Raw genomic sequence first — 72,089 nt, forward strand, 5'->3', positions numbered from 1 at the left:
TGATGGGTTCATCCATGCATGTGATGATGTCATAGGTGGGTTACTCATGGTGGGTGGAGTCGCCCCGAAGCTCGTCCCAGCATTACCGCAAGGCAACTCCATGGACGACGGCAATTCAGATGCATCAGGATAGGTTCCACAGAATTCTGGAAGATTTTCCATATGCATCGTCATCATCATCATCTCCAGCTGATCTTCTGTTGCATACTTTAGCAGGTCGATGTCCATGGATTCTCACCACAACCCAATTAAGAGAAATTAAGAAAGAGAAATAAGAGAAAGGTAAGTGCAGAAGCTGATGCTAAAACAACAAGTAGACTGGACTGCAGGGATGGGCAAAGTACCGCAACCCAATTAAGAGAAATTAAGAAAGAGAAATAAGAGAAAGGTAAGTGCAGAAGCTGATGCTACAACAACAAGTAGACTGGACTGCAGGGATGGGCAAAGTAATGCCGAAATGGACTAAGAGTTTTATCTCAGCAATTGCAGTTTGCAGAGGAGGAGGAGGAAGAGGCAGGAAAAAAAATAAAAATAAAAGCAAAGAACTGATGAGCAATAAGGAAAAGAAACGAAAGAATAAAACAGAGAAGAGTTGGGGATTATCGGGAACCGCCTATCATTCCAGTGGTAAGACCATATATTTATATATAACAAGCGGTGGAATGCAGATAAATAATAATAAAAAAATCGGCTCTACTGTTTCCTCGTCTTTCACCTCAAAAAGTGCTTGGGCTTTTTCTCTTTTGAACTTAGAAGAAGTCATTCCCTTGCCCTTTCATTTATATACGAAAATATAACAGGAGATAACAGAGATCACAGAGCCCTGATGGAAATTATAAGAGTAAATACTTTTAATGAGGGGCACCGGCCTTTTAATCCAGATCGTCCATCAGATGACCCACGTCCCTTAAAATTAAATCTACAAGATACCCATCAAATAGAGGATTTAATTCAACCATCTAATCCAGAGTAGAAACTCAAATCGGTCGTTGGCATGAGGTTTTATGGTTTTTTTTTTTTTTTTGGGGGGGGGGGGGGGAGGGGGGGACCAGGGAGGGAGGGAGATGATACGACCTACAATTGAATGTGGCCCACCAATTGAAGGGCACTGGTCTATAATTATTGAGGTCATTGGAAGCATTATCTCCAGTACTGAATTCTTTGGAAGGCAAAGACAATTTCCCCCTTGAAGCAAGAATTCACGAGTCTTTCCCTTAAAATTTTCGAGTGGGGGATGGGGATTCCATGGGAACGCTCCCATGTGAAAACCATGCGGTGTTTAATTGTAATTGGATAAGAAAATTTCACAAACTTCTTTGTTGCAGACTCTGCAGCCAACCATGAGGCACGTTAAGGTTGTCAGGGGTTACCAAATGAGAGCGTTCCATGGTTAGATTACTTCACTTTACCACCACCTCCCCCCCAAGCCCCAAACCCCACGTTCACATGACATGTGTCAGGACAACTTCCAAATCAGCAGTCTCACCAGGACCCTTTAAATCAGCTATACCTAGAGAGGGGACCCAGCAAGGGAATCCGGTGGCCACCGGTCGATATTTCCACGTGTCGACGTTGTATGAGTGGACAGCCACTGTTAATCCTGCAACCGCTGCTGTGCTGTCCACCCTCCTCTTATTACCGGGGATCGCTTCTCGAGATGGATGAGGGTTTTGATGATGGAACAACATTTGGTGCCCCACTAACTCAGCAAGGATCTTCTCTGCTAGCGTTTGTTCAATTATTTTGTTTAAGTAATATATAAGCGGAATTTAGGCATTAAATCCAAATTCAATTATCAATTTGACCCCAACCCCAAACGCAGCAAATAAGATTCTCAAATTTGACTGGCTTAGTGGATGATATATCAAATATCATATCCCCCACTTAGCACGTGATTTTTTGTAGACGTATTCATACAGGAAGCAAGATGGAACTTGAAAGGGTGCAGTGCAGAATGAGAGAGAGAGAGGAAGGACCATTGGGAAAACGACATACCATTACTCTCAAGAAGATGACAGTTAGAAAATTAGGGTTTTGATCTCTCTCTTCTCTCTCTTTCTCTCTCACCTGTCCATGATGCATCATGTAGTGTCTCTACGCTCAATTAACTACTGACTACGAGCCATATCCATGCTGTCTCTCATCTTGTGAATGCGTATGTAACACGCACCTTCAGTCTTCATGCGTGCAAACACACACCTGTGGAGTTGCAGAATCGAAAGAAAGAATTCCCTCTCCATGGATTTTAATTTACCTCTCTCGTTATGATTATTAATTTATTACGAAGAAATAAAAAGGAATAAGTAAAGGTCAAATCCTTGTTAATCATGGATTTTAGGGTCCTTATCATCAATTCATCGACAAAGCCATCAGAATTGAGAAAGAACATGCTTTGATGCTTCCAGATGCAGAAATCCCGAGGCAAAAGTTGGTAGTCCCAGTCCCGGATGAAACAAGAAAGGAACCCCGGCAATTACGCGCTGTATAAGTAAAATGAAGCTACCAAAGTACCAATTTTCCGTCCCGTTTCTTGTGTCTGCTGTGTGGTACTGTACACTACAGAGATCTTAGATCAGATCATCATAGCCTTTGCGATTCTGTGGCTTGTGGACCGTACACGCGCTTTGTACAGACTACAGAGCCTGATGCTGAAGTTGTTACAGCAGTGAAGGCTCTATCACCATTTTTGGCTCGTCGGAGACCCATCTTGATTAGAAAATGTCTTCTTTTTTCAGGTTGTGCTATACCGGCCTTAGCATAAGCAATTATGCATGCATCGTTAAAACTTATAACCAATCAGTGGGAATCGATAAAATTGGTTTCCATCAAAGGGAGGTTGATTGGTCAAAACCTCCGTGTAGCCTAATGAGGCAAAATTGCTCAGTGAAAGATCATCATGATGAAAACAATCAAGCACAAAAGATAGACTAACCGACCAGGTATGAAAAGACTAACCCAAATTTCTCAGTTAAGTGAGCTGCACTATTAGCAGATGTACAAGCAAAAAGACACTGATCAGTTGGGATGCAAGTGATTTAGTCCATATTTGTATACATTGGGCGTAGCATATAATTATAATGATTTGACAGACTAATACACACAAGAAATGCAGAGTTATAGCAACTAATTACAGAATCAATTGGAGCAGTTAATTGAGTGTGAGAGGAAATAAGAAGGGTCAGTTTATTTATTTATTTATTTTTTATTGATTTCATATCCAATTCCAATACATCTGTGATCCTATGTTAGACCTCAATGCGACAGTTGTTTCTTGCAGAGGTGGGGTTGAAAAATAAAAGAACGCAACAGAGTGAAAAAACCACGAATTGTATCTTTCTTTCTCTCTGAAAATATGCTAATTAATCTCTATCAAGGATATACAGTGCACATGTTATCTTTTCGCCCCACCCATAACAAAAATATAATTTCCAGGAGAACAATGAATGAAGGAAGCTTCAGCAATATCAGCCCCTGTTTCATCGAGAACTACAGACGCGGGCAAAACAATACGACATATAAAATGTATTTCTGTGGGTCATAGATAAGTGGGTTTGATTATTAAATAAAATTGCATCCAAATTCCAAACCCAAAGGTGGTCCCCTCTCCCCTGCGCTTCCCCGACCCCACTCTTTTCACCGCCTCAGACAGTCAGATGCTCTGCTTTTCTTCCTACCAAATACCAAATTACAGGTCTCTCTCTCTCTCTGACAAGGCTTCCGCAAGGACCGAAACGATCGTTTTCTCTTTATCCGATTGCAACATGTCTCACTGTAACAACTCAGCTTTCATTGTTGACTTCCAACCTTCTGTGTTTTCATTCTCACAAAGCAAAAGAATTATGTCTCCATGGAAAGTAAAACCATACAAGGAATATCAAAGGTTTGTAGATGGAATTGGCCGAGAAGGCGAGTCGTCATTATTGCCATGCCGCTCATCCTTGTCTCCTCATGAAGACAAACGGGTTTTGCAGTCCACTGAATTTCAACGACAGGACACGTTTCAGTGCCAAATGAATGAACCATTTTAACTGCTAGTTCCAAACATGAGTTTATTGCCATTCGCCAGACCCCAGTCTCATCCAAAATCCAAATTCCTTGTGCCAAGATGCAGACCGATTTTTTTAATTCTACCAATAACCATCCCCATCCCCAGGTAGATTATTAGTCTGATAATATCCAAGATGATTTAGGTTGGTCTGCCTTTAAATTATGTGCTCCAACTCCAAGAAGATATCCACACTTTTGAACTACCAAAAACAAGGTTCAGAACATATATATAAATATAGATATATCCGACTCAAGAGAATCAGATTCCAAAGGCATGCATGGGCATGTCACAGGTAGAATGATCTCCATGCCATTGGTTGCTAAGAGTTCCTAATCACTGGGAAAGCAAAATAAAATTGCCATTCAATATTCACCCAAAATTTTTGACTGGTTTTAGCAAACTGCCCCTTTAGTTTGGATTTTCTCCAAGATATTGGAAAATTCAGAAAATTATATATTTTAAATGATTTTCATTTCACTATAAAACTACAATATGGACCCATTAATGATCCATTGAAACCTTTGATCTGACAATAATTTGTCCAAAATTTTTAAGAAACACATGGAAACTAAAAATATAATTTATATATTCTAAATTATTTTCATGGAAATAAGTATAAAATGGGATTTCACTATAAAATGGTATTCACACTAAATGTCAAGCCGATCAAACTGGCCCAACCCAACTCGAGTTGGTCGATTTTTCAAAATCACTAGATGATTTGGTAACAACTCGGTTTGATTTTGGTTTTCATGAAACCAAACTGAATAAATAATTATTAATTAGTCCCTACCTCATATGTTAAATGTTGATATATTTTATTTGTGTTTTGTTTGAACTTTGAAAAAAAATGGTTATTTATGATAAAAACATAAATTTTACATAAGACAATGGTATAATATTTAATTCATTTTTGTATAAATTTAAATATATATTGACAAAAAATCAGTTTTGCATAAAAAACTAATCGATTTAAATATATACTTTGGTTTTGCATAAAAACTAAAAACAAATAAATTTAAATATAAATAGATATTTGAGTTTAAAATATATATAAAAACCGACCCAAACCAACCCTTCATGTTTGGGCCTGCTTTGCTTTAGGGTCAGTTGGTTTTGGTTTAGTCAATAAGTGAACCAACTAGATCGGATTGATTGAAAAAAACAACACAAACTGACCCAATCCAACCCATAAACACCCCTAGGGATTATCAATGATGTATCAAACTTATGATCTAAAAACAAATTTATGACACTTTTTAAGGTATTGGATAGTTGATATCTACACGTTTTAGATTCCCATTATTGTTGATTGTAATGTATCTCTTCATATAAAGTATTAAATTATACATTTCTTATGTGTTTATACTTTACTCATTGTAATATCAACCTTAGATTTAGTGTTTTTATGTACTCGTGAAATTTGCGAAAGTTTCCCCAACGTATCCAAGCATAACCATATCCAAACATACTATGACATATCCATATCCAAGTTTATCGATACGATACGCAATGTTAATATTTTGATCCTTGAGGAACAATTAGCTATCAATTTGTTGGTTATACCCTAGGAAATTAGCTCCGAACTTCCATGCAAATAGAGCCTGAAATTGTCGATTAGTAATTAGTATAGACGTGAGGTGCGAGCACACATCGAGAAAACTTACCCATACAATGTGTAATAAAAAAAAGATGGAACATATAATTTGCACAAATCTAAACCATAAAAGTTATAATGATTTTCATAATGCCTTAAATAAGCAATCCTCAAGTCAGAAAAAGCATTCATTTACCGTACCCAATTCTCAACTTCTAGTGGCCAGTTGTATAAGGGAGATTTTCACTGTCTGTGTTTGATCATTGCCCAAAAGTTCATCTACACATTTTATGGTCTGCAAACATTTCCTTCCATTTTTGTACTATTTCCACTGATCTTTTGCAGTCAAGATTCAACCTATCCACCTCCATTCCAGTGGCAGCAGAACTCTGTTGCTGAAGAAAATACCAGGAAAGAAATGTTAGGGCGAGGATTTTATGTTATCAGAGGACAAATAGGCAACAGTATTATAGAAAAATAATTACCTAGGTTTTTTGGCCAAGACAAATTATTGGCAAAAAGCAGTAGATATTGAAGATAATAGAATAACAAAATATAATAATAGTACAAGATGATGCATGTTGTACACTGTAGGAAGAAAGAAACTCCAAGATATTCCCAGAAATTCAGAGAAGAGCAACAGATCTGAGGGCTATCATACATATTAGATCGGTACAGTGGCTGAAATCTTTGAAACTATTCACAAATTATACTGTGGATGACATGTTGAGGAAGTGGGGTGAAATTGGAAATTGCATGCAGACCAAATCAGTAATGAGGGTGGCTTGGACCCCCTAGTGGATTCTTGAAATTAAAATTTGATGGGTGTAATAGGGGAAACCTGGGACAATTGGGGATCGGGGGTGTTTTTAGGGATGAAAATGGGGTCATCTCTGCTATGTTCTCAAGCCCAATTGAAGTGGGTGACTCCCTTAGAGCTGAGATCTTTGCAGTTATAAGAGTTCGAAAAGCTAAAGAATTGAACATCAAGAAACTCATAATTGAAAGGGATTCAGAGGTGATAGGGTGGTTCACTAAATATCAAAATGATTTATGGAAGTACAATAATGAGAGGAGGAAATTCAAGTGGCTGGTGCGAGAGATGGAAGTTAAGACATGTTGGATTAAAAGATAGGCTAATTCCCTAGCTGACGGTTTAGCTAAACAAAGGGCAGAAAGGGATACATTGTTTTGGGTTAAGCTGTAACGTTAGTGTTTTTTTCCTTTTTTCCTTTCTTGAAGCTCTTTGTGACTCTTGGAAGATAAGTGTGTTTGCCTTCCACTTGTAAATTTTCTACTGATGAATTAATAAAAGTGTTATTGATAATATACATGTGGTTGGCAAAATACGAGCCATAATATACATGTGTACACATGCATGGAGTATCACATTATACGTTCATCATCAGAAACCTTTTAGTAATTCAAAATTGGTTAAACGTTAGCCTTTGAAGGCAAAGGAAATCTAGTGTGGAGAATTACTTCCTTTGCTGTCCTTTCTGGAATTTGGAAGGGACCAGAATAGAAGAATTAAACGAAGTACATCCACTTCTACGAATATGTAGAAAATAGAAACATTCATACATCATGGTCTAGGAGCTAAAGTTCAATGAGTTTATAGAGATGTAGAGGACGGATGTCAAAAAACACCAAGCAGCAGCAAACTTGCTGGCACCTTTATGTAGTATTGTAAAGCATGCATTTCATGTACTTCCAGAACTTTTCCGGATAAAGCAGATCCCTTCTTTCATTTCTTTTCTAGTCATTGTATTTACATATATTAATAACTGTTATCTTGAAGGTACCAATAAGTTTCCTGGCTGGTTCCAGTGAAGACTTGGATCAATGAATGCCTTCACCTGGATTGGTGGACTACTGGTATTGGGGCAGCTCCACTGTGCACCCCGTGCCCCCCCTCTCTCCACCCGCAAGACACAGACACGGGAGAAAAAGCAGAAACCATTCTATGTTGCTACCACAAACAACTGCTTGAATTTCAAGGACAGAAGATTTTCTAAGCAGTAAGCACCATATGCTATATTGGTCAAGGCATTACCTAGGCAACAAGACATCCTTGGTATGACACTTAGCTTGAATGCCAGAACTTGTTCCAAAAAAGGTTTCCTTCTAGGTGAATAAGAACTTGCTTAAGCCAATAAAAAATCACAAAGATGACATCTCGTAGAAATATTATTGAAATAATCACATCTTATTAATGTGTTAGTAATATCATATTCTGCTCATGTTCTACTTTAAGGTTGTACATTTAAAAATATAAAATCTAGGGGTCTTCAGAAAGGAGAAAGAAAGAAAACCTGACAAGATTTCTGTGTATCAATTTTGCAGTTAAAACATCACCTAGATGATCGACTCAACTAGATAGGATCCTAACCATATGCATCATGTACTGGTGCCCTGGGTAGTCAGATTACTAATCCCATGCATATGCTGTAAAAGTCCTTGTCTGATGCAACACCGATTTATCCATATACAACATTAATGAATATTTATATTTCAGTATTATATCATCATCTGCAAAACCAAGATAGGATATGCCAAATATGTTGTTAGTAAGTGATGAAAATAAAGAACTAATTAGGATTTGATAGGTAAAGGATTCCTCAAATGAGAATCCTTAACCATATGAGAGAGATTGAGGCTGCCACCATTAGAATTACTTGGGTTGATATAGTACTGTTTGGTGTAGCTAATGTAATTAAATAACTATTCTCACCAGGAAAGGATTCTAATTAAATAACTATTCTCATCAACTCACCTAGATAGGATTCTAATCAGATGCATCATGTACAGGTGCCTGGATAGTCAGTCTTAGAAATCCTATGCATATTGTGTACAAGTCCTTATATGACATACCACCAATTTATCATTGTATAGCATTAGTAAATATAAAATTTTATTATTGTTGAATATCATCATCATCTGCAAATATAATATTAGTAAAATGGAACTATTACTTTTCATGGTTATTTGTAAAATGTTACTTCTATAGCAAGGGAGTACCAGAGGCACGACTCCATACCAGTCATCAATTTGATTGTATATGCAAAGGTATTCGTAGCATGTTAATGGGCTGTGTGATGTTTCGAAAAAACAGGACCAAATAGTAACATATATGCCACGACTACATGAAATGTAGAATCATTTTAATATCTACAAATTGCATTAATGAAATGATTCAACATTTTTTATGACTAACAAAGGATTCAAGAACATTATGATAAAAAAATAAAGAAAACCTGAAGTTCACTGATTTGCTTCGTCAGAACATGATAACTGGGATATGGAGCATCCATTATGTCACTGCTGGGTGTCTGAGGTACAGTAACAGCCCCTGAATCAACATTTTCATCTGTCGAGTTTAAATATTTTCCCAGTGGCGGTGGCAGCAGTGGAGCATGCCTTCTAGAAAAGGAAGCATGTGAATTTTCTGATGTCTGACGATTCGAGTAGAGGGGTCGTCTAACAACAAGAACATTGTTCACAGGACCTGACAAGTAGAAACAGACAGCACCACATATAAATTGAAAAGTTGATAACCTTTGAAAATTTACATACTAAACAAATCTTCAAAATGGATGCATGGAAATGTAACATAAGAGAAACTTCAGGCAATATTAGCTACCATTTGGATAGGAAGACATCCGTTAGGGTGCCGTTATTTGTTGAAAACTCTCATGTGTTGAGGAAAGTTGGCACAAAGCTGTGATGTCCCTAGTTTGTTACAAGCAGATCAAGACCCAACGTACTTAATGATACAAGGAATGAGTTCAAAAATTCATTACTGGAAAAAGTAAATGCATTTAAAATCCACATTGAAGTAGTTTTTGAATGAACACAGACAAATCTACAATGAGATAGCATCTGATCATAGTATCCCATATTATAAAATCTCTTGATTGATCTTAAGGCTGATCTTCCTAGTATCCCTACCACAGTACCGCCTTGAAAGAAAACACCAGTGATAGGCTCCTGAAATGCTTAAAGTGATGGTAGTTATAATGGACTGAATTTCATTTCTTGGAAGAAAACACTTTAAGCTATCATTTTCTAATACTTGAGCTACTCACCATCTATCTACCTCCTGAGGCCAGACCTCTGATATTCCATTTCTTTCATCTCAAGGCTACGCATTTTGAATAAAAAAATGAAGACCATCTCCCTCCTCAGCTTTGCTTCCAGTGGCTGAGCACCCCAGTCCCCAGATTGTCAGCTAGCAGTTTAGCACCTAGGTAAGCCTTAACAACCGTTGAGGTAATTGTCTACTTTTCCCTTCCTTTCCTCTTCCTAACCCCCCATAAAAGATGGATCGATGTCTAATCTCCTTCAGCAATGCACACTCTTTCAATCCAGCAAAAGGTACCATAGAGCTCACCTCTCAAACTGTTCCAGTGACAAGGGTTTTGCTAGACTGAAGGGGGGTTGGAATTAATAAGAGGATCAAGAAGACAAAAAGAGTCGGCAAGAAAAAGAAAGCAGTTGCTAACAATCTTGATGGAGGTTAGAGAAGGGTGTGTTTTGCTCCTTTGGGCAAGTGGTTCAGATAGTGAGGTTTTCTCCAGTTGTGAACTTTGGAATGGGGGTCTTACTCGGGGTTTTATTGTAATCTTTTTTGGTTGTTTGGGTGTGGTGTGGGGTGTTTCGAGTTTCATTTGGGATTGGGTTTTGTTCCATTTTCGGGTGATTCCTTATCACCAGTTGTATTCTTCTCTTTCTTCTTAGTTAACATTTATTTCTTTATTTATCTTCAAAAAAAACCACAGAGCTCCCCAAAATCTAATAGTTTATACAATAAAAGGATATCTTTTCATGCTGATGACATACCAGCTCTGACTGTGGAGTCAATGATGGAGTTCATATGTGCAAAACAAGAAGGAAAAAAATCAGGGAATAGCACCTAGGGTTCTATAGGAATCAGCAGCTAATAGAAAGGGGTGAATAGGGGTTCCTTTTTTCGGTTCATTTCTAAATTTGTTTCTTTTTTATGCTGTTGGGGGAGTTAAGACAGTTTACCTCCCCCTCTGTTTTGTAATTAAATAATTAAAGCTTCACTGTTTTAATAAAATTTGCCGTTATTGATAAAAAAAATGTAATCAATACCACCAAGAAAATTTGACATCATATAGAAAACTAAGCCTAAGGCAATTTTTGGTTTCAATTCTAATCCCCTTCCACAGCAATATGGTCCTTTCTAGATTTGTTTTCCTGATAAAATAACTCCTAATCACTCTCCAGCCCATATCTATAGCTGGATTGACATCAAATTGACTAGAACTCCTAAAAAAACTTCTAGAAATTGATTTCCACTTAAAACTACAGTAAGTTGTTCATTGTCACTGCATTACTTTTGGAGTATACTAGAGGATGGTTAAAGAGATGCCCTCACTAACACATGAGGTGATAAACAAACTGCAAGTCTTACACAATCTGATATATTCACTGTCTAAGATCATGATAAAGGGGCCTAAACAATCAGATTTTCCCAATATCAAAGTGGTTATTCTACCATCAGGGAGATCCGGAGTATGGGTGAAGGTCAATCATCTATATCATTTTCCCAAGAGTTTGAGTTGCTGTATGGGAAAGGCATTCCAACAGGAGGCAAAAATAATAGCTCCCAAGAAATCTTTGAAAACCTCATTAATGCCACAAAATCCAAGATTACCAAGAGAAAACACTTCAGGTTTGAGTTGCATAGCAAGCTTGAAAAGAGAGAACATAATCCATCTCAGAGAGGTCAGGGAACTCACCGAGTAGCACCAGGCTAAAGAGTGTCATTCTATGATAAGAGAATCTTGCCAAGATGCCTATAAAGACCTCCATCTACTGCAGCTAATTTATAACTCTGGTGTGAGCAATCTGAGCCACTTCTCTTGGCAGTAAGCAATGCCCATGAAAGCTTTGGTGATCCCTTCCACCCATAGTTTCAAAAGGCACATGCAAAATACATGAGGTACTGACATTTTTGTTACTTTCCTCCAGCGTTTTACAAGGCATCAGAGGTGTATGCCTGGTGGCACCCCAACAATGTCCTGAGGTGAATGCTAGAGGTGTTGATGCCTCTGAGGCATACACTTTCATCTTTTGCACAAAGCGTGCTAGAGATGTATGCCTCATGCACACCTTATACAAAAAGACAAAAAACAAATAAAAATAAAAGAAAATAAAGGAAAGAGAAAGAGAAAGAAAAAAAAAAGAGAAGAAAAAAAGAAAAAAGAAAGAAATTTATCAAAAATAGAGAGAAAAGAAAGAAACGAGGCTTCCTCCTCATCCCTCTCCTTTTAATGAGGCTTACACCTTGTGCTCGGGAGGATCACACCTCTTATGTTCTGAACTATGCCTCACTCCTCAAGGTAGTAGAATGCCACATCATGCCTCTGCATTTTAAAACATTGCTTTCCTCTGCCCTATGCTTACTCTTAAGCACAAGAGACTTAAATGAGTTTGAGTTGAAACATGCAAACAAGCAGCTATTCTTTTGGATTTTCCACCAACATGTAACAAGAAGAAACCAAATTAACACTCTCAATCTAATTAAGTTATATCTTATATCCCATTGATAGAGATGTTTAGCATTTAGAAAACCTCATAAGCATTGTAAAGTTTAAAGGGAAATGATGCCCCATATAAAAAAGGGCGGCCTAGTGCATGAGGCTCCTGCTAATGCAGAGTCTGGGGAGGGACAGATGTACACAATTTACTTCTACAGATACATAGACAGGCAGTTTCCAAGATTTGAACCCAGGGTGGAAAGGTTCAATCCATCAATTCAAACTATTAGGGTGGTCATGATATACCACTAGGTGCAACTCATAATTAGCAAAACCCTTGAGAGTAATAGTCGATTATTCATAAACAAGGGAGAATTAAAAGAGTTTTAATTCAACTCAACAGGAAAGGGTTCCATCCGGAATGCTGAATCAGTTTGGCATTAATTGCTACTACCTAATAGTGTTGAACCTAAGAGGTCACACACAAAAGGGGGCAAAAGGCAATCAAAAGTAAAAGGAAGAGTGTGCACACTAAAAGGGTTTTAGTGGAGGGACCCAATTGCAATTATCCAAAACCTAAGAGTTAAGTTTTGCCAATTCTAATTAGGGGCAAGATCTATATAAACTATGCATGGGGCGGCCCTAAGGTTATGAAAAAAAGAGAGTGAGACCAAAACCTTAAAGAGAGAAAGATTGCTAGAAAAATCAAGAGAAGCCACCTCATCTTTTCTATTATTCTCCATTCCTTCTTCCATTGAAGAGTTTGGTCTGCTTCTTGCTTTGTGTGGACTATGTTGGAGGCCAAAAACGTGTGAGGCTAGAGGAAAGAACCTCCCAGAATCAATTTATAACATTCTTCAAATCGTTCCAAGAGGTGATGTTTAATATTTATTTATTTTGGATTTTGCACAATACCATGGGAGTGATCTTGGCAAATTCAAGATTCTATTATTTTATTTTTCTGCTGCAAATAATTAAAGAAACTGCTAGAATTTTTAAGGCTCGCCCTGATGCACCATATATGCACTAATATATATATATATATATATGCTTATATATTATATAAGCATCATTTCAGCAGGATTGCCACCACCTAGTTACAACTCCAAATATGGACAATAATGAACACCAACAAATATAAATAATGCTGATAACAGAAACTTTGTGGAATAAGACAATATTATGATGGCCTAGGTAATACCTTTGGCAAGTCTATAAATTTGAACAATGTTATGGGTTTTAGCATCCCAAACTCGAATTGTGCCATCCTCTGATCCAGAAACTAAAAGGATTCCATCCTTGCTGAATGCTAAGCAAGTAACACCCTTGCTGTTGCACACAACCACATCAAGAACCCATACAAATCACAAAAAAAGGTTGGATCAAGTTGCAGAAAAGTGGCACTTTTACAATAAAAATACAATGACTTGGTGAAACTAAGCACCCTACATTTCCACTCAACAGATAATGTAATATAACCTAAATAGTCATCAGTTTACTTTCGAACTCTCGCCTGATCTGCCATTACTCATTTCATCATACCTATGCTGATTGCAGACCTAACAAGAAATAAGTGTGGTTGCTGCATTTAGGATATATGTCTACATATGATTATGAAACCCTTTTTGTGCACATATTCAGCATAAATTATTAGATAAATGTTGCTAAAATAGAGGTTGAAAATGTCTACAATGTACAACCAGGTCAACCTCTTTTAATCTTGTCAACTACAATAGCACAACCAGTAATGGTCAGAAAGTTACTAGAGATTGGGCTTTCTTGAAGAGGCAGAATTGGTAAACCACTTAGGTTTGCATTGCAAATTTGCAAAGGATCTATTTCACAGGCACTGAGTCCATTTCAGGTGTAGAGATTTTCCTTAGAGCTGCTATGGAGTTGCCAGATAAGGGTTTGAGCAGGAGAGGAAAAGTAATATAGGCGGCAATTCCACTAGCAGTGGTTTGGTCAATCTGGGATGAAAAAAGAAAAGAAGAATTTTGGAAAATAAGAAAGAACAGAAGATGTTGTAATGAGAGAGTGGGGGAAAATTTATTCATGGGTGGCTAATCCAGTGTTTTAAAAGCGCAAGGGCCAATTTGCACCTGAGGCACAAGGGGAGGCGCGCGCCTTTCTAAGCAAGGTGCAAAATTACAAAAAAAAGCTAAAAAAAAAATGTCAGAAAATTCAAAAATGCAAAAAAAATAAAAAATTCAAAAAATATTAAACATAATGCTAATAAAAAATATAAAATTAAATTTTAAAATAAATGTTATAAAAAACCTATTATCTAAAATTAAAATACATAAACATAACATTTATAGCATATTCAAATGAAAATTTAAAAATAAAAGCAAACATATAAAGCATTTTCAAGCATATAAAACCCACAATCTCTTTTTTCCTTAATTGCATTGTTTCAAGTAGCTAATGTGATGTAAAACATATTGCATTCTTGATTCTATGAGTCGCCTTTGTACCACACCCCTCGAGGCTCCGAGAACCCCCTATTTGCTAATGTTGTTCATTCATTCATTGCAATAAAGTATCTTCTTAAAAGGCAATGAAAGTTAAAAAATCATTATTTTTTAATCAATAACTGTTAATTGAACTATATTATGAAGAATTACAAAGCAAGGGAGCTAAACAATCTTAGCTCCCGAGTACAACCATTGAACACCAGAAAACAATTACAGTACAGCCCAAAATATAGAGTTTCTATTCACCCCTTGCCTAGCTAGACCATTTACCCATTTGTATTGAATTTCCATGTCCTTAGTCAGCCACTTAAATTTTCTCTTTTCATTGTTGTAATTCCAGAGCCTAGAGTTATCCTCTTTTAGCCAGTTCACCACAACGTCAGAATCTCCTTCTATGATCAGCTTATTAATATGCATATCCTTGACCCTTTGTACCCCTTCAAGAGGTGCGAGTATCTCAGCCCTCAAGGAATCTCCCACCCCTATTGGTCCAAAAAACATAGCTAACAAATTCCCTTGTTCAGATTGGTGCTTCTGTCTAGGAACCTCTACGATTCGAACTGGTAAGTTTCTTACTTCAAAATTTAGATATTTTTGCATGGTCCGTGGCCAATGTGCCTGGTATTGACCCCAACCTTATAACTCACAAACTTCATATTGACCTTGTAGTCAGACCCATTAGACAGAAGAAACGCAACTTAGCCCCAAAATGCTGGAGGGCGGTTGATGAGGAGGTCGAGAAGCTCCTCTCAGCAGACTTCATAAGGGAAGTTCATTACTCGAGCTGGGTAGCCAACCCAGTTCTAGTAAAAAAGGCAAATGGCAAGTGGCACATGTGCGTCGACTACACCGACCTGAACCGAGCTTGCCCAAAAGATTGCTTCCCCCTCCCTAGAATTGACCGCCTAGTGGACGCGACTTCGGGACATGAGTTGCTAAGCTTCTTGGATGCCGACATGGGCTACAACCAAATCAGGATGAACTAGTCCGACGAGGAAAAAACCACCTTCATAACCAAGTTCAGCCTGTACTACTACAAGGTCATACCCTTCGGCCTGAAGAATGCTGGGGCAACCTTCCTAAGACTCGTGAATAAGCTGTTTTAGCCCTTAATTGGCACGAAGATAGAATGTTATGTAGACGACATGGTCATCAAGACACAGTTTTCTCATGAAATAATTCAAGACTTGCACTCCGTCTTCCAAATTCTGTGTCAATTTAGCATGAAACTAAACCCAAACAAGTGTGTCTTCGGTGTCACCTCGGGTAAGTTCCTAGGGTACATCGTCAACTGGCGTGGTATTGAGGCCAACCTAGAGAAGATAAAGGCCATCCTAGATATGAGACCACCCCAAAAAGTAAAAGAGGTTCAGAGGATAAATAGCCGCATAGCTGCCCTGAGCCGCTTCATTTCCAAGTCGACAGACTGCTGTTTGCCTTTCTTTAGAGCAATTAAAGGCAAAGGGTTCGAATGGACCCGAGACTACCAGCTCACGTTCAACAAGCTAAAGAACTACCTCACTGTGCCAGTCTTAACTAGGCCCGAGGAGGGCGAGGTCTTAGAACTGTACCTCTCGGTAAGCGACGGGGTGGTCAGTTCGGTACTAATAAAAAAAAGTGGACCGGCTCCAACGACCCATCTATTATGTTAGTAAAATTTTGCAGGGAGTAGAGACGAGATACTCGCAGATAGAAAAGTTGGCATACGCACTAATAGTTGCAGCTCAGAAACTCCGCCCATATTTCCAGGCTCACACTATCATTGTCTTGATTGACAAATCTCTGAGGCAAGTCTTACTCAAGCCCGAGGTTTTCGGTCAGCTGACGAAGTGGGCCATCGAGCTCAGCGAGTACGACCTCTAGTATAAGCCACAAAATGCTATTAAGGTCCAAGCCTTAGCTGATTTCATCACCGAGTGCACGTTCAGCCCCGAAGTCTCTAGGCCAGTTGAGCCCGAGATCCCCAGTTCAGGTGAGCCCGGAGCTCCCAGGCCAATAGAGTCTGAACCCCGTGAGGTAGCAGCCAGGGTGGCATCTCTCCTAGTTAGGCCAAATGCGAACTGGGATGAGAAGCCCTAGATCCTTCACGTAGATGGCTCCTCGAACCAATAGGGCAGCGGGGCTGGAATATTCCTACGCACCCCGGGTGGCACGAAATTGGAATATGCGCTAAGCTTTGAGTTTGCGGCATCCAACAACGAGGCAAAGTATGAGGCATTGATAGCCAGGCTGGCCCTAGCGCAAGAGATAAGAGCGAAACACAGTTATTTGCAGCGATTCCCAACTTGTGGTCAACCAGGTTATAGGCGAATACGAAGCACACGAGCTAACTATGATTGCCTACTTGGCAAAGGTAAAGGAGGCTCTGCTCAACTTTCAGTCACACTTCATCAAGCAAATCCCAAGGTCAGAGAACACTGAGGCCAATGCCCTGTCCCGGTTAGCCAACACCAGTCACAATGCCATGAGAACCGTGTACATAGAGGACTTACCTTGGCCTAGCATTCTCGGGGGGGCAGAGGAGGTCACTCCCGTCCTTGAAGCAGAGCCAAGCTAAATACGCGCTCATCCGTTGCTTGTTTTCATCGCTTCAAAAGAAGGTCAACGGAGGATACTAAAGTAGCTCTCACTGACACCCTCTACGAGAAGGTGAGGTCGTCTTTCTTTCCAACTGCCATACGGTTCGACTGAGAGGAGCAGTTATCTATGTAATTACGGTCTTTGTTGGCCGTTGTTCCAGTCGAGCACTCTCTTTTCTTTGTCCAATTCCGTCTTACCAACCCGCGTAGGGTTGGCCTAAAACACACATGATAGCATTAAAAGTAGCCTGGTGTATATCCAAGAGATCCCTTTGCTCATCTTCCATGAGAAGCCCCGTAGGAAAATGTTATTGGTCGCCTTGATATGGTGAAAAAACTCATCACTAAGGAAGTCATGGGAAGGATCTTGGGGCACCTTGGGTTGACCGGGTTCTGGGATTACATTGTGAAGGGCATCATCCTCGCGGATGGAAAGATTTTCCTGTGAAGGAAGATAAGGCTTTACGGCAGCCGCCATTTTCATCTAAAAAGGGAAGAGAGAAACAAGGAAAAAAACGACGGAAAAAAGGAACTTGTCTGAAACCCAGCACAAGTCAAAAGAAATGAGAAGGAATGAAATGGGAGTAAAAACATAAATTAAGAGCCAAAAAGATGCTTGGAAAAACACTTGGAGACCAGGACTTGACTGAGTATGGAAAAGGATTTGACCATCACTCCAGCAATGGCACCGAAGATGAACTTGTAACAAAAAGAAAGAGGCTTTCTAAACTTGATTATAGAATCAAAAAGAGTGAATATGAAAACTGAAATCAGATTTCCTTTTCGTGCCATATGCGCTTAGACTTTACAACAGGTGTTACAATAATACGTAGATTAGTTTTGGATGGTACAACCACTCTATTGTCCGCACGCGCTAGAGCGCTAGATCGAGCGGCGCGAGAAAATGGAAGTGTGCGCGTTAGCACTCCGGCTTTTGGTTTGAGAAGTGAAGCTCAACACTACTAACACGATATAGTAGTGCTAAGCTGCCATTCCACGAATTCTCGTATAAGACTTATCTTCTCATCGCGAGCAAAGCTCGACACTGCTAGCAAAGCTCTACGACAGAGCATTTCCATTATTTCAATTATAGAGCCAATCACACTGCTCTCTCTGCCGAGTGGTTTAGAAGGCGCTTTCCGATCTACGGTCCCTCGGAGCAAAGGGTTAGGTAGGTAGTACGGGCCCTCTGACTTCCAGCTATGTGCTGTGCGACTCCCGCGAAGCGAATGAAGGGAAGCTCGAAGCTTTCCAAACTGATTACCGCGGTGGCTTATGTAGTGGTCGGCCAACTAAAGCTTGCTAAGCTTCGCTTCCCTCCCCCCTTACTGAACTTATGTAGTCGTCGGCCTTCTATAAGCGACTTGTCGAGTCTACGAAGCTTTGCTTCTTGTAGTCGTAGTCTTGTAGTCGGCCCGTAATGCCTCCCTTCATTTGCTTGCCTCCTTCCAGCCCAGAATGCTTGGCCTCCTACGCTAAGTCAATCTTTTAGGCCGTCCCGAAAGCTACCGCTTCTACGACGAGTCGCTTCTCCCCTTCTCCACTCTCTCTGGCGGAGAAAGCTCTTCGAGCGGCAAGAGACTTTAGGGCTTGTTGGAGCTGTTGAGCATAACGAATCAAAGCCGAAGACGGATCAAGCTCGCGAGCTTCTTTCTAGATGGGACCCTCCCTACAGATTGCAATGCAGCCAGAAGGGTGCAGCGCCAAGCAGCCAAATATGTCATAATAGATGAACGGCTGTACCGACAATCCTATACGCTCCCCTACCTGCGTTGCTTGTGACCTGCCGAAGGTGAGCTTGTACTCCATGAAATTCATGAAGGTCTGTGCGGCGGACACTTGGGGGGCAGGGCCCTCACCCAGAAGGCACTTCAACAAGGGTACTACTAGCCAACGATGAAGGCTGAGGCCATCGAGTTTGTCAAAAAATGTGACAAGTGTTAGAAGCATGCCAATATCCACCATCAGCCTGTCGCCGACCTCAAGTATCTCACCAGTCCATGACCCTTTGCGCAATGGGGCATCGACCTCCTGGGGCCATTCCGGCCAGCAACAGGTGGGAGGAAGTTCCTAGTGGTGGTGGTAGATTACTTCACAAAGTGGGTAGAAGCTGAACCTCTCACAACAGTCACAACTCGAAACATACAGAACTTCTTTTTGAAGAACATAGTATGTCGCTTCGGGTTACCTTGGATACTGATCTCCAACAATGGCAAGTAGTTCAAGGACATCAAATTTTAGGAATGATGCCAAGATATGGGGATTCGATAGAACTTCACATTGTTCGCACACCCGGAGGCAAACGGTCAAACAGAAGTTATGAACAGAGCTATCCTCCATGGGCTGAAAGCGCGACTAGACCGAATTAAAGGGTTGTGGGCAGATGAGCTACCAAGTGTTCTATGGGCTCACCGAACTACGGAGAAAACCGCCACAGGAGAGACCCCCTTTAACCTCACCTACGGCATTGAAGCGGTAATCCCGACAGAGATCGAAGTACCTACACTGCGACTAGAAGCATACAACGATCAGACAAACGAAGACGAGCTACGTACCAACCTCAATTTGCTGGATGAGGTAAGAGACAACGTGTACATCCGGACTGCAGCTTACCAGCAAAGAGTAGCTCGATACTACAATGCCAGAGTAAAAAAGCAAAACTTCCACGTCAGCGCGCTGGTTCTCCGCAAGATCATGGCACCCGAGCCCGGCGTGGGCAAACTTGGACCTTATTGGGAAGGGCCCTACCGAGTAAAAAGAGCGCTCGAGGGAGCATACGAGCTCAAAACATTAGAGGGCAAACAAGTACCCTGAGCGTGGAATGTCATTAACTTAAGACGATACTACTTATAAATCACCAAGCGAAGTGGACTAGGAGTCGCTACCAGAGCCTAAGGCTTAGAATGCCGAGCTAACAAGGACCTTGGCACCATAAGACTTAGTCACCTCTTAGGCATGGGCATGCAAAGGCAAAATGCTAACACCAAGCTGACAGGCAAAATGCTAACAGCAAGCTGATAAGGACCTCGACATCTCATCATCAGAGGCATATAGTCAGTTCGGAGAAAAGAGGGTGACAGAACAATACTTAATCAAAAGAACATTTCATTACAAAATACTCTATTTACATTAAAAAAAATATTCCAGCAGTCCGACAATCTCAGTCCTCACCCTCGAAAGGCATTTCAACGATACCCGAGGGTCCTGCCTCATCCTCAGAATCCAATTCACCATCAGCCGTGTTGGCCATCTCTTGAGTAATGCATGAAGTAGTTATGGCGCTGATGTTGAGCTCGAGGTACGTGTTCCTGATCATCCACTGGTTCAGTTTAAAACCCCTTCTGTACGAGCCCACCATCAGGTCATCAAAGCACGGCAAGGTGATATAGTCTTCAATGGATTTCTTCTTGGCATCCTCGATGCCCTGAGAAAAGATCTCAGTCCTCTCCCTAATATCCTTCTGAAGGTATTCGACATGATGTTGAAAGTCCAGCCTCAGGTCCGCCATGTGCTTCACCACCACTCCCATGGCCTCGGTGTCTCTGAGACCTTGCCAGCTAGGCCTGTGGAGCGCGAGAAGCCGCTTCGGTAGCGTGGGAAGCCTCTTTGGCAGCACATTCCCGCCTCGAGCTCCTTTCTACTTGGGCCACTAAGGCATGGATGGAGGAGTTCACCTACCAAAAGGAAAAATAACGAGAATGTTAAAAGAGCAATAGCAAGAAAGGTAATGACAAGGAGCCCGACAAGAAGTCGCTGACTTACCACCATGGCATAAGAGGCAGCACGCCTGGCTACGTAGTTCAAAGGAAGCTCAGTCCACACTGCGACCTCCTCAGGGAAAAAGGCCTCCCTACTTTTTTGAAGAGCGTGGTTCGGCGATAGCACGCTCCTGAACTCGCCTTGGCCTCCTGAGCCTAAAAGCCCAGCCCGTGTATAAGCAGCCTCAGCGTAAGGAGCCCCTGTATAAGCAGCATCAGCGTAAGGAGCCCCCGTATAAGCAGCCTCAGCGTAAGGAGCCCCCGTATAAGCAGCCTCGGCGTAAGGGGCCCCTGCCGCTTCCTGTACTGGAGGGACCATCTCGGGCTCCCTTGTTAGATCCACTAGCAGATAGCCCGGTACCTCAGGCTTCGCATCTCGGGGCAGTTCGGCATGAGTCCGTTTGACAACTAGCTTCCTCCTCTTCATGGCATGAAACAGGTTCCCACCGCGAGTCTTTCCTTCGTCCATCGCACCTACAAAAAGAGCTCGGCATCAGAAAAATGAAAGAACGAAAAGCAAAACAAAAGAAAAGCCTATGAGCAAGGAACCTACCCAAACTCAGGCCGGCCTGGATGAGCTTGGCCTCCGTTAGATAATGGTGGCATTTTAGCCCGAGCCGGGCCCATTCCCGGAGGCCCTTTGCCGTCTCCCTATCTAGCGTAACACCGAGGTCGGGGGCAGCCAACCCCCACCCAGTTTGAAACGGCCACCCCATTGCACTTCATACCCCGGAGTATTCCCGTTTCCATGCCAGGACCTTGTTGGGAAGATCGTGTAAAAGCTTGAACCCCCGGGCGAGGAGACAGGTGTTAGACAGTTTTGTATGCCCTTAGCTTCAATCAAAATTGATGTACTTTATGAGTTTATTGTAAATGAATAAAAGTACATATTTGATTCATGTTCCCTTGGTATGTTTCTGTGTATTACCCCCTGTGTCTACAGGAAGTAGAGTGGAGATAAGGTTACCTTCTTGGTTCTGTATGTAGATGACATTCTACTCATTGGGAATGATGTAGGTATGTTAACTACGGTGAAAGTATGGTTATCACAGCAATTCTCCATGAAAGATCTTGGAGAAGCCTCCTATATACTGGGTCTTCGACTCTATAGAGATAGATTGAAGCGGATAATAGGATTATCACAATCTGCCTACATTGACAAAATAGTCAAAAGATACAGCATGGAAAACTCCAAGAAAGGAAATGTTCCTTTCAGGCACGGAGTCACTCTCTCCAAGAAGATGTCTCCCAAGACTTCTGAGGAGATTGATGGAATGAAAGACGTTCTCTATGCCTCTGCTGTAGGGAGCATCATGTATGCCATGCTGTGCACTCGTCCTGACATAACTCAGGCAGTGAGTGTAGTAAGCAGATTTCGGGCCAACCCAGGGCAGGAGCATTGGACTGCTGTGAAAAACATACTTAAGTACTTTCGATGGACAAAAGAGTGTTGTCTAGTATTCGACGGTAGCTCACTATAGATCCAAGGGTATACAGATGCCGATTTCCAGTCAGACCCAGATGATAGAAAGTCTACATCTGGATATGTTTTCACGATAGGATCGTGTGTTGTTTGCTGGAAAAGCAGCAAACAGGGGTCCACTGCAGACTCCACGACCGAGGCCGAGTACATTGCCGCAAGTGAGGCTGCCAAAGAAGCCGTATGGATGAAGAAGTTCATTCATGAGTTGGGAGTAGTTCCGTCCGACACATCACCCATCCCATTGTTGTGTGACAACAATGGAGCCATTGCTCAGGCTAAGGAGCCACGAGCCCACTCGATCTCGAAGCACATCGAGAGGAAGTACCACGTACTGTGGGAGATTGTTGGTAGAGGGGACGTCCTGATTCAGAAGGTAGCGTCAGCGGATAATGTAGCAGACCCATTGACAAAGCCACTATCACAGAAAGTGTTTGAGAAACACGTGGAAAGCATGGGACTCCGGCTAGTACCTGATTGGAACTAAGTACAAGTAGGAGCTGTTAGACAATTTTGTATGCCCTTAGCTTCAATCAAAATTGATGTACTTTATGAGTTTATTGTAAATGAATAAAAGTACATATTTGATTCATGTTCCCTTGGTATGTTTCTGTGTATTACCCTTAAATTGGACACTTATTGAGACTCGTGTTAGTTTTGAATGTTCACAGCCAGTGGGTCGGTCTGGGGAGACCTATCCTTACAAGGCTGACACTGTGGTGCCACCAAGTCGGTTGGGGTGGCTTATCTCAGCTACCGGGGTGAGACCCTAGGCACATACAGTGTGGGATTAATTAAATCTTTGAACTGGACCAGATTTCCAGTATTGCCCTGGACCTTGGAGATTGATGGGCAAAACTGGAAAGTTACACCCGACCCCTAGACTCGATTATGAAACCCCAAGAAGAGTAGAAGGTTTGCAATGAATGCTCCTGAGGGGGGGATTGTTGCCTTGGTAGTCAGGGGAGGCACAAATTCTAGACGGAAAGGTGATGGTCAAAAGAGGGTTGCCTTGGTAGTCAGGGGAGGCACCCATGAAATCTGTTGATATTTGATTGGAAAACCAAAATGGAAACAAGATTTGGAGAAAAAGTCAGCATAAGAGAAAAATAGGAAGTCTAGTTAGAAGAAATATACCTCAGCAAACTTCGCATCTCAAGAGTCCCAGTATGGTAGCTCGACAGTGAGTTCTTATCAACTCCTTTAGTGATCACCTACACCAATATGGTAGAGCACTCCAATAGGCAGATTTTGGACCTACCCCTTCTATTTCTTTTGCATCCACTTCAGGTAACATAGCCTCTACTTTCCATGTGTCCTATGATGCTTTGGAATCTCCATGGATCATTGATTCCAATGCTTCCAGTCATATGACTGGTAAGTCAAATATGTTCCAATCTTATACCCTCCTCTTTGGTCAAGGATCAATATCTTTGCCTTTTTGTCTTTCCCTTTCTAATGTTCTACATGTCCCCAAATTACCTATTAATTTGTTATCTATCAATAGTATCAGCCATTCTTTAAATTGTCCAGTAACATCAATTCTTCCTCATTCTTGTGTATTTTAGGATTGGGCCTTAGGGAAGACAATTTGTGGAGGAAGCAGGGTTGATGGTCTCAATGTGCTAAAGAATAAAGTTGGTCTTACAACATCAGGGTCTCCGAGTCTATCAAATAAGAGTCAAGTAGTTTTGTGGCAAAATCATTTGGGTCATTTGTCTTTTGAGGTCTTTGAAATATTTGTTTCCCGAATTGTTTAAGTTTGTGTGTCAGTTAGTGAGTTTCAATGCCAAATATACCAATTGAGCAAACATTGTAGAACTTCATTTCCTTTACATAATAAAAGATTGCATTCTTCTTTTCAACTTGTGTACTCCAATGTTTGAGGCCTTGTAAATATTCCAACTGAGAATGAATACAAGTATTTGATTACAACCATAGATGACTCTTCTCAATACACTTGTGTACTCCTAAACTTGTAGGAGATTTTCAATGCATGATCTTTATGCAATTCCAAACCAATATCCAAATGTTTCAATCAAACAACGCAAAGGAATACTTTCATGATAACTTAACTTAATTTTTTGCTTCATGTGGCTCCTTCACCAGAGCTCCTGTGCCAAAACCCCTCAACAGAAATGGGGTTGCAAAAAGAAAAAATGTCAACTCATAAAAGTGGCTCAGGGAATTCTTTTGCACATGAATGTACCAAAAAGGTTCTAGATGGATGATGTTATGACTACTACCTATGTGTGCCTTTGGTTTTTCTTTATGGGAAACGGCAACTTTCATTAATAAAAATGGATAAAAATTACAATTACCACCATCCAAGGGCTAAATGGAGAACCCTTTGATACAAATTGTCTCATAAACAGGCCCAAAACAGCTCTTGCCTATTGACTCCTTGCTTTGCTAAAGCATCAGCCATATCATTTGCTGATCTTCTTGCCCAATTAAACCTCACACCAAACTCCCTTGCTAAGCTTGAGATTTCTTTTTTTTAATCAAAACTAAGCTAAGCTTGAGAGTTCCCTTAGCTGATGTCTGAAAAGCCACATGCCCAAGCTTCTAGATTGCAGCCAGCCTATTACTAGCTTGGAGTCTCCCTCCACTTCTAACCATTGTAATCCCTAATTCTTTGCCAATCTGAGACCTTGGAGTAATGCAAAAACTTCTGCTCTTAGGAAGTATCTCACCCCTACAGCGCCTGAATACAGGGCCGAGTGGCCAACACTCTACCCCCCTCATCACTGAAAACACCCCTATTCCCGAGGGGCCCGGGTTGTCTACAGAGCTTCAGTCAAAATTCAGTTTCACTCTAGAACAAGGCAGCAGGGTCCAACTTTCCTGAACTGATGGGGAGAAAGATGAGGAACCAGCTATGACACCCCATCCTCTATTGAAGTCAATGAAGGAAAAGCCTTTAAAGAGCTCCAAAGCTTTCAGCCAATGTATGATCCTGGTAGTGATGCCCTCTATAAGTGTTTTCCTTGGTTCTTTCCTGTCCTTGGAAAATCCTATTATTTCTCTCCTCCCATAGTGACCATAATACAACTATTCTTCTTGTTTTTCACATCACCCTACCTCTCTTCTTTGGCAACTAGAAGAAATTAGAATCTAAAAGGTTCCGCACAGACGAAGGAGGAGTCTACCTGCAACCAAAGAGAAAGGAGAACCAACCCCAAATACAAGAAGTAAAAGGATAGGAAATAAATAGACGAGTCATTATCTCTCCATTCTACAGGCAAAGACAATGGACATGAGGGGATAGGCACCAGTACATCCAAAAGTATTGACCTTTTGCAGAAAGCTCTAACCTTTGGTGGAACAGGAGTACCACACATGTTTTGCAAGGCCCATGTGTGTCTTTGGTTGTTGGTGCTTCGTGATCTATCCCCTACCCTATGGGGTGAAAACGGGTGTTCTTTGTGAAGCATTGGAGGATGGTACAATAGAAAGATATAAAGTTTTCAAGGTGTCATGTTATGATCCATTTGTCTTACATTGGTGGTATGGGATGCTAATGTGAGATATCCCACATCGGTAGTATGGGATGTTGTTCTAGGGTATATATGTGCTTGTGTTCCCTCCCTCTAACAGCTAGCTTTTAGGGGTGAGTTCTCCTAAGGCACGTAATAAATGGTATCAGAGCCAGGTTGCTACCTTGGCTTGATCCTTCTTGTTCATCCTCCCTCGTTCCATCTGTCGTTGCCTTCTCACAATAGGACGCCACCAACGAAAGCATCTCTCGGATTTCCTTCAACTCACCAGAGAGTTTATGTAACTCAATCTCTAGCCTATCCACGCGTTCGTCAGCCATCACCAAGCTCATTATCGTCATCTTGCTTACCAGCTTGCCTGTTCTAATACCAGAAATGGTGGGTTACTGCCCACCTCAGGGTTCTTTAAGGGACCCAACCTCCAAAATAGAAAAGGGGAGAGAGAAAGGGGGATAGCCAAATGATTTGCAATGATTGTATTGCCCTCATGATGAGATATTTATAGCTGCTTACGATGAGAATACGAGAATTTATTCACGTGGTTTGTTGCATGTTTATTACTAATTTGGGTCACGTGTCCTTCACATAAACAGACTGAATCGATGGTCCTATTGTGAGCTTGTTGTTGGACTGATATTGGGCCGTGGGGCCTTATCACATCACCTATGCGATGGATATTTTTTATGTATAAAACATAGATCCAAGGGTAGTTCCCTAGGTACCATAACCATATTTCCTTAATGATTATTCATAATTTTCATAAGAAAAGCATAAAATCCATGCTAAGGTATAGAAAACCAACAAATTCATGAGAAGAAAAGGAAGAAAGAAAAGAAAATTCAAAAAAATATATAGGGGCTTAACCCTTATTTTTGTTATAGGAAAAGAAGAAAAGAAAAAGAAAATGTGTTGATTAGACAAAATTTTAAGTTCTTCCTTACCTAGTGGTTCAGGTTTTGAAGTCTTTGAGGGTTCAATACAACATTTAGCAATGTTTGTGTTGATTAAACCCTAACAAATAAGAAAATAATAAAAAAGAAATTAGTATATAAACACACAAAATGAATATTTTAGTTAAATAATGTATATGTTATAATTATAATCTCAAAAAAAAAGAACAAAAAAGTATTTTATAATAGAAAGTACAAAATTGTTTGGCGATTAAACAAGGCAAGCTTCAAAAGGCCTTATCGCCTAGGTGTCGCCTTGACAACTACGGAAAGATATAAGGCTCATTTGGTAGAAAAAGGGTTAATACGGGTGTATGGAGTAGACTATGCAGAGAATTTTGCTCTAGTGACAAAGATGAACTCTATTAGGGTTCTCCTATAAAAAAATGCATTCTTGAATCATCATTTGGAGGAGGTATACATGATCAAACCACCCATGTTTTGTGGTAAGGGCAATGAAAGTGTGTAAACTGAAGAAGACTCTATATGGCCTCAAACAGTCACCAAGGGATTGGTTTAGTAGATTCCACAAGGTTGTGCAATAGATAGGATTCAAACAGTTTGAGGTGAAGGATTTTTTAACCACATAGTTTGAGTACGGAAAAATGGCTGCCTTGATAATCTATGTAGATGGCATGGCTATCACTGGTGATTGGGTTTCAACGATAGACAAGTTGAAGGATTTTTTAGCCATACAGTTTGAGGTGAAGGATCTAGGCCCATTATGTTACTATCACTGGTGATTGGGTTTCAAAGATAGACAAGTTGAAGGATTTTTTAGCCATACAGTTTGAGGTAAGGATCTAGGCCCATTATGTTACTTCCTTGGAGTTTAAGTTTTTTTTCTATATAATTGTTCCTTGGAATTGAAGTTGCCCACTCTCAACAAGGAATCTTCATCTCCCAATGGAAATGCACCCTATATCTCTTGAAGGATATAGGAAAGGTGAGAGCAAAACTAACTAACACTCATATAGTTGTAAATATAGGTTGGGGGTGTAAGGATGAGGCTATAAAAGATACTAAACAATACCAAAGACTTCTGGGGAGACTTCTCTACCTATCTATGACTCAGCCTGACATTGCTTATGTTGTGGGTGTCCTCAATCAATTCATGCCTGGACCCAAGGCATCACACTTTTAAGAAATCCCAAGATGGCTTCTTCTTTAAGAAGATAAACACATGAAAGCTGAAGTTTATAATGATGTTGATTGGGTTGGTTTTGTGAATAAAAAAAAAAAATCACCAATGGCTATTGTGCCTTTAGGGAGGAAATCTTGTTACTTTGAGAAGTAAGAAATAAAGTTTGGTGGCCAAGTTTAGTGTAGAAGCGGAATATAGGACCATGGCCCATGGAGTTGCCTAACTTCTATGGACTAAGAACTTGCTAGGTGAACTATGTTTTTCGATTGATGGTCTTATGTCACTCTATTGTGAAAATAAAGCAACCACCAATATTGTAGCTAACCTTGTCCTCCATGATTGAACAAAGCACATTGAGGTGGATAAACACTTCATTAAGGAGAAATTCGAGAAGGGAGAAGTGTGCACTCCATTTGTCAGCTCAAAAGAACAACTTGCAGATGTAGTTACGAACAGTCTTAATCACTTGCGGCATAATGAACTTTGTGACAAGTTGGGCATGATTGATATCTAAGCCCCAACTTGAGGGGGAATAATGCAATATTCTTAGCTATGTGATGCAAGGGCACTTTGGTCTTTTTATGTTCTTTTATTTTTTGTCACCCTACATAGTATATATTAATGTTGGCGTTGCCAACCAGGAGTTTTGGCTCTCTCATGATTCACTTTCTTCTTCTCTTCCTCATTTCCCCCTATCCTCTATCTTCCTCTCTCTCTCTCTTCTTCTCTCTCCTTATTCTCTTCTTTGATAATAACTTCTAAAAGCTTCCCCTAACTTTGAAGCCCCTAGAGTTCCAAAATGCTTCTGCTAACTAGAGCAGCACATTCTTGGGCATTCTACCTTCTATGATGTGCATATCCTGCAATTACCTACCCCCTTATTTTGCATCCATAGTTACTCCCTTTAATTAATCCATTGTGGAAAGCCATAGAGAAACACCAATATGAAAGGACTTGCACCAGTCAAGCAGATAGGGAATAATGCAAATGCAAAAGGCCACAATTTATACCAATACAGCATGATTCCAAAAGCTTCAAAGGAAGTATAAAAAGTAATTAGATTCTTCTTTCTTCTTAGTATTTGATGATGAGCATACATGCCTTGCAAGTCAACCACACCAAAGGTAAATGATAAAACAAGGGGCGCATGTTACATTAATATACTCAGTGTTCCACAGCATTAGGCATCAGACCATGGCAAAGGCTGAACATTAAATGAATATGCCCACTACAAATCAAAATAATTGTACATGAAAAAAGAAAACCAACAAACCTGTTATCAGATAATGTGCCAATGATATGCTTTCCATAACTGTTGCTGGAAGTGGTTTCAGCATTAATAGAAGCAATATATATCTTCCATCCCTAGCACCAGCATAGAATACATGTTCACCAGGATCTAGTGCAACTGCTTCAATAATAGAAGGGAAATCAATCGATCTCAATAATTTTCCCCTGTATAGGCTCCAAACCTGTGACATTTACACCATGGTGTTTAATAAGCAACACACAAAGGAATACTAAGATGCAAAACTCTGAAGCTTAGATAATTCCAAAGAAATGAACAATCATACAAATATGGAGTATAAATGTTGCATATGATAGACCTCATATTTCTATTAACAAGGTCAAATACAAAGGAAGAAATGTGTACAGTTCCTAAACCATCCCCTAGAACATTAAGAACCAGAATTCATAGGGAAGAAAATGGATATATGAATGGAACATTGGAACTAACCATGTCGTATTTTATTTACAGAAAGGATTTGATTATTGGGGAACAATCAATCTGATGTCAAATCAGGATAAACTAAGACAGAAATAAAGCATTGGGTTGAACTCTTCTATTACTTCAAGGTAATAGCTATGAACAGTCATCGACTCCTGTAATAGATGGTAGAAGAATGGGACCTACTAAACACGACGTTAACTAGTTTATAATTAGCATTTATTTTGTTCCTTATAGAGTATCAAACAAGAACACCACATTTATGCTGTTTCTGGTGTATGACCATTCCATGATTACCATTTTTGGAAAACTATTGTGCTCTCAAACCTGGCTGGGACCTATCTAGTCAAGCCATAAACTTCTAAGGTCATCCAAAATAGCAACCATCAAAAGATTCAAATCACAAGGAAATTATTTGTGGAACAACTACAAAAACTTCCTTCAAAAATAACCTATTACATAGATGAAGAATGGCTATGTGTAATCAGATCACCCCTTGAGGTAAGTTTAGTACTTAAAAATCCAAATCAAAATGACCATTAAACTATTGAGGCCTTCATATACAGATTTAAAGTGATATCAGAGCTGAATGTAAATAGGAAAAATTGCTTGAGGTAATACAGAACTATTATGATGAGCTTTCGTTTTTTCTCCTGGGGGTGAGTAAGTGAAATTGTGAAAGACAAGTCTTCTCTTTTTTTTTTTTTTTTGAAGAATGCAGGTCTTCTCCTTTATTCTGGTCACTGTTTTCTTCCATGCAGATCAGCATGGTAACAGAAACAATAAAAGGATCAATTTATACAAGGTGTAGTTGAGATAGAATTGACACTGCACATATTTTGACACTGCACATATTGCTGTGGAGTTTTTTTTTTTTTGGAATTTTCTGGCTTCTTTCTACAATCAGCCCAGATATTACCACTGTATATATTGCCTGTTCATCTGCATTCAGAAATTTGAATTTTGGTAAACAGAACCAAAATTGCTTTTGGGGCTTCTTCTTCCAAAAGCGTTCTCTCGGTAATTCAAATTCATTATTGATATTAACTTTTTTATGATATGAAATTATAGCGGAACTTGTATTTTCTTATTTATAACGTATAATCATTAATATCCATTGAATCATGAATAGGACATTTCCCTGAATGTGGTCAACAGACAGTTTCTTGGACTTATATGGTTATTTCTGCCCCCATTAAAAATAAATAAAAAAGTTTACAACAAGGCAAGCTTGTGAATCCAACTTAATAAGGTGGAACAGGAAGGCATGCTGATAAAAAAAAAAGGTGGAACAGGAAGGCACCGATATTCAACAAAGTAACATATAGCAGAAAAAAGTATTCTGACCTTTAGGATACTTTATTGATCTGAGATAATCTAACATTAACTCCAATGTACCATTTATCATACATCATCTGTGTTGGCATATCATAGGCCTAGGTTTTAGGAAAACAGGAAGTGTGAATACATGATGTGTTAAATTGTGTTTAACTGAAATTTCTAGGATAAGTGTTTAAATTGCATGCTACTTATTTTAGTTTAAGATATCCATTTTTTATCAGAATTAAGATAGCTATTTCTTCTTATAAGTTATGAATTGTTTAAATTGTTTGTAAATTGTGCATGGAATTAATATATATATATATATATATATATATTTTGTTTCAAGTGATATTGCTAATAGTTAATGCCATAGTGTGCCATCACATGTAAATTTGTAATTGTTTTCAATAAAAAAATAATAAGAACTGAAACCACCATCTGGGTGCATAAATGACAGGGTGCTACATTATCAACTAGCATCTCCTTTACATTATTACATATTGATAACTATGATTTATGCATGCGTATATATACAAAAAATTCAAACTTTAACAGCTTAAAACACATATTGTAAGTTGGTAACTGTTTTATTGGATTTGCATAGTCTTTCTTGCCCAACCCAATCATGCCCATCCCCATATTTATCTTAGTGTTATTTCATGTATTCACTGAAGAATTGCTATTGCATAAAGTCATGCATGAATTAGTTATAGAACCATTCAACCACCAAAAACATGTCACCACTGGCTACCGAACGATTTTTTGTGATGCATTGCCATTTTATAAGTTTTATAGTGGTTCCAAGGAGATTTTTAATGGGGCAAAGGATAGGTCGGGGAAGAGGATGGAGGAAGTTGCAACAGGGGTTGGCAATGCTGAGTTTGGAAAGGTTTTAGAGGATGACAATGGATGAAGAGAGGATAACAATATGACTGCTTGTGAATCTTCCCATGTAGAATGCTCTGATGCCATTCATAATCCTTTTGAAGAAGTGGTGATTGAAAAGTTAGATGTGGATTTGGGAGGGAAGGCGGCAAAGAAAGACGTGATTATAATTGAAGAGGTGGTTCCCAAGAAATCTTGCGGAGCAAGGAATACGCACAACGTCCACATAACCAAGGTCTTTTCTTGGCTGAAACTCAGTTTGGTAGGGGCAGGACCTACAAAAAAAGGAGGGGGGGAAGAAAACAGTGCCAACATTCAAAGATGGTGGAGGTGTGGACTTTCAGGTTAAAAACAGTTCAGTCTCTCAGATGGGAACCTTTCAGCATGAAAAAGACAATGGAATTGATTCCAGTTCTGAAACAAGAGATCCTGATAAAGGTCTTGATGATCAGATGGAGAGGTCTGGAAAGCTTCCTATTGAGAAAATTATGGAGAAAGATGTTGCAGTTGGAAAAGGCTTTGGCTTGTTTTTGAGGGGAGGGGAGGAGCTTGCTACGAAGGCCTTGGAAGAGTTTGAGAGGAGGGAAGAAATTTTGAAGAAAGGGATCATTCCCGAGCAAGATTTATCGGGGCAAATTGCAGTGTCAATGTCTGTTTACATTTCAACTTACCCAAGCAAAGAACAGAGGTGGGAGATTTTAACGTTTTTGGTGGATGGGTAATCAACCTACCCACCCCCCAAGAGAGTCAGTTACCCAGGGAATTGCTACTCTCCGAAAAATAACCTTCCCGTGGAACCCATTATACCAACACTCGAACATGGGGAAATTAGTCAATTACCTGGTTGACCAACTTACCCCCCCCCCACATGAGATACTGGTAAACGAACAAAGCCAAAGTGGTAATTGGGGAGGGAGGAGAGATGTGGGATGAGTATATTGACAGACAAGTGGAAGTGTTCAAAGGGGAGGATTAGGAGTCGGTTGCCTAGGTCTTGTGTGGTCTCAGAGGTCATAGAGGTGGTGGAGGTGTCCAGAAATGGTGCTCTTGGGTCTTCACTTTGATAATTGTCTCTAGTCTTGTGTTGTTGGTTGTAAGTTTGTATCAGTGTCTTCTTATCTCTCTCAAGTGATTTCTTATCACCATCCTTTTGTATTATTATCTTTTTCTTTTAATGAATTTCTATTTACCTTTCAAAAAATAAGTATTTTATTTCCATTTATGTACAAATGATTGAGGGGTAATGGACAAATTAGTTGGAAAAAAAAATCTCTTATGAAGGTTAAGTACCAACATAATGAATGTTAGCGAGACCTATTTGTATCTCTGCATGTCTGCATATTCTTGATGTTTGATCCAGAAATGGAATGAGAAAATCGCATCATGAAGACTAATGAACCACAAGGTCAAAAAGAGCACTAAAAGATAACTGGAATATTCCACCTTTAGAACAAAGAAATTATTGTAAATCAGAAGAGGTGTATTTTTGAATTAAAACATGCCCCCGGAACACCAGCCACTAGAGTCTGCATATCGAGCTGTGGTAGAAAACTGCTGTGAAGACTCCAGCAAGGGAGAGTTAGTTAATTTGATAGGACAATAAAAAAATGTTTCTACTCCCCACCTCCAACCTCCTGTGCACACGGTTACACAATTGTAACAGTTCTACCCACTATTTATGATTTCCCTCCTATAGAGAACAAAATAAGATTGATCAACTCAATGAAAGAAAGTCTAATCCCAAAAATATGGGGTAAGCTAGAAAATACAGTATCACTGTTCCAATCTATCAAGGTCCATATATCTTTTGTAAAATCATGAGACTTCAAATCATTTTAGAAAACCCTCAAGGATATTAAAGCCACATAAAAGCATGACCATAAAAAAAACCTGGAACTGAAATCCTTAATTGTACAGAGAATATCACATGCAAGTATGCAATCATTTTAGTTGTGATGCATGACTAAAGAAATTAACACCAAGATAAATCACAACAACTAAGAACCTACCGAACATTACATGTTCGATCCTCAGAAGCAGATACAATGATTGCATTACATCCTCCATAACCAGAAACCACATCAGTCACACGCAGAGTGTGCTCAGAGAAACTATATTCATATGGGTTTTTTGCCATTTCCATTCCGATATCATCAAAAACCCTGTCATATTAATTGAAAAGAGAAAAATATATTAAGAAAACTAAGGGTGTAAACTCAGAAATAGGAATAAATAAACTTCGGGAAAAACACAAGAAACAAGAAGGAACTAAGTACATGAAAAGAGACCAGACTCTGATACACCCATCATCTGCCCCAGAAACCAAAAGGGATTCATCATCGGACAAAAATAAGCAAGTAACAGCCCTGTAATGAGCATGCCACCTCTTAAGAAGTCTGCCACTTGCAACCTGGTTCATAAAATATTTAATAGAATAAACAGATTAAGAAAAACTTGAATTACGTCTCTACACATTAATATTTCACAAATCCGTAAATTTTACATGCATAACAATAAAATAGAAAGTACATGAGAAGATTTCACCTCCCAAAAGTAAATTGCCCCGGACGAACTTCCTCCAATAATATACATCCCATCACTGTTGGAAACAAGTGGGTGGATTGGCTCAGCAGGAAAACTTTTAACTTCAACTTGAGGCTGAAACAGAAAGAAAATAAAAAAATATATATTTATATAAATAAAACCTGGTCATTTCATCCATGCTGACAAGCAATATACATCACTTGCATTTACATTTAAAATTTGTCTAGTGCCCATTTCCAGAATAAAAAATGAGCCCAATTACCCTTTTTCTATTAGAATAAGGTATCTCACAATAACAAGCCAATTTGCAACTAAAACCAGGATTGACTGACCAATTTAGTACTCAAATCGCTCTTTTTTTCTCTCTTCAGAGAAGGAACAAAATAAAATGATTAAATGCATATCATTTAAGATGATAATGAAAGGTTAAAGAATCCCAGAAAGTAAGAACAAAAGAGAGAAATAAAAGAGATACAGACGAGGAGATAGGATTTAGAGAGAGACCTTGCTCCAGGAGTCTCGAAGCTGGGAAGAGGCAAGAAAGCGTTGACCAACTCAAGCTAGGCCATGAGGAGTAGAGGTGCATGATCGGTAACGGAGCTGTTCTGCGCCCGAATGCAAGTCCCAGCAACCTATCCCAGCGTCGACGGGAGACGACGCTATCACCACCTCCATTATTAATACTGACTAAAAACAAATAAGTAGAAACCCACCTCCTTAAACGTGACGATGACTGTTTTACAAATCGCAGGAGACCATATCCTCCTCTTCTGTTTCTGCCGCACTCTTCTACGACGACCATACGAGCGAAAAATGAAGTATGGTTCAAAATAACTGAGAAGCGAGAACAGAATTTTCCGCTAGGGTCTAGGGTTTAGGGAAAATAATAATTCATATTTTAATGAATGCTAATAAGAAAAACATGGCGCCCGTGGCCTAATGGATAAGGCGTCTGACTTCTAATCAGGCGATTGTGGGTTCGAGTCCCACCGGGCGTGTATGGCATTTTACAACTTTTATTCGTCGACTCGTCCCTACATGGGCCTCAAATTTTGCTTCTGTTCTATATCTCTCGAATCTCTTCTTATGGACCGCCAGTGTATAGAAAGATAATTCCCTTACTTCTTCTATTATGACAAAAGGCGCTCGTGGCCTAATGGATAAGGCGCCTGACTTCTAATCAGGCGATTGTGGGTTCGAATCCCACCGGGCGTGTTATTTGTTTTTAACTTTTTCTCATTTGCTAGATGGGCCTCAAATATTGCTTTTGTCCATTTGTTATGGACCGGCAGAAGCCCAGGAAGCCTATTTTTTTTATTATCTTTAAGTTAATTTTAGGTATCAACTAGTGAAAATCAAATAAAGTCCACAATAAAAAATGCTTTTGAATAGTAATAATTCAAAAGCATAAAAATCATTTAGTGAAAATCAAACCACCGTTGACTCGGACAGATGGACATTTTGACTCAAGAACTGTCTAGGCAATCAATTCAATTTTACCCCAATCCCAATCCCTAGCCAAAAATCATTGAATCAGTCAATGATCCATTGACCCGAGCAGTCAAACTATCGACCCATTGACCCATTCAATGGTTTTTTGCCATTTTTTTTTAATTGGGAACTGTCCAAGCAACCGGTTCCATTTTATCCCAATCCCGGCCCCTAGCTAAAAACAAATGAATCGGTCAATGACCCATTGACCCGGGTGGGCGTCGACCCATTGACTCGTTCAATGGATTTTGGCCTTTTTCTTTCAATTTTTGTTGTCAAAATGGGTCGTCTGTGTCGAACCGAATGGTCGAACCGTCAACCCAAAAATCAGTGGTCAAAACGGTTCCGTTTTCAAGTCATATGAGTCACACGCTCGAATGACATAACTCATATACTACCACTTAATGGACCTCACACACTCAAATTTTTGCTTGTAATTTTTGTTGTCAGAATGGGTCATCCATTCAAACCAGACGGTCAAATCGTCGACCCGAAAACCAGTGGCAGATAAGATATATAAGATTATATATATACATATATTTTGTAACTTTTTAACATTATATATATATATATGTATGTATATATCTTATAAACCAATACAATTTGAGAATTTTCAATGATGAATTTTCATTGAATCGTTGTTCTTGTAATTTCAGAACCGTCAACCCGAACCGATAACCAACGGCTGATTAACGGTAGGGACCAACTTGACACCTTTTGAAAGTTTAGGTATGGTAGTGACACATTTGATAATTCGAGTACTAACTTTACACTACCCCCAAAGTTCAGGGTACTAAAGTGGAATTTTCCCTTTTAGTAATTACAATAAATCACAAATAATTTATTATTTGATAATGAAAGATAATTTATGGTGATTACAAATAACTTTCGTTAATAATTTTGTAATTTTAAAAAATTATAGTAATTTACAGTAATTACTAATAATTTACCATTAAGTAACTTGACACTACCCCCAAAGTTGAGGCTACTAATATTTTTGGTAATTAATTTCTCCTAATTATCACTAACTTAATGTTAGCCATTACTAATTTCTCGTTATTTTAAAAAGCTAATGATTATTTATGGAAAAGTAAAAATTATCTACCATTACCTTCTTTGAAAATTTTTAATAAATTAAAAAAAAAACATTGCAATTTATAGTAATTTTCTAGTTCTTAGCCATGTTTGATAATCTCTTGTATTTTTTAGATAATTTACTAATAATTTTTATTTAATAATGACATATCATTTATGGTGATTAAAAAAATAAACTGCTAATTTTTGGTAATTTCTAGTAATTACAAATAACTTCTTTTAATTTTTGGTATTGTTTGGTAATTACAATAAATCACAAATAATTTATTATGTGATAATTAATAATAAATTAATTTATAGATGTTAATAATAATGTTAAATTCTGGTAATTTTTGTTATCAATGAACAGTTGTAATTTATTTTGGGTCATTTTATCAATAAAATACTGGTATTTTATTTTGGGTTATTTTATCAATAAAATGCAGGTATTTTATTTTGGGTTTTTTTATAATTTATAATAATTTAAAAAATAAATAAATACTAGTAATTTATTGTTTATCATTTTATTTTTAATGTTAAAAAGTTACAAAATTTATCAATAAATACCAATAATTTATTTTGAGTTATTTTCTTTGATAGTTTCTTGTAATTCAATAAATAAACAAAAGAGCATTTAATAAATAGAATTGTTGCTAATTACTATTTTCCCAATAAATACTAGTAGATATTAACTATCTTGCTAGTAAAATGATTAAATTGAATAGTTTGACCTACTACTTTTAATTATTAAATTGAATAATTCGTATTCTTTGGTAGTTTCTAGTAATTAAAAAATTAAATAAAAGAACATTTAATAAATAGAATTGTTGCTAATTATTGGCAATTAATATTGGTGTTAATTATTAATTACTATTACCCAATAAATATTAGTAAATATTAATTATTTTCATTAAATTGAACAGTCCAAGCTATTATATTTAACTATTGAATAAAAACATTCTGACTTCTAAGTGCTAGAGAACGAACACATAACCAGCCCTTCATTAAGAAAAGTCCTCAAAGGTAAAGCCCTCAAAAAAAGGCGGTGTTTGGTATGGTTTCCGTTTATTTGATAAACAATGACATGTCATTGTTAAATCAACATTTGTCCCATCATGCTATTTTGTATGTATATTTATTGCTAAATTCTTGTCTTGATTTATGTGCAATCCAACTGTTTGGAGAAAATTCACTTTAATGCTTCTCCCAACACAAAAACGTTTATTTATTGTTCCGTTGATGTGGCATCTAATTGTCGACAAATCCTAGAAGAATGTTATCAACCACATTTTCTCGGCTTTGACGACAAATCAAGTACAAACGTTTATTTAATAAACGGAATCTATTCAAAACACATGGTACCTGTCTGGCCTTAAACGCTGGAAGAGACTTGGTGTTTGCAACTGCAACCTTCACCCACCGGCACTCCAACTAATGGCAATTCAGCAGACCATTAACACTCCAATTAGTTACAGACTACAAAGGTTTATTGCGTAACAAACATTGAGGAAAACCAGGCACAGAAATCTTGTTGAAATAGAAGAGATGTTTCTTTTGGGTGAGTTTTGGCGAGTTCTGAGTTCTAGGTTAAAAGAGGGACATTTCTTTATGGTGAGTTGATAGAGAATGCAACCAGTCGCAGTTGCATTGGGACAATAAGATTGTCGAAAACCATCCTAGAGTCAGCCAGCATGACATGGAGACCCTCGTGCATGGCGACTCTATAAGTTTTCTGAGTTGTTCCACTTAGAAGAGGGAGAAATGCTAGCTCAAAATCAGTAAGTGCACTGAGGCAATATGACCACCAACAACCTTATTAGAATCATCTAATATGACACAACAATTGGAGGAAACCCTCTGTACACAGTGAATATATAAGTTTTCTCTGGGTCATTTTCGTTTGGAGGAAGGAGAAGCCTCGGTTCTATGAAAAAAATCTAAAACTATACATGGAGAGTATCAATTATCTAACATACTTAGAGAATATCCATTGTTTAATTCATTATTAGTGAAAAAAAAAATTAAAAAAGAATCATTAGTAGTGCATCAAAACTTCACGATGGGGTAGAGCCCCTATTTTAACGATGCACCGGAGCCCCTGTTTTTACTGCCAAGGGGATCTAACAGTGTCATTGCCCACAAACCCAATCCACATGAACCATGAAGAATGCAGTGAAAACATAGGAGGAGGTGCTTCGTAGTGAGTTTCTTTGCTCCATTTTTTTTGTCCAAAATGTAAGGGACGATCGGAGCAAAATTTAAAAAAAAAAAAAAAACGACGAGGAAGAGGAATAGAGGGAGACCTGTTCCACCTCTTCTTTGTAGAATGTGGGAAATAGGAATCCACCTCTACTACCTATTCTCTATAGAATGCTATGAAAAGAGGGAAGAAGGAAGAGGATGTGATGAAAAGAGAGAGGCGCGTGAATGGTTAGAAATTTAGAATATAGTTCGATAGAGAGATGCGCGAATGGTTAGTTTCTTATTATATCACAATTGTGAATTGTGATAATTTTTTTTTTTCTTCTAAATCAATGGAAGAGATTGCCATGATAGGTGGCAAGTCCATGGGCTTCTAGAGGGAATCTTGCACCCCCTTTAGAATTGCTCAATATAGAAAATTTTACTTCAGTGTATATATAAATGTCACTATTGCTGAAAGTGTTTGGCCTCGCCAAGCATTTAGTTTTTTATCTATCTATAAAAAACGAATTTAAATCAGAAAAGCATGTGAATTTTCTTATCCAATAAGGCATTTAAATAAAAAAAGGTATGTGAAGTTTCTTATCCAATGTCCCATTCCCATTCCACCCAATTATACAAATGTCAATTTAGTGTTTCTCCAATCAGCCCCTTCTATGTGTAGAGTATGTAGTTGTATTGGTAATTTGGCATTTATTTATAAATAAAATAAGTATGCATCAAAAAATAAAACCAATATTTTAAAAGCCAACCCAGAAATTGAACTATTCTATTTACACGGGTCAAACGGTTTGGACATTTTGCTATATTAGGGTAAATATTTTCTCATATAAAAGTTTTACATGAGAATGGAGAAGAGAGTGTGGAATTATCAATTGAGAAAGAAAAAAGAAAGAAGGAAAGAAAGAAAGAAAGAAAGGAAGGGAAGAAAGGGAAAAAAAAAGGAGAGAAAGGAAAGGAAGGAAGAGGAGGAGGAGGAGGAGGAGGAGGAAAGGAAGGAAGAAGAAGGAAGAGGAGGATGAAGAGGGTTTGATGCTCACCGGTGGCAATAATGGCGACGACGACGTCAGGCAACGACAACAAATGCAGATCTCAGATATGAGATATGAGAACTTAAATTTGAGATTGATTTCTCTCCATCCTCTTCTTCTTCTTCTTCTCTCTCTCTCTCTACTGGATTTCATATCTGAGTTCGTGTCTCACTTTTTCCTCTTTCTGTCCTCTTTGCAACTTTTTTAAACTATCAATTACTGTCCAGGTCGAACAAGTCGACAGTTTGATCGCTTGGGTCTACGGTTCTATGACCAAGTCAATAGCTTTTGACCTAAGAACGGGTTAGGGGTGAAACAAAATTGGTTGCTTGGACGATTTTTGGGCAGAACGGTCCAACCATCTGGGTCAATGACAGTTCAAAAACATTGATAAAAATAGGATAAATATATGTGATTTTGTTCCTCAATTAAGCATAAAAAGTGTAGATGTAATAACTTATTATGCAATGACAAATAAACAACAAAATACCAAACACTATCCCTATGATATAACATATTCATTTCATGCATTACATGCATATATTGAAAATAGTAAGTGGTATCTAGCTATTCCTATAGATTTTGGTAAAAGTTAAAATGATTTTGAAATTAATAACATAAAAGTTGAGGCAAAACCTATGAAGGGATGGGATGAGGATGAGAAAAAGGAATCATTTGTTTTGAGGAAAATAGAGGGATGGGATAAGAAAAATGTGGGATGTCAGATCCCAAAATCGTGGATTTGGGGTCTCACCAAGACCCTGCGACCCCAGTGGACAAATTTGAAAAACCATTGTTACCATTGATGACGAACAGAGGAGGGAGAGAAACAGTGCCTTCCCCGTTACCATAAGCAATCAGATACCTCCCCTTCCCTGCTCGAACCCAGAAGCTGAGCAATGACGACGGCACCCCCTCTCAGCCACTCCCTTCTTCCCTCTCTCCTCTCTTCTTCTGTCTTTTGTTTTTCACCCAAAAAAAAGCACTATTCATCGTCTTTTGAACAACAAACACAGGAAATACCAATGGCGGTGACCAGGATCATTTACCCTCTAGCACCTCTCTGTTCATCGTCATCGTTTTCCACTAGCGAACTACTATTCGTCTTCCTCTTGGTGAAACAGAGCACCCCACAGAAACTATACTCCATCATTCCTACCATCTCTAACAATCATTTCACTGGTTTTGACTAGTTTCTCCGATCATCCATTGTTTCTGATTCCCTCATTTTCCCTCTCTCTCTCTCTCTCTCTCTCTAATCGCCACTGTAGTCATGGAGCTCTCTTCTTCACCTTACATGAATCTGGCAAAGAAATAGCTTGTCATAGTGCTTTTCCCATTATTTTCCCATTTATAAATGAAGGGATGAGAGATTCATCATATGGATGGCCGAACCCTGTAGGAAGGTAGGGCAAAATTTCAAAAATTTCTCTGTCTCCCACTTGGGAATCACATTCCTTGTTTTGGAAAATCTGCATTTTCAATGATCAATCTTGAACCAAGAACCGAACCAGATCTGAAACCAAAAGGTAGGAGAAGGATATACCTGATACGAAGAAACAATATCCTCCAATGAAAGTGTTCACGCCCAAAGAAATCTCCAAAGACTACTCCCACTAAAGATGACACAGTGTAGGGTGGAGCAGAATCAGTAGTGCTCTTCCCAAGAACCGAATCCTTCAACAAGAATTCGATAGAGGCTGTGAGCACGTCTTCTGATCAACCTTTCTTCAAAGACTGATATCAAGAACTATTTTTGATCACTCCTACAAAGCTGGAGATCGAATTGGCAGTAGGCAGCAATTGGAGGAGAATGCAGGGAGAAGATGGCACAGCCACACTATTGTTGTCTTCTCTCTATGTGATCTAAGATTTGATCTCTAGGGTTGAGTGTAGATGTGTTGAATGGTTTACCCCCTCATCCTTTTATAGGCTTAAAGAGATCAACTCCTAATCCCATTAGGAGTTTCCTGATTTAAATCCTTATTTGAATCTAGACTCTCTTTAAGTGATAAGGATAAATCTTTATCTTATCTGCAAATTAGATCAACTCTCTCTTAATCTCATTAGAAGGTTTCCAGATCCAAATCTCTATTTAGATCTAGACTCTCTGAGTGGATAGGGTAAGACCCTATCTTATCTGTTTATCCAAATCCCAGATCCGCCCCTCTTTAATTAGTATAGCTAAACCAGTTTAAAATGGGCTTTAGGCCCAATAAGTCTTATGTGCTTAGTGGCCTTTCAGACTACTGCCCAATTGGGCTTTTTTGTATGGCGTGTGACCCAAACATTGATCTATACATCAGCCACATGGGTTCAGCCTAGCCTCTGTTACAAGGCCTGGCCGAATTCACTGTTATGGGTAGTGAACCCCTGAGCCCATCACATAGGCTCTTAATGGGTCAAACATTTACACTAAGTGGTCCCTAGGCCAAGCTACCTTATAAAAACCCAGGGACTGCAGGTAGATGCAAGATTAGCCCATCAAGTATTACCCTCAATAACTTTACACTTAACCTCTCAGCCTATAATGATCAAACACTGCCCGACAAGAGAGGAGCTCTCCCTCGGCTACAAGGAATAGTGTTGCACTCTCCACTCACATGGATCCCATGAATTAAAACATTTTGCAAACATTTTGAAACCATATATGTAGTGTTGCACTCTACATATATGTATGTATGTATGTATGTATATCCATATATAAATATATTTTACAAAACAAATTTCAACGATTGAAATCGGCTGTCGACAGTCTTGGTTTCCATCAGCGAGAGTGCATCCCCGATCATTACCTTTGTTTGACAAAGGGGCTGATCCTATCACTATGATCACCCACTCAGATGAATTCTTAGACTGTCCCAACATACCCAAGTTTTGACCCCCTCTAAAGATCTCACTGATTGGCATATCAAAGACAGCCCAATCCGACACCTAGTGCAGTATCATAATCAAGTCTAGGGGTCAGGTGTAACTTTCCAGTTTTGCCCATCAATCTCCAAGGTCCAGGGCAATACGGGAAATCTGGTCCGGTTCAAGGTTTCAAGTAAACCTACACTGCATATACCTCGGGTCTCACCCTAGTAATTGAGATAGGCTACCCCAACCAACTTGGCGGCACATCAGTGTCAGCCTTGGCAGGATAAATTCCCCAAACTTATCCAATGGCTGTGAACATTCTAAACTAACACGAGTCTCATATGTGTCTAGTTTAAGGGTATTACATAGAAACATACCATAATAACATGAATCAAATATGTACTTTATTCGTTTACATTAAATGTCATAAGGTATATCATTCTGATTGAAGCTAAGGGCATACACTGTCTAACAATAAAACCAAACAATGGAAGTGTAAATTTTTACACTTTCTCATCCCATCCCATCCCACCTACCCAAATCTTCCCCCAAACCAAACAGAGCCTTATGGAACTTGTTGCAACATCAAACAAACTAGTGATAAAGTAATTGTCATAGTGACATCTTCAACATCGTTAAAGTTTACGATGGTAAATACATTTTTTTGAAAATTTCTATTAATGAAAAGTAAGTTGTCCATCTATCAAGTATCTTTAATGCCATTGATTAAAATTTTAATCTAACATGTTGTAAAAATTTTAAAATTCATTATAATTAAACACTAAAGTTTAAATAGAGATAAACTTTTTTAAGACCCAAAGTTTACTCCAAGTGGAGGGGTAACAACCTACAAGTTTTATTAACCATTATTAAAAGGAAAATTAAATAAAATAGGGGAAGACATAGCCCGTCTTGCCCCAAGCCTAGAACAAAAAGCTCTCACCTTAACCCACCTAAAACAACAATCAAACCACATCACAACTCAACTAGTCAATACATAAAAGATGAATATTAATATAACCCTCGCACATAGGCTTTCTAAGATCAATCAGAAGATTTGGAATGGTATAAAAAGCTACATGGCATATAACATAAATATCAACATTGGCAAGGAAATCTGTGCATTTCTTCCCTTCTCTCTAGGTGTGAGAAACCACAAATCTCATTTTGTTAACGATACGATTGATTCTTTTATAAGAGCAAGGCACTAAGCAAGGATGAAAGACAGATCATTTCTTGATTTGAACAAGAACTTCACTATCACTCTCCATTTCTATTTCATTAATTTCACGACTAATGCATAAACTAAGCCCATCAAGAAGAGCAGAAAATTAACTTCCAAAGAGATTGCAATACCATAGTAATTGTAAAAAGCATAATAAAATTCTCCAATGGAATTTCTAATAAGAGTATCACCACAAGATAAATAGGGATAAACTATTTATGTAAAGGTCAAGCCCATTTAACAAAGGAGCTTCAAAATAAGATTTGATGTCTCACCACTAGATAAAAGTACAACCATACAAGCTCCATGGACTTAGTAACCATCTATTCAGCCCAACGCAATAATGTTGCCCAACAATATTTATTTGGGAAAACATTGTTATCTAATTCCAACTCCTTGGAACAAGTCCACAGTCATCCTTACTCTATTCTTCCTCCATATTACTTACTCTTTCAATCTCTCTCTTTCTCATAATTGTATGCATGGTTATATCATTCTCTTCTTTTGAATATGTAGAGTTGATAGATTGACATCGACTAATTGGAAACTTGGGTGAAAATTGCATTGAATTGAAAGTTTTTGTACTCTTATTTAGAGTTTGTAAGACAAATCTTCATTTATTTTATGACTTTAACTAAATTTGCAATAATTATTCTTGTTATAACAAGTTTACGTGTTATTTGATAATGAGTGAAGTCATAAAAGTAGGATTGTTGTCATAATAGGTATGTTGTTATGTTATTTTAGATAAATCCTTGATGTTGTGTTATAAATCCCCATCTTTATTTAGAATAAGGCTTGAGATTATGTTTCTTTTTTCATTTGTTCCCTTTTCTTTACTTGAAACTATGTTTATCATAAGCATTCATAGTTAAATGCATATCAAATGATAGATATTTACAATGAAATATTCATACAACTATAATTATGGGTGGATTCGAACCAAGCTAAGCCGAATAGTACCAAGCTCGAGCTTTGCTCAGAACTATTCTACAAGGCTCGAGCTTGGCTCAAGTCAAAATTTCATAAGCTCAATCTTGGCTCGTTTTATATTTTATAAATATTTTATTATATATTTTATAAATAATTTATTATAAAAATATTTTATAAAAATAAAAAATTTATATAAAAAAATATATTTTATATTTAAAAAATTAATAATTATAATATGTTTATTATATATATATATCGAGCCAAGCTCTAGTAGCCTCGAGCTCGGCTCGTTTAGTAATCAAGCCACTGAATTGGGCTCGAACAACTCGTGAAAAGCTCGGCTCGTTGCCACCCCTAACTATAATAAATGGTATAATGACATTTGGAATATAATAGGACTAAGAGTATTGTTCACATATTGAGTTGGAAAATCTGTCTAACCGACTAGCTAGACAACTAGGGTTTGGTATTCTTGGTGACATTCAAAGCTAGTAACAATTTGACCCATATTGTTGAAGGAGATTGTGAGTATGGATGGAAATGGGATGGGTTCGGGGAGGGTTTTGTAAATTCTAGACCCTACTTTGCCTCCTTAAACCTCACATCACGTACCCATCCCAAAACTTGTAATGGGTTGGATTTTGAGAATCCAAACCCTCCTCACACATGAAAATGCAAAACCCTCCTTCCTATTATCTAATTATATATTATTTTACTCTTGTCAATGATTAATGTCGATAGTTTTGCGTTTTAATGGCACTCCTTTTGTTCTTATCTTTTGTGTACTTTTATTTTAGATTGGTTTTGTAAAGTAGGGATGAATAATATTGTATTGATATTTTTTTTTGCATTAGATATTACACATTACAAGGGGACTTGGGTAAGGACAAAGATACTTTATTGGTATCTTCAGATATTTTATTCATTTGGCTTTTTAGCGTTCATGAATTCCAAGGCATTGGAAGCCTATAAGCTAATTGACTGATTATTCATTGAAGATTCAGTGGACAGTTTACATGGAGAGCTGAAGGGAGAAGGGGAAAATGCCAAGTCTCTTGATTTTCTTAGATGATATAGATAGACATAATTATATTGTAGGACGACCATGGACCTTTCTTTGCTATGAATCGCCTTAGGGGATAAGTGGTTAGCATATTCTGTTCTTCGCAAAATGATGAAAATTGGTGGTAAATGACTCACCACAAAATTTAAGACTTCAAGGCATCATATGGATCTAAAAATCATAAGGTAATTTGTATTATAATCATTGAATTGTTATGGATTCTAGTTGCTAAATAACTCTTTATTTGTACTTATTTGGTTCAAAACTCTTGTGTCTCCTATTGGATATTATAGTGAAGTTCGGCAATATAGAAAAACCTATAATTATGGTTGTCAGTAGGGTCTGAAGTATAAATTATGGATATGGAATTGATGTCTAAATTTCGATATGATTTTCTTCACATATGCTTTAAGTGATTTTGAAATTTTAAATGTGTTTTTGAGTTCCATTTAAAACAAGGATATATAATTTTATATGTTTAACATTTTTCTTCGATTTGCTATGTTTGGATCCTGAACATCATAGTCCAAAGTATATTCATTCATTTGATCCATATTAAATTAATTTTCAAAAGGAAAATAATAATAATAATAATAATAATAATAATAATAATAATAATCAAATTAAACCATATTTGATCTATTGATTTGATACATGTTGACTCTTGGATGTGGATCCCCATGATTGAATCTTAGTGGGATCCGAATTTGGATATATAAATTTTCTCATGTTAATTTGGATTAGATAAGGATTTAGATCATCATGATTTCAGTATAAGGCTATTTTTTTGTACTTTACACAATAACCCAAGCTTTATCTAGGTCATAGTTAGCAAAAGATACATATTATAAAAAATAGTTTTTTTTTTTTTTTGGTGCTTCCTTGATAAGCTACAATGGCTGAGATATTTTAGACAAGGTGTTGCATTGTCACTACTACACCTTTTAATTAAAGCACTTGCTTGAACTCTACTGTTTTCCTATGCAAGAGGAAATGAAATCATTCAACTATTTTCTGCTCAACTTTGAAGAGCAAACCACCATTCTATGTAGGGAGCTTGATTCTTAGGTCTATGTGTTCATCGGAGACTATACTTACAACCTATTTTTATCATCTAATGGTATAGCTAGCTAGCTAGTGATGTTAATAAATAACCATTCTGTTAGCCATCAACCAGAAAATGCCCTTATTTCTACTTAATACCATGTCTATATGCTTGATTAGTGTGAACAGAAGAAGCAAACAGAGGAGGAGGAGGAAGATGAAAAGATAAGAGCTTTTATCAAGTAAATATTTATTATTAGAAACATGGAACTTTATTAGTTATATGGGTTAAGAAAATATACAATTATGTTTTAGAGTAGGTCCATAGGTGCAAACTCTTAACTGTGTGACAGCCCACCCCCATACCCTTGCTAACTATGCAAGAAATGTTTACCTCACACGAGTAAGCACATTTGTTTGAACCCCATTCCTAACTAGAGAATCGACAATTGACTGAACTTGTAACCTAATGTAACACGTAGTTTGAGAGATGTTCATCAAGTGGACACACACACATACTAGGAGTGATGCGTGATTGAGTTTAAATAGCCATCTGTTCAATTTAATGTTTAATATATATATAGATACACACACATGAGGGAAATTAGAATAGGATGGTCCATTTACATGCTGAGAAGACATAGTACCGATGAGAAGTGATTTGTTGTAAGTTGAAGGGTCTAGATGAAACAAGGTAGGCTAAAAAGGATAGGGATTGAAGTAGTGTGAAATGATTTGAGGGTCCATTGTCTAACAAGGGATATGATGCTGAATAGAGTGGTGTTGTTGAACAAGATTAATGTAGCCAACTTGGACCTGTATAGTTGGGATGATGCTTAGTTAAGTTGAGTTTGACATAAATCATGGCTCTTGATACTAGACAATGGTGGATTAAGATGCATGTAGCTGACCTCAAATGGCTGTCTACCAAAAAAAAATCGGAGATCCCAAATAGTTTAGACTTTAGACTAAGATTGAGTTGAAAAGGACACCTTTTTCTGTAAGCTTTCAAACTTGATTGAGTTGATATGTGTTTCCGGAGTGTTACATTTCCCAGTCTTCTTTTTATTAAGGGTTTTCAACTTATGATTTGATGATTGAAATTCCATAGGTACTTTAGAATTTGATTCAGTTGTAGCCCTTACCTTAAAGTGGGCTTATGGCTTTCAATTAAAGAATTCAATGTTATGGTTACTTTTTAATTAATGCTTATCATTAATTTCATTTTGATATTTTATGTGTTCTTAGGGTAGGAAAAATCAATTAATCCTTGTTATTTATAGGTGCTTCCAACAATTGTGAAACTCTTTGCCTCCAATAGTGGAGCTATTTTAGGCCATCTACAACGCATAGAGCAATTTGGTGAATTATTATCAACTCAAGTTGTAAATGCAATTATGGGGTTTTTGCTGACAATTTTTTTTCATAGCATTAATATAACTATAGTTTCATCAGATTTAGATGTAGAGTCTCCTGATAGATATTCCACATTAATTATTTACTGTTAGATTGGAAATTCTAGATTGCCTGGGTAATGCTTGTGATTAAGTATATCCTCATGTTGTCGTTAGGTTTTCTGATACTATGCTTTTCTTCAGGAATTAACATTAAAGTCCATGTTCCCCCTTACTCCCAAGGTATGTGTATTTTTTACTTGCTAGTTTTTTTTTAAGCCATAAATTCTTTAGAAAGACATTTCAACACCATGGAAGATTTTCTGATGATGAACAAATTTGAAGTGGTACTATAAAAAATGTTGAACTAAGTTTTTCTATTTTAGGCGATTTTGAACTTTAAAATGTGTTAGAGTTCCATAGGTTAATAATTAGTAATAGTTTGTATGCAATCTATTTCTATAGTTTGTCTTCCAACTATGGTAACCCATAGCTAATATTCTCTTTTTGTAGTTTGTCTTCTAACTACTGTATAGTACTATACAATTATCTTATGTTATATCAATGGCTTGATAATCAATCAGTTATTTTATGACATGTTACAATAATGGTGTAATATAAGAATGCTTCTATATAATAACCGTTCTTAGAAGTTTGTTGTAGCAATGGTTTTATATGATAATTATTGTTAGAAGTGAGTTTTAGCAATGATTTTCATGGTTTATCATTGCTATATGTATTATGCAGCAACGATTGTCATGATGAATTGTTGCTAAACTAAAAGTATTATGTAGCAACGGTTTTCATGATGGGCTATTGTTATAGGTATTATGTAGCGACAATTTCCATGATGAACCACTACAATAGGCAATTTTCATGATGAATCGTTGCAATAGGTATTATGTAGCAATAATTTACATGATGAACCGTTGCGATAGATATTATGTAGCAACAACTTTCTTGATGAACCGTTGCAATAAGTATTATATAGCAATAGTTTTTTTGATGAATTGTTGTGATAGGCATTATGTAGCAATGGTTTTCATGAAGAATTGTTGCGATAGATATTATATAGCAACAATTTTCATAATTAACCATTGCTATATGTATTATGTCACAACTATTTTAATGATGAACCGTTGTTATACATATAATTTAGCTACAGTTTTAAAAAATAATTATGGCAATAAGAGCATCAATTTTTCTTTTTTATAATGTTTTAGCCACGGTTTTGTCCGTTGCTAAACTTGCTATGGCTGCTTTTGCAACAGTTTTATAATGTTATTGCAACGAACTATATATGTTGCTAAATGATATCTTTAGCAACAGTTTCATAAAAACCGTTGCAATAACTTATTGCCACGGTACAAGAGGCATCGTTTTGTGTCTATTACTAGTCCATTGCAGTAAGTCTCTAACAATGGTTTTGGGGGCTTCTAGCAACGGATTTGTCAATTACTAAAAGTTCATTTTCTTGTAGTGGGGATACAAATAACCCTTGCGATGCATGAGATTTATAACAGGAATTTGAATAAAAAGGAACCTTATGACATTGTTGAGTGTAGTCATTCATCATCGAAGCTTAAAAGTGATGTAAAAGGGGTTCTATATATGATGCCCATTACTCCAACTTCTATGTATGATACAAGCCTTAGTCATCAGTCTCAACTGTGGTAAATGAAGTCTACTTTTGGAGGGTGTCTTATTTACTTATTTTTTTAAACGGATGGAACAAGTTTCCTAGATGAAATGCTTGAATTATATTTTCTCCTATTTTTTTTAAATAAATAACCTTAATTTTCTTGTTATTTCCATCAAAATAAATTAAAAATTTATGAAAAATAAAGTTATTTTACTATAAGACTCAGTTTGGAAAGAGTAGAAATATTTACAGTAATACAAAATACAAATTTTTTCACTCCTTCCAAACTGAGCTGAATAAAAAAAAAAAAAGACAAAAGTAATAACTGAACTTTTAGAAAATTGAATGTTCTCAAATAAGTAAAACATTAGCATTAGAAAATATTCATATATGATATCCGACCCAAATCTGCTTTTTCTAATCTGATGAACAGTGTCCAAAGTGGCAACACAGTAATACATTACTCTACCGAAAGTCATTTCCTCTTTTATGCTTTTTTATTTTCCCAAATTTCAAGTATGGAAAGTAATCCAATAAGGTCAGGAAGCAAACTCATGGGCATACCATTTCCTAAAGCACCTTTACCGTCTGTGTCTCAAGGCCCAAGCCCGCTCCTCAGATCGAGGTAGACATCTGACATCTCCCATACCATACGTGTATTCTTCAACGACGTGCGATCCCACCCGTAAAAGGACAAAATTGGAACTTGTGTATCGATTATTGAAGCTGCCAAACTAGGGTTAGGTTTCTAGGCATCGCACGAAATGATTGCAGGAACATAACACATATAATATTACTAATAGGTGTCCTTTACCGTCCCCCCCCCCCACCACACACACAAAAAAAAAAAAATAAAAAAAAATACTAATAGGGGTCGGAAGTCGGAACAACTCCCAAATGGGAAGGGATTCTATAGATCTACCCTCTTTTCTTTTTAAGGCCATCCATCCCTGTCCCTCCGCCCCTTTTTGCTTCCTTACAGAATTTCTTTTCCCTTTTATAATTCTTCCCGTCCTCCTAACAAGAAAAAAGAAATAGAGAACAATCAGGCAAACAATTTAGAGCACCGAAAATGGCCCGGTCAAACTTTATATGAAACTTTTCTTGTATTGGGTGCTGGATTGAGACAAGCAAAGGCATAAATTAAAGAGACTGGTCTTTGGGGGCAAAGTGGTTTTGCTTATCTAACAGTCAATGACTTACTCTCTGAATTTTGTATTTCGTTTGAAAGGAAAGAAGGCTTGGAATAAGTGAAAGGAAGTGGAGCTGCAGGCTGCAGGGATCCAAAGAAGGTGTTTGAAGGATTTGATCAGATATCTACAGGAGGAAAGGTCAAAGGTTTTTGTGCTCAGCAGGAGAATTAGCGAAAGGTCTGAAGGTCATGACCCCAAACCCATGACTTATTCGGTCAGTCTTCCTTATGTTTTTGTGTCGTTGAAGACCCCCCGACTCTTCCTCAGCTTGCTTTGCGTAACTGACAGTTTATCTAAACGAGAAATGAATTGGAGATAATCACTTCCAGCATGATAGCCTTTTTTTTCACCCTTAACATACTTTTTTGACAATAACAATGGTTATAATAATGATGATGACAAGGAATGAACGATGATTAATTTTTCAGGACAAAAATTATCATTTGGTGTCAGCTTCTTTCTTTTCTTTTCTTTTTTGTTTTTTTTTTCTTTCCATTTTGTGTACGTATTCACCATTAATGAGATCAAGCAAAGAAATCACTGGAGAGAGAGCAGGCAATGAGCCAGCCTGAAACTTAGAGAAAACTGAAGAAGATCTTTTTATCTTCTCTTTCTCCCTCGTAGTTTAATCGGTAATCTTTCAAGTTTCTACTACTACATTCATGTAACTGAAGCATCATAACGAGAAGCTAGGATAACAAATTAAGAAACTCTGAAGAAAAAATACTAAATAAGATAATGTGCATGACATAAACTTGCATTTTTTTTTTCACTCTAACCAAAACCAACCTGCATTCATGGCTGGGGAACAACAAAATACCGTATGAACTTCTGTACAAAGTACCCATGACACACTCACTCAACTGTTAAGACTATCAGGCCCACGAGAAGAACAAGACAATCAAACAAGAGGATAAGGGCGAATAGAAAAAAAAAAAAAAGAAGAAAGAAACAGTAGCTGAATCCGTTGAATGTGAACAAAGGATTTAACACGGAGAAGGAGGCATCAGATTCAACCCTAAGTCATCATTGGAAAGCATTAAACGAGCCTTGCTTGTGTCCATGCTCGTGGGAGGAGATGTGGGTTCCGGGTGCAATCTCTTTTTGGAATGAAGAGGCACGCCAAACAACTTTGTTCGACTGTTATTACTGTTGTTGTGGGGTTCTTGGAGAATCGTTGAAGAGGCGTTTGATGGAGCAGAAGAGTTGAAAGAACCCTTGGTATAGGAAGGTTGTTTTGGACTGGATGACTGGTAAAACCCAAGTAACTGGTGAAAAGGTTTTTGCACTATCGCCGTTGAGGGAGAGTTGGCAATCGAAGATGTTTGCTGGTTGGGCGTTCCAGGAGAAGGATTGCAGATGATAAGAGAAGAAGGATAAGAATTACTGGGCGCAACAGGTCTTACATGGTTCTGCACGAAGTAGATAATATCATTGTATAGCTTCTTCATGTGTGCGAGTTCCGACATTAGCATGGAGTTGCTCCTTCGGAGCCTCTCGTTATCTTCCGATAGGGCCGATACCGAGCTGCTGACGCAACCACCACCACCGTAAACAGAAGCTCCTCCTCTTGGAGACGAAAGCGGCGATGATTCACACCAATTTGCTTGTTCGTCCGAATCGGACGAAGAGATGCTAACCCGGCCAGGAAATGGAAAGAAACCAGGGCTACCAATAGCACCAGCAGCACCGATCGGCGAATGCGGGTGATGGTTGATGGAAACTTGGGGTTGAGATGTCTTTCTTCTATGGATCTCGCATAGCAAGTGTTTCTCTCCTTTTTTGAAGAACTCGTTGGCGAACTCCCATCGGTCTGGGACAATCTTCCTGAAACCCTATTTTCACAAAAGATCAAATCATACAAACCAACCAATAGCAGGAAATTAGTCAACAAAATGCTCAGAGAGAGAGTGAGAGAGGAACATACGTAGGTATTGAGCTGGCGGACGAAGCTAGAGAAGTTGTTGTGCTTGAAATAGTTGGGGAGGAGGTCGCGAGCGAACTCGGGAGGACGCCAGACGACGAAGGTTGTTTCATCTTCACCCCAAGAGACGATGTGATCAGTGGTGGGATCGTCGACGAGTTGATAGGTTTTGGTGAGGAAGGGAGCTGGTACAGACTTATGCGAGTCTAATGAGAGTAAGATGCCTTCACAATTGTCTAACATAAGAGCCATGGGCGAAGAACCGATCCAAACTTGTCGTCTAAGAAGCTAGCTAGCTTGTAGAAAGAAAAGATTAAAAAAAAAAAGCTGTAAAAGAAGAGAAAGGAAGGTTAGTTTGCAACAAGATACTGAGATAGAGCGATGGAGCAAGCGAGAGAGCTAGCTAGAGATGGTGATAGTACTCTGATCAGAGAGATAGAAAGAGACTCAGGTAAGGGAAGAAAAAATTGTGAGCTAGCTAGTTGGTGGTGGTGGGGTTTGATTGATGGGTAAGGGTGCGTGGGAGTGAAAAAATAAAATAATGCTGTAAAGAAGGGTAAGGGGAGATAGGTTATACGGCTGTTGTTTTTCTCCTCGATTTTGTAATGCGAGAATATGTGTCTGCCTGTCTACTAGGACTGTGAAAAAGAGGGGAGTTTCAAGACAAACCCGTGACTCACTGCTTCCCTCTCTCTCGTCCTCCGAGTTTCCAACACTGTATAGCCGAATGAAATGATTCATTTTTTAGCTGTTGCACAACGAGTTTGGATTTGAATCATGCATGAATATAAATCTCCTAAAAAGTTTTAACTTATGAAGTATAAGGTTGATTAATGATCCAATTGTTTTAAAAGCTTGCAGCAGTCTATTTTCAGTCATTTATGCTTCCATTAATCCCTTCTAGCTTGTCTAAAAGAAATCCAACCGATCTTCGTCTTCGTATATATTTCTTGTGTTCATTCATACACGTGAATGAATCAATTGTATTCTTGAAACCAGTTTGCGATTTAACCGGTAGAATAATTACCCTTTTTGACTCTCTAATTCTATATTTAATAAATAATATATACAGTATGTCTGTACTGTACTGTATAGCATGGGCATGTGCGATCAGGAGCCAAAATGGAAGATGAATAGATCAGATATTTGGGTTGGTGACTTTGGGAGGCATGACCTCATGGGCGTGGATTAGATTCATCATTTTCTATTTTCTCTGTATTATTACACCTGTCTATCTATCTATATATATATATAAAAGGATACACATTGAATAACATTTAAAGCCTGCCCAAACGATATCCCTTCTCTTCTTCTTTTTCTTCTTCTTCTTCTATTATTATTATTATTTTTTCTTTCATACTTCAAACTTCAATATCATAATATTCATATCTACATATTCTCTCCAGCTCCTACCTTAGCTGACTACATGGGTTTAGCTTTCTTTCCTAAGGAGGGCAGGCTCACCTGTAGCTGTAGGCTACTTCGCTCGGTTTGATTGGTCTTTTGGCTGATCAGGTGATTGAAATGAATTATTGGAACTAAAAGTTTCCACATATATAACTGAAAAATGCAGCCTTTTCTTATTGTAATTATTCCATATATAAGAAAATAGAATATTTATTTAGCTCCCTTTCCTCCGTATGGAAAATGACATGGACGTGGTGGGGACATGAGATGAACAAGTGCGGAACAATAGGAAAATCTATCACTAATTATTTCCCAAAGATACCCATACTGATTATTCCGTTCAAGTCTATGCTACTAATTATTAGAAGGATTAAAAAAAACAAGTAAATTGTACTAGATCCATATGAAAAGGTTTTTCTAAGCGGGCCGTTCTGATTTCTTCTCTAGACGATGGAAGTTTTCTCCGGCAATCCAAAGTGTGCAAGAGATGAGCAACCTTTGGATTGTGTAGTGATCTTATCAATATACACTTCTGAGAAGGCTTGAATCGCTATTGTTCCCCAACAAACAATTTTCTGATCCGCCTAAATTTTCTTTTCTGTATTTTGTTTGGTTCGTGCACATTTGATAATAAATCACTCTAGCCTAGCCTGATAACCCAGCTCGTTACCCCCCAATATACAGTACTTTAGCTTCTCAAACAAAACAAGAAACTTAATTAATATACGATGGACCAATAAATACAAAGTTCCAGAAAGAAATGGAGAATTATTATATTGCAGAAACATTACATATATAGCAAGAGGGAGATAGAGACGTTACATCTGCATGTGACAAGCAATGTTTTAATTAGATGGATTTCTTAAAAATAAATGGCAGAGAATATATTAGCATAACATGAAAAAGAAACAAATAATAATAAAAAAGGGGAAAATTTCCCATTAGTACCTGTAATTTGGGCCTATTGCCACTTTGGTCTCCAAACTTAAATTTTTAAAACGTGACAATCTAGTACATGCTGTTAATTAGCTATTAATCAGTCATTAAGTGGCATTTGAAAAAGACAAAAAATGATCTTCAAGTGTTATTTAATTTTCTTTATCAATCATCCAAAAGTTGACAAAAAATTAATAGTCCCAAAATTTTGCCTTTTCCATTCAAGAAAATTAGGGTCATGTTTGATTGGGCATTATGTGATCCCAACTTTCTTGAATAGAAGATACAATGATTTAAGACTATTAATTTTGTCGATATTTGGATGGTTGATAAAAAAAATTAAATGACACTCGAAGGACATTTATGTTCTTTTTCAAATGCTACTTAATTAACAACTAATTAACAGCAGGTATTAGATTGTCATATTTTAAAAATTGGGATACTAAATTATCATATTTTCAAATTCGGAGACTGGGTATAGGATACTAATAAAAAAATTTCCCTAAAAATAGTATTAGCCATGTGAGCTCCAAGTTCCAATTCCCGGTCTGATCCGGAAGCACCTTCTAAATCTTCTTTTCCTTACTCTTCTCCCCTTCTATTTTCTTCTCCCACCTTCTTTCACAGTTAGTTCGTCCTTGAGAGTTCACACACACACCCCCCACCCCCACCCTGACCCTGCCCCACTGCAATGATGCAGAGAGAGCTGCAGCGGCTGACAAGGAGACAGTCTTCTTGATGTGTTTTGTTTATACATCCTCGTGATCCTTGTTGTTTTCATATATATATATATATATATATATATATATATAACATATTAACTCTCACCACCACTTCACCCCAAGATCATAATCAACATGCCTCATCTTGTGGCTGTGGATCCTGTACAAAGTTACAAATCCCCTCTATTTTCATTACTACATGCTATATTTGTATATAAATTAGTACGTGGCTTCACATCAAACCGTAGCTTGAGATCTTGACCATCGATTATTCAATTTATCCTCAATCAATATAATGTCCCATGGTATCATGGTTCATCCTCTGAATTCAGATTAAAAGGCTCTAACCTTGCAGAAGAAGTGGGACCCCATGAATTGGAATACACTAGTGAAAAACGCGTATGCAACAGTACTACGTACCCAAATGGATTATTGATCAAGCGGTTAGTGTCATCCTATCCTAAATAGGTGGGTCAAGGGTATACGGTAATAGTATAGAACGTAATTGAACCCTAATCTCTTTCTATTTGTCCATCTGGTCAATATGGGATGGATGAGAGAGAAATTCTGAGAGCTGATCAGTGAGAGAGGCAGTGAGAGACAAAGGCCCAGAAGGCCAGAAATGACAATGCTTCACAGATCTTACAGAGCCCCACCAGAACAACACACATTCACTACTACCACCACCAACCCTACACAGCTGAGCTGAGTGAAAGGGCGAGAAGATTCTATTCTAATTTCTAAAATCCAGTGGAGGGTAGTGAAGTGAACCCACTTACCCTCTTCACATGACCACTGCCAATTTGCTTTTTCAAGTCTGAGAAATAAACAAGCAGATAAATACAAGATGAATTAATTTGTAGTAAAAGAAGGAAAAAACAAAGAAAAGAAAAATCCAAACGAGACTTTCGAGGAGGGACATCTTGAAACACAGAGATGATACGGAGAAAAAACGATTTAAAAGGGAAAAAAAAAAAGAAAGAGAATAAAAATATGACTCACCTCTGAGGAGTGAGGACTGAGGACTGAGGATTCCATATTTATATTAATAATTAATAATCTAGAAATATCACTTGAAAAGGAATCAATCTCTTTATTTTACGAGACAAGCTACAAGGTTCTTTCTTCTGTCTCTTCTCAAACTCTCTTTTGTCTCTTCCTCTGTCTGACCCCCTCTCCCTGTGCACGGCGAGAAACACTAACATCCATATTATTTTATATATATTTTATACCTTCTTATATTGCTTACACAGACACGCAAACTGACATTTTCATCTCACTCTTCAGTCTTCACTCTTTGGGTTTGGGGGCCTGCTGGGCTAGTGGGCTGGGGAGGGTGTCGGTCAAACAAACAAGTTCGATGATTCGATCTCCTCTGCTCCACACGGTGTTTTTGTTTTTTCGGCAGAAACATCAAACACGGTTGTATCTTGTATGGAATTGAAAGTTGAAACAAATAGTTATGGGTCACGAGGAGAGGAGATGGCATCTTGATATAAATCGACCGGACAAGAGGTCCGTTTGTCTATCGACTACGTGACTAAACTTACCTCCTCAGTTGTTCCTATTTGACACCTCTGTCCTCCTAGCCTACGATAAATTGAGTAACTGTTGTTTCGTGGATACACATACGTACACCATTCTTTTCCAGGAGATTCGCTGCACCCAGAAAAGCGAATGAACAGATGCCAATCTTTTTTGTTTCATTTTCTTCTTTGGGTTTCGAGAACTGTCTAACCCGGATCCGATCTCTTACTGACACGTGGAGAACGCTGGTAATAATTAAGCCTTCCGGCTTCCCAGTCCCATATCATGTATGTTGGAGTTAGTGGGTCGGGACGTCGGGTGGGTCAATAATTGGAGACCGGATCTACTCCTCACACCAGGTGTCTTTCACATGCACATCCTATTGGAAACATCTTTAGTACTTATTAATTATTATTCATGGAAGATGTTTTCAATCCAAGGTGGATATATATGTGAGACGCCCATTTGTGAGCAGCAGATTCCATCTCTAATAATTATCACATCAGATATCAATAGAATGGGATCTGCTCCTCACACAGGGGTGCTTCACATGCCTATCTACCGTCCATTGGGAATATCTCCCCTGCATAATAACTTATAATTATGGGAGATATTCCCAATGCATGGTATAGTGTGCGTGTGAAGCACCCTGTGTGAGGAGCAGATCCGGTCTCCCACAAAACACTCTAACAGTTGAATCCTTCAGTTTGAACGGTTCTTTATATAGTATCAAAACTGTTTGATCAAATGGTGTAGTGTTCCATCTTTGTCGTCTTTATTATTATAATTAATAAATTTTTGTACAAGGTATGAATGGGCCTCTGCTTGACTTTGCTTCAACCCTATAGATTTTAATTTCTGGTATCACAGGATAAAAACCTATTCAGGAATCTCTCTTAATAATTTAAGCTTATAGAGGTTGAATGTTTTTTTTTTTGACAGTATTCACTTGGCATGCATTTAATCAATTATAATGGGGCTTGGAGAGTTGGAGGATAGAAGGAGTTCTTTTTTTCCCGATAATCACTCGATGATCAATTGAATAGCTCAAATCTTGCCTCTTGTAACTTGTTTTGCTAATTTAAAGTTAAACTAAAAGGTGACAGTAAATTTCATGGGAAACATAGCATCTAGTACATTTTCTTTTTAACATTTAATGGGAGATTCTCTCCAACATTTCCTAATTCCTAGCATTTGAAGAAAAAGGTAGGGAAAGGTAAGAAAATTTTTACAAACCTTGTATAGGTTTTCCTGTCTTTTGCTTCCTTTCCCTACCTTTTCCTTCAAACCAAGCATAGCCTAATCGTCTCTTTTTCCTTGTGTTGAAACTTGCAATCTACACTGAGTTGACCAGGCCCAAACTGAACATCCGACCATATTGGACTTAGTGGCCCCACTTTCCAGATTGATTGTTGTGATCCAGTCTTTTTTTTTTTCGATAATTTGAAGCCATAGCAATTTATATTTTCATTTTTCCACATTGTCACTACATGAGCCTAATCGAGATAGAACCACAAAGAGTAATTCTAAGAGAGAGAGAGAGAGATGCAGTAATTGGCAATACCATTTCTTGCTTCGAACAAATCAGAACCAGACCTTGCAATAACATCAAAGACTCCAATCTTGGAAAAGAACCACCACCACAATTCATTTAATTTCAGCCAGCCTAAATCCATGGTTACTCAATTTAAATTGGATGCCATTATAATTGCAAGACCAGAAAATGGGACGAAAGATTCCCAGACGTGTTTTATTTGACTCATATATATGTAAATAAAAATAACAGTGGTCCAAAAAAACCATATATGTTATCTTCAGGCTGCAAGAGAAGCTTAGGCACAAAGCTTCAAAACAAACAATTAGAATGTACTTTTTATAAGCCAGCAGAATCCAATGGTCGAGCCAAACAAGCAAGCTCTCGTAAAGAGAGAGTATAGGTAAAAAAAAAAAAAATAGTGTTGTCTGTATTGTGGATAGGCCATTCAAAGAACAAAACTACATATTGTAATGCCCATTAAGGCTTGCATTTGAGCATATTACCCCGATGCCCCATAACATTAATTCTAATGAAGAGCTATTCTTCCTACTGAAAAAGCCTCAAATCAAGTACGGTCAATTCTAAATCACCTGAAGAATAACTTAATAAATGGAGTCATTAAGTCCATATTGGAGTGTTTATCCTTTTTACTTGGGCATTTATGCTATGCTTGATTTGATAGAAAAATAAGTAACAGAAGTTGAGGGAAAGTTCTTAAGGAATCAAAATGAGTTAAAATTTTTGAGCATTTGGTAAGAAATGCTTAAGCTAAAACACTTTTAAAGTTTCAAGGCACAAAGTCTAATATTGGAGCTTTGTTTTTTTGGGCTTTAAAAGCACAAAACTTATCCCAATGCAACCTAGTATATGTTTGTTAACTAATAATTTATATCCATCTATCTACACGATGGTTACAAAGAGTCCCAACTCAGCATTCTCTTTCTACCTTTTCTCTCTAGCTACAGACAACTCAACTTGTCTGTATGTCTTCAAATAAACACAAAAATGTAATACCAAAAAAATAAACACAAAAATGCAAAGCTGAGAAACCCTAGTAACATGTTAAAAGACATAGAGACATGTACACCAGACATGCCGCAGTTGATGATAAGATCATTTAATTCTCAGTAATAAATATATGCATTTTTTACATTATTATTATCTTTGGTGATACAGTAATTCCATCTTAAACCATAATTTGTGCATTTGAACATGGTTTTTAAAATCGCCCCGGAGACCGAACCGGTCAAGCATCTGGTTACCAGGTCGAACAATCCGGGTTCAAACGGTCGGTCTGTTCTAACAAAAAATTAAAAAAATTAAAAAAAATGAAAACCAGTCAAAACCGTTAGAATGATTCAAACGGTTAATCGCCCAAGTCAGTGGTTTACTGACCAAAATCAGCAGTTTTTATAGAAAATCCGGTTTTGGGGGAAACCGGAACCGGGTACATGACTAATTTCTGGTTTTTCAGATCCGACCATCCAGTCCCGTCCAATTTTGAAAACCATGCATTTGAATGCCAATAGAGAAAAGGGATGGACTATAATACCACAAGAGCTTTGACAACTTAGAATTTATTTTTCTTCTTCTTTTTTTGTTGTTTGTTGTATTTGATCTTTGCTTTAGTTATAGACAATTGATTTGAAGTTCCTTCAGAATATACAGATAAGGGTCCATATAAAGCTTTTTAGAGATATTATAATTTTTAATTATTTTATCCCAAAATTTGGATTAAAGCAGATTACCAATGTAACCATTTTTAATTCCTTTTCCTTTCATGTTTCAACAAGCTAGTTTGTGTTTCTATAAGTTGTCTTTAATTACTTTGTACAAACTTCAATTTAATGCTATAATATTCTGTATCGATGTTTTTTTTTTATGTTTTATTTATTTTTTTAAAACTAATTTAAAAGTTCTGACTACCCTTTGTACCATGGTCTGACCTGATACAACCCCTGTAGGGCTTATTGAGAAGCCACCGACATAATACATATTGGCCAATACATATCAATACTTTGAAACTTGATTTTAGGTGGTAACTGAGGATAGCTTTTGGACTCGAATCAACCTTGGGCATTTAGACCATTTGCATTTGATGCTATAGTGAATTTGAATTGCATCAGCAATATTTTTCTAATTATTGTTGTTTTACCTTTAAATTGATTTCTTCTTACCCCGATAAGGAAAGAAAAGAAAAGGAAAGGAAAGGAATCCTCCAACATATCCTCTTGCATGCAATTAATAAAGTTCAATCAACTTTTTTAAAGAGAAAAGTGATACAATAATTCAGCACTAATGCTTTCTATCTAATATTTAAGTGTTTACACCACATATATGATTAGATCATACTGCCTCACCATTGAGACTGGGCTTTATAGTTTATACAAACATATTAAGTTGTCATTTGTCAATATTGAATACGTTCTATCTTCTTTTTTTTTTTTCCTTTTTCTTTGACCTCTATGCCGTTTGGTAACATTGAAGTCTAAATTCTGAATACAAAAAAAGTTCTAAAAAACGGAGAAAGTAAAAGTTTGCTTTTTTTTTTTTTGATGACTGACTGAATGTAGAGAATGTTCTTCTAAAATTTGACCTATGAGTTTTGAGAGATGGTTATATTACAATTTTGCCCCCAAGGATGGATTTGAAGGATCAAAATTAAAACTGTATAAAATGTATTAATTAAAAAAAATTACAAATTGAATCTATATTAATTAACTAGTTGTTTAGTTAAAATATTAATTATTTAATATTAACAAAATAATAATTATCTAAAAATAATTAATAAAGTGAAACATTTAATTGAATAATTAAGAAAAACATATAAACTGATTGATAATTAATTCATTAAAATATGAATGAATAATCATTTTAATTAATTAAAAATAGGGTCACTAGATGAGGAAAAAAATGATTACATAGAATTTCGGATAAAAGTGGTAAGAGGTGCGTTAAGAGGGCACCACCAAACAAAATTAATTATGAAAAAAAAGTAAAGTTTTAAGAGGTAAGAGATTCTTTAAAGAGTTAATGGTTAATGAGTGAACCCACGTTTCTATTGACATTCTTATTTTCATGGAGTTGTATGTTATATATGGGAATGTAGAAGATAAAGTTATGTCTTCCATCCCAAACACTTCAGCTGTTACACCAAACGGCTCCTTAGATTAGACTATGCTTGAATAAGCAATAGCAATGTGATTCTTCAGAATCCATAAGAAAAGCAATCCATAAGAAAAGCCTTATTATGTGTAGCTCTTGTGTCAAAAAAAAAAAAAACAAAAAAAAGAGCTTATGACGAACCATTTGAGGACATTTGGAAACAATCACTTCATGGAAAATAATAAAAATGCGGAATGTTAAGCCTTTATAGAATGTGCCTTTACATCTGGTATGACCCCTCCAGTGAAATACAAACTCCCAGGCCACCCGCAATGGAACGGCACTCCGAGTCTCCGACGTTCTCTCCCTCCACAGACACTAGACACTAGACATGGCTGCAGATCATGGGACCAATGGGTAACGGCCTTTATCAAACATTTTAGGACGTTCAAGAAAGCATGCATGAGGCAAAGAAGTAACTATGTGATAGTGATATTGAGAGCGAGAGAGAGAGAGAGAGAGGTTATAATAATTAATAGATATATTATATGAGTAAATGCAGATCTATGTTCTACTCCTCCAAGAACAGCATAAAGTAGTTGTTTAATTACTAGAATCTAAACAAAAATAAAAAAGAAAAGAAGGGAGAACCTTGGGAAGTAGTCTATCCAGAAAAAAAGGTCCAAAAGAGCTTCTACACTAAAGTTGATAGTTGGCAATGGCCTATATAGCTTCCAATAAAAAACTGAGCTAATTCTATCACACTTTCGAGATGCATGAAAAGGAGAGAAGAGCAATACATGTCTTTTCCCAATTATCCTTTCTTTCTCTCATTCTTTTTCTTCTATTTTGATATTAAAGTCCATGGCTTTTCTGAAAGACATCCGAATCACAAATCCATGAAAGGAGATGACGACGTTTGTACGGTGTCCTACAATAAGGAAAAATCTCGCTCATACACAGAATATACAGTTCTGTATGTGTAGCTCTTACACCAATTATAGCTACAGAACATCATCCATCAGCTTAATTATTCTTTAATTGGAAATTAAATGCACGGGGTTGATCAATTTCTTATAACAACCATTCGATTGGTGCAGGCATCTACAGACAAGCATGTGCATCACCAAATTAATGCTTTCTGTAAGACGTAAACCAAAAGGTTGGTGATCGATCGGATGTAAAAGATAAATAGATGGAATAATATAAATGGTGGTCTGCATATTTCAATCTCTTCACCTTCTTTTCTTCTCTTCTTTTTATATTGTGCTCTAATATATAACGTTACAGAAAGGGGGGAGAGAGAGAGAGAGAGAGGCCCACCATTCAAGGCTGCTGCGGCAGCTCATCAGCCCTCAGTGGCTCAGTCCAAGGGATTCCGAGGATCGGCCCCACCACATCCATCCCAACCATCATTTCATGCATAGCATATATACGAAGACCCACAGTGCTCTCACGTCCAAAGCACAGTGGTCATTGTTTTGTTTCAGTTGGAGGCAGCAGCCGATAAAAGATAGAGTTTCGAGGAAACAAAAACAAATTAATTACTTCCAAAACATGGATCGTTTTAAAATATTCGCAATTGGCAATTGTTTTTATCTTTTGTATTTTTCTGCATGCTTTGAGCTAAGCTGGCTGTAAGATCTATGTACCCAGTATACGTAGCAGATCGAGGGAACAATGATGGATGAAATGTTTTTTATATTCATTCTGACTTAGTTTCCTATGTTGATCACCGCCGGAGAAAGGAGAAACCAGCTGGCCGGAACTGGCGCTCATGTTAGTATTTTAATGATATATACTACAATCGTAATTAGAATATTACAAACAACTTTTGAAAGTAGAAACTTGTTTATCTAGCTAGCTCGATTCTTGGCATGCCTGCAGCTGGTACGCGTTTTTCCCCAGATGGAGTAAATGTGTAGTCATTTTGAACTCCACGGAATTGGCAGATATGGAATTAGGCTCTATTTCCGTGTCAATCCAAAGACAGCCTACATCTCTGGCACCTAGATAGATGCCTCTGAATTAAGGGTGGGAGACAATAAAGAATATTACTTTTATTAATTCCACAGTGTAATTAAAGCAATGAATACATGCTTCGTCAGATATGTTCACACATTTAATTGTAAAAGTGAAGATGGCAAGGGTCCACATCCTCGATCGTTTCGTTTGGGAAGAAGTGATTTCTTGAAGCTATGATTAAACGCAATATTTTGTTCTCTGCAATTGATAAGGGATCCCCCGTACAACAATGATTCTTTTAATCAGTAGCTGTTAATCTTAGATGTCACTTGTACCAATATGATGCTGTGCATTTGCAGAGTGGGAGTGGAATTGGATTTCTTTTCAAATCCTGCTTTCATATTGCATGGAAATGAAATGGCTATATCTCTGGTGTCATTTTGGATTCCATAAGCTAATATTCTGCTTTAGCCAAAATTCTCATATGCACCGAGGGAATAGAATTGAAAGATGGAAAATTTTATATATGGTGCATTCTACGGGATTTGTAGCAATATATATCGTTAATACATATATATTGTGCGACAATAAAGAATATTACTTTTATTAATTCCACTGTGTAATTAAAGCATTGAATACATGCTTCGTCAGATATGTTCACACATTTAATTGTAAAAGTGAAGATGGCAAGGGTCCACATCCTCGATTGTTTCGTTTGGGAAGAAGTAATTTCTTGAAGCTATGATTAAACGCAATATTTTGTGCACTCAGATATGAATGCATCAATAATAAAATAATACATCACAGAAATATTTTTAATACATCGTAGTTCATAAGCACACTTTATGAACTGTAAAAATACATCTCTTATATCATTAGCCAATAAAAAATTAAATAGACCATGTAAAATATTTAATGTGTTTTGTTGAAATTTTGATTTAATATACATGAAATAAATATTCAAATGAACTACGCTTAGACTCTCCAAAGATTTTAATTATAATTTGATAAATTTCAAAATCTAAACAAATCCACCCTAATCAAAAACAAGCCGTCCAAGTTTTAAATATTGATATGGACCCATGGGGCATTTTTTTCACTATTAATTTTAGGGAAAATTCTTGATCAATAAGTATCCTGTACTTTGGCTCGAGTGACAATTTGGTTCCCAAACTTTCAAAATGTGACAATCCAGTACATGCCATTAATTAGTCTATTAATTAGCTGTTAAGTGACATTTGAAAAGTTAAAAATGCCCTAAGAATGTATCTAATTCTCTTTATCAACCATCCAAACATTGACAATAAAATGAACAGTCCCAAATTCTAGATTAATAACCAACTTTTTTGAATAGAAGAGGCTAGAATTTGGGGCTGCTCAGTTTTTTGTCAACGTTTGTATGAATGATAAAGAGAATTAGATGGCATTCAAAGGGCACTTTTGACTTTTCAAATGTCACTTAACGGTTGATTAACAGACTGGTTAATAATAGGTACTAGATTGTCATATTTTTAAAGTTTAGGTATTGGATTGCCATATTTTGAAAGTTCACATGTTATATTATCGTATTTTAAAGTTCGGGGACCAAATTATCACTCAAGCCAAAATACAGGGTACTGATGGAAATTTTATTATTATATAATATATTAGCTTTTATCCCATCACATGGGGCGTTATCTTGTCTTTTCCCTTGAGATTGGCCTCGTTTATAAAAATGGGATCTGTCTTTAGTGTCTAGCTAAGTATTTTACTTATTTAAAGTCTAACTGAAAAAAGAACATTTGTTGATAAAATATTATAAATTTATGCGGAATATTATCAAATAGATAGCGTGAAATCCTTGAAAAATACGTAATAAACAAGAAAAATAGTTTAATCAGAGACTGTTACAAATATAAGAATCTTCAAGTCAAGCCAAGATGTAAATCAAATACCATCAAATTTGTAAGAAACTTGATAAGACTTTGTCAGCGCTGTGAGATGAATGAAGTTTGTTTCTAGAACCCCCACCTCGACCAAATTCTTTTCCTTTCTCCTGCTTTATTTTGTTTTCTCTGTTGTTTAGTTTCTTTCTACGCTTGATGTTGATGCTTCTCTTAGATATTCTTTTCGCTTGAATACCCAATAATCAACTGTTGTAGCTTGAATGCCCAATAAAATACTGGCGGTGATCTTAATGATGAGTTTGATTAAAAAAAACAACAAAAAAATAATATTAGTAGTATTGTTTTATTTGATCTGATTTATTAATTTTACTTAGACATTGACTTATATATCATGATTAATTTCTGCTTATTTACTAAAATACTCCTATAATTAATTTTATGGATTTACTAAAACTTATTCTATTATTTGTATTTTACTAAAATATTCTTTATAGATTGCAACTGATTTATTTAAGGATTTGATTATGATGCTGAAAAGACATGATATTAAAAAGACTTGGGCATATTTGATTTATGGGAATAGGGGTTTGGAATGGGTTATTCCGATTCCAACTGTTTGGTTGGGCAGAATTGGAATCCTATTTCCACTCGTAGTGGAATGGCATTCCTTGTCATTCCCTCCACTTCCCTTGAGAATGAAATCTTATTCCAACTTATTTCAATTCCCATTCTGATTCTTGTTTAAATTAAACATACTGTGCAAATAAACCATTCCAATTATAATTCTGGCAGATTTTGATTCCGATTCCAACTATGAACTAAACAAATCCTTAAAACCAATTAACCAACATCATAATAGTAGAAAACATTCAGGTGGGTTTTCACCAAAATTCGTAGGGGGTTGTGTTTGGTCAAACCTTTCTTGCATTGTAGATTTTCCCTTTATTTAATTGACCTTTTGTTATGAGTCAGTTATATTAATGTTTTAAAAAATGACATAGAATCGGTTCAAATGGACGACTCGTTCTGATGAAAAATTTTAAAATTTTAAAATAAAATAGAAAAAATTAAAATAAAATAATTAAAATAAAAAATGACAAGAAACTGTTGAACAAGTCAAATGGGTTAACAGTTCAACTATCCAAATCAACAAGTCATTAACTAATTCAACGATTTTTGGCCAGGGACCAGGTTTGGGATAAAACAGAACCGTTTGCTTAGACGGTTCCCAGGCTGAATGGTCCTACTGTCCAGGTCAACCACAATTCAAAAACATTGGTGATGAATAGCAATTTGGCCATCCAGTGATGTGATGACATGTGGCACCTCAAAATAGTTAAATGACATCTCAACACCACGTAAGCAGACCTCGGGAGCACCTTGGACACCTCGCACCCACCCTAATGACCTCGATAGACCAAACTATCAATGGTTCAGTAAGACTTCAAGTTGGCGTAAGAGGCAACTTGCTTCCATCGACATGGCTCGAGTTCATCTAGTGACCTGCCTGATGTGCCAGGAAACCTCCTCGTTCAGTGGGTTATTATCTTTGACTTCCCCGTGATCACAATGCCATGTCGGAAGATTCGGTTATCACCCCACCCACTTTGGACGAGATTGAATAGACACTACCCACTTACGCGGAGTCCATCTCTAGGTGTAAAACCACATTCGAACTAGATGGGTAGGAGATCTTAGACGCGCTTCGTGAACCTCATGGCAGCTAGCCTATATAAAGGCATCCCCATTCACAGAAAAATGTGCACACAATTTATCTCTATAGTTCACTAGCTCTCTAGTTCTCTTGCTTTTAGCTCTCTCAAAGCTCTTCACTGACTTAAGCATCGTAGTGCCCACCCCGGGTAAAGCAATACAAACACTTTGATCATCACTTTCTTGTAGTTCGACCAGGAGACCTACTCAGTTCGGAGTCTGAGCTGTTTACCAACAAGGAGAACTAGATCATGAACCATCAATTAGTGCCATCTATGGGAACACGCTACATAAAAGCTAAGTTCTCATCCATTCTTTGAGCCTCAAGTAATGACATCCTCAACCAGTAACAACAATTGCTGGATCAAAGGAACCCCTGTAGGGGGGAAAAATCAAAACAACCATCCTAGACAAGCCTCATCAACCCTGATTGCAAGGTTGCTTCTACAAGTCGAGCTCTTCACGGCTCCCGTGGGAGTCACCAGCCAAAGAACTGTGGAGTCGCCCTCATGGGTTAAGCCCTTTAAGGCTTCCGTGTGAGTTGATGACCTACAGATAATGGAACTACCCCACAGGTTGAGCCTCCTATGGCTCTCGTAGGAGTAGACGACCAGCGTCTCCGAGAACTTATGCAGTGCAACTGCGACACCAACCTGCAAACGTAGCAATATAATAACCCACAAGCTCATAGCGTGATTAACATGACCATTGAAGAGTTGGAGGTAGTAGGTCCCATTGCTCCCGCTAGTCGAGCCTTAGGTTATGGGCTAGACTATGAGGGGGAGAACCTGCCCAAATGATGAAGAATAGAAGAGGTGATCTGCTTCAATGAAGATGATACGTGTGGGATTCATCACCCTCATAATGATGCTCTCATAGTCAAGCTCATTATCCACAATTATGAGGTAAAAAGAATACTCATCGATTCCGGCAGGTCGACAGATATCTTGTTCCTTGGAGCTTTCGAGCAAATGGGACTATGGAGGGAAGACCTAACCCGTACCTGTGTCCCCTTGGTTAGTTTTGGTGGTGAAGCGACCCAAGCTCTTGGACCGATCAACTTGTTCGTGACAGCAGGAACCGTGCCGAATAGGATGAGGTTTCGGCATGACTTCCTGGGGTTGGCAACGACATCACCATGCAATGCCATTCTAGGCCGAGCAATACTACACACCCTCAAAGCGGTTTTGTTGACATACCACCTTGCCCTGAAGTTCCCCACTGACCATGGGATAGGAGTAATGTACGGTGACCATTGAAGCATAAAGGGAAAAGCAAGTCGATGTTGATAGAGAGCCACCCCCGAAGAACAATGAGGAAAGAGCTCACCCGATGGAAGACACTATTCTGGTGCCATTCTCAGGTACCGACCCCTTGAAGACAGTGCAACTCAATGCACGCCTCAAGGAACTAATGCACTCTGAACTAGTAAGTTTTTTATTTAATAATCTAGATGTTTTTGTTTGGTTGTTTGCCGACATGCATGGTATAGACCCCTTTGTGATAACCCATAGATTGAATGTAAACCCCTTAGTTAGACCGGTAAAACAGAGGAAAATGACCTTCGCCCAGGAGAGGAGGAGAATAATAGATGAGGAGGTCGGGAAGCTCCTCGCGGCAGACTTCGTGAGGGAGGTTGAATGCTTGAGCTGGATTGTCAGTCTAGTTCTCGTGAAGAAGGCCATGCATGTGCGTCGATTATATCGACATCAATAAAGATTGTCCAAAGAATAGCTTCCCACTCCCTATGATAGACTGCCTAGTAGATGCGACCTTGGGGTTTGAGTTATTGAGCTTCATGGACACATACTCCGATTATAACCACATCTAGATAGATCCTACCAACCAAGAGAAAATGGCCTTCGTGATTGAGACCGACCTTTATTATTACAAGGTCATGCCCTTCGGCCTAAAGAATGCTAGGGTGACCTATCAACACCTTGTGAATAAAATTTTCGTCCCTTTGATTGGCGACAAAGTAGAGGTGTACGTAGACGACATGGTCGCAAAGAGGAAATACTATGAAACTCTGATTGCCACCTAACTGATGTCTTCAACGTAATTAGAAAATTTAATCTAAAGCTCAATCCAGATATGTGTGTCTTCGGTGTCACGCTAGGAAAGTTCCTCGGGTATATATTAAATTGACGAGGCATTGGGGCTAATCCAGATAAAATTTTGTCATTCTAGATATGCGACCTCCTAGAATAATAAAATAAGTACAAAGGCTAATTGGTCGGATAGTTGCCCTAAATCGGTTTATGTTTAAGTCGGTTGGGCAGTGCCTTCTGTTCTTTAAATCCATCAAGAAGAACCAAGAGTTTGAATGGACCGAAGACTGTCAGCTTGCGTTTGACGTGCTGAAAAGGTACCTAACTTTGCCACCCTTCCTAACCAGGCCAAAACCTGGAGATGAGCTAAAACTCTACCTCTCTACGAGTGACGAGGAGTCAGCTTAGTCCTAATTTGCGAGGTAAATAGAGTGTAGCAACCTGCCTACTATGTAAGTAAAGTCTGCATGCCGTCGAGACTAGATATCCCAACATAGAAAAGGTAGCCTTTGCCTTAGTATTGGCCGCCTAGAAGCTGCACCCTTACTTTCAAGACCATATCGTGGTAATCTTAATCGATCGACCTTTGAGGCAAGTTCTTTAGAAGCCCGAGGTCTCGGGAAGGCTGACAAAATGGACAATCGATCTCAGTAAGTACGACATCGGGTTTGAACTGCACCCAATGATCAAGGTGTAGGTCTTGGCTGACTTCATTGCCGAGTCTACATTCAACACACCAACCCCTGAACTTGCAGAACCTATGACCACCTCGGAGGCATTAACCTGTGCGGAACCCGACCCAACATGGGACGAGGATCCCTAAACCCTCCATGTAGATCGTTCTCCGATTCACGTTTTGAGCCTCAAACAACGAAGCCGAGTACAAGGCATTTATAGCCAGGTTGTCCCTAGAAAAGGGGGCTGGTGCAAAATACATTATCATTTGTGGCGACTCTCCGATGGTTGTCACCCAAGTGAATGGGTAGTATGAGGCCCGAGAGCTCACCATGTTGGCCTACCTAGCAAGGTTAGAGAGGTCTTGCCCAACTTCCACTCTTGGTACATCTAGCGAATCTTGAGATTCGAGAACACCTAGGCCGATGCACTCTCAAAGCTAGTTGGTGCAACAGACATCATGAAGAGAACTATCTACATTGAAGACCTACCACATCTAATTATCGAAAGAGTGGTAGAAGATATCACTCCCATCATGGTCACATAGTCGAGGCTGGATAGGTCCGCTTGTCGACTATTTGCACCACGGGACCCTCCTTGAAGATCATAATGTAGCTCGGAGGGTAGAGCGGTCGTTAGCTCGCTATGTAATGATAGGCGAGCAATTGTATCGCAAGTCGTTCAAGCTCCCCTACCTATGCTACTTGCACCCAACTAAAGTGAGATAGGTGCTATGCGAGATCTATTGAGGTCTCTGCGGAGGACATCTAGGGGCAGAGTGCTAGCCCAAAAAGCGATGCGACAAGGATATTACTAGTCGACAATGAAGGTAGATGCCAACTAGCTCGTGTAGAATTGTGATAGGTGTCAGTGGCATGCCAACATATCTTTGCAGCCTGTTGCCGACCTAAGGTAACTGGCCAACCCATGGCCGTTTGTGCAACGGGGGATCGATATACTCGGTCAC

The 72,089-nt window shown here is 37.9% G+C and overlaps 3 protein-coding genes, 2 non-coding genes and 1 pseudogene across 7 annotated transcripts in view; 2 read left to right on the forward strand and 4 right to left on the reverse strand.

Annotated features, from left to right (window-relative positions):
* The window catches only part of LOC148877170 (uncharacterized), a 1,485-nt gene extending 746 nt beyond the window's left edge, over nt 1-739 (reverse strand). Inside the window, exon 1 of the mRNA XM_088942102.1 lies at nt 1-739. This exon is cut by the window's left edge and continues 746 nt beyond it. Within this exon, the coding sequence (XP_088798228.1) occupies nt 1-228 (228 nt within the window). The 5' untranslated portion in view covers nt 229-739.
* Nucleotides 740-5,765: 5,026 nt separating this feature from the next.
* On the reverse strand, nt 5,766-35,328 carry LOC148877171 (protein ROOT INITIATION DEFECTIVE 3-like; annotated as a pseudogene). The gene is made up of 6 exons (XR_016112286.1): nt 35,028-35,328; nt 34,524-34,637; nt 29,316-29,514; nt 13,356-13,483; nt 8,903-9,153; nt 5,766-6,040 (listed from the first exon to the last, which is right to left on the reverse strand). The product of XR_016112286.1 is annotated as a protein ROOT INITIATION DEFECTIVE 3-like (transcript).
* LOC148877172 (uncharacterized) lies at nt 20,270-22,238 on the reverse strand. The gene is made up of 3 exons (XM_088982281.1): nt 21,522-22,238; nt 20,973-21,442; nt 20,270-20,884 (listed from the first exon to the last, which is right to left on the reverse strand). The coding sequence occupies exons 1-3, from the start codon at nt 21,682-21,684 to the stop codon at nt 20,768-20,770; spliced, it is 750 nt and encodes a 249-aa protein (XP_088838407.1). The 5' UTR covers nt 21,685-22,238; the 3' UTR covers nt 20,270-20,767.
* A 120-nt stretch (nt 35,329-35,448) lies between the features above and the next one.
* TRNAR-UCU (transfer RNA arginine (anticodon UCU)) lies at nt 35,449-35,521 on the forward strand. Its single transcript has one exon. It is a non-coding gene; the product is annotated as a tRNA-Arg (tRNA).
* A 144-nt stretch (nt 35,522-35,665) lies between these two features.
* On the forward strand, nt 35,666-35,738 carry TRNAR-UCU (transfer RNA arginine (anticodon UCU)). Its single transcript has one exon. It is a non-coding gene; the product is annotated as a tRNA-Arg (tRNA).
* Nucleotides 35,739-52,376: 16,638 nt separating this feature from the next.
* Nucleotides 52,377-54,379, reverse strand: LOC148877175 (heat stress transcription factor B-4-like). 2 transcript variants are annotated; one of them, XM_088982300.1, is made up of 2 exons: nt 53,602-54,379; nt 52,377-53,509 (listed from the first exon to the last, which is right to left on the reverse strand). In XM_088982300.1, the coding sequence occupies exons 1-2, from the start codon at nt 53,848-53,850 to the stop codon at nt 52,661-52,663; spliced, it is 1,098 nt and encodes a 365-aa protein (XP_088838426.1). In that variant the 5' UTR covers nt 53,851-54,379; the 3' UTR covers nt 52,377-52,660. The 2 variants fall into 2 exon arrangements, with proteins under 2 accessions (XP_088838426.1, XP_088838432.1); XM_088982306.1 differs by having other exon boundaries at nt 52,377-53,501; nt 53,602-54,286.
* Nucleotides 54,380-72,089: the final 17,710 nt, after the last annotated feature.

Source organism: Nelumbo lutea, chromosome 1, assembly GCF_056320005.1.
Source record: "Nelumbo lutea isolate HS-2025 chromosome 1, American lotus-T2T, whole genome shotgun sequence".
Taxonomy (NCBI): Eukaryota; Viridiplantae; Streptophyta; class Magnoliopsida; order Proteales; family Nelumbonaceae; genus Nelumbo; species Nelumbo lutea.

Bases quoted from the DNA above. Each gene is read 5' to 3' on its own strand.
- LOC148877172 (XM_088982281.1), bottom strand. From the start codon at position 21,684: ATGGGGTGGCCGTTTCAAACTGGGTGGGGGTTGGCTGCCCCCGACCTC. The intron at 21,443-21,521 runs GTAGGTTCCTTG...CTCTTTTTGTAG, and splicing joins CCAGGCCGGCCTGAGTTTGG to GTGCGATGGACGAAGGAAAG. The intron at 20,885-20,972 runs GTAAGTCAGCGA...TCCTTTTGGTAG, and splicing joins CTGCCTCTTATGCCATGGTG to GTGAACTCCTCCATCCATGC.
- LOC148877175 (XM_088982300.1), bottom strand. From the start codon at position 53,850: ATGGCTCTTATGTTAGACAATTGTGAAGGCATCTTACTCTCATTAGAC. The intron at 53,510-53,601 runs GTATGTTCCTCT...TTGTGAAAATAG, and splicing joins TCCGCCAGCTCAATACCTAC to GGTTTCAGGAAGATTGTCCC.